This window comes from Amblyomma mixtum, chromosome 6 (assembly GCF_055824585.1).
Source record: "Amblyomma mixtum isolate Tamu chromosome 6, ASM5582458v1, whole genome shotgun sequence".
In the NCBI taxonomy this organism is placed as follows: Eukaryota; Metazoa; Arthropoda; class Arachnida; order Ixodida; family Ixodidae; genus Amblyomma; species Amblyomma mixtum.
This window is the reverse complement of record NC_143017.1, coordinates 95,883,116-95,944,063: the sequence shown is the minus strand read 5'-3', so window position 1 is coordinate 95,944,063 and position 60,948 is coordinate 95,883,116. Positions and strand designations below refer to the sequence as shown.

Here is a 60,948-nt window from a genome sequence, read left to right as displayed (position 1 = left end):
TACTGATACCGAAAAAAATGCCGAGAGGGAAGAGCAAGTGCCCTTAGCAGCACTGACGAGCACGAGGCAGGAGCTGATTCTTCTTCATCCTCTTAAGGATGGCACATACCCACATGGGGGATTGGCCAAGGTGTAGTGCCATAAACAAGGAGCTGATTTATTTCCCCGCTTCTTCTTTTCCTCATTCCGGTGATGCCTGTGATGGTGCTGCTACACTTTCTTCTGTCCTTTGGTCATCTTTTTTCAGCCATAATGCCCCATTTTCATTATAATGAACACGCCTGTCGAAACATAACTCTGTGTAAAAATTACCGAGTAATCATTTACAGAGACTTATCTGACAGAAAATACTTCAATGTTTCCAGCAGTTCTTGCCTCTTTTCTGGTGTCTACCCGAGTTCTTCTTCGGCTGTCCGCTGCAACTTAAAAGAAAGCGCTCCATCCGACGTGTCCAGCACGTCATCCACACGTATCTTCATGTACACGCCCCACATCTGGACGTTAAGCAAACTGTGCACCTGTATGAAGGCAGAAAGAGGTCCTCACGGCGCCTGCCGCACGGCGAACTGTCTATGGAACAAAGCGGCGCGACTGTTTACAGGCAAAAGCGGCTGCGTCTAGCCATAATGGGGCATATGGAAGGCTTGGAAAAACCGCGTATAGCAAGCTCGTTGCAACCAAGGTCAACGAAGCGCGAAGGACGCTGGAGAGGTGCACACTCTCGACAGGCAAACTTCGTTCAGATCGGAGTAAATAAAATCAAGCGCGCGTAACAAAGCTTTAGACGCGATGTAAGCACACCTAAACACATAGTGAAGGTGCTTCGCAGCTTGTACTTTTCCCAATATGTGAAAAAAAATTCTTGGAATTTCTCTTTTCAAGTAATTGGTAAACACAAGAAACGTGCATTGGCGCCTGTGCCTCTTCTCAGCTGCTAAAGCTACAAACTTCTTATTGCCCCATGTCCTGCATGTGAAGAAGAAGGCGGTATACCCGTACACCAAATTGCGACAGCTGGGTCGATTCTTGTCGCCGACTCACAATGGCAATTACCCGTACCATTATCCTTTGAAATGAAAATATGTCGAGAGACTAGGCGGATACTAATTTTCTCAGCAGCAGAAGATTTATTCAAACTCAGAAAGTTTGCAGTTCTCAGTCTTTTGGTCAGGACCGTCTGAAGGCACAAAAGTTGATCCTAATTACGTAATTGCCGCCCTATGAACACCACAGCTAAAGCATTTCGCCGCACTGAAAAGCTCGTCACACGCACCCCATCTCATCTGCCGGCTATATTTAGTGTGCACCGTCAATGTAGCACTAAGCAAAATCGACTACAAATTTTGCGTAGATTTCGTGGTAGTTTTATTAGAAGCCATTTAATATCCATTTACAAGAATGTCACCTCTTTCTCAATTTCGGCGTCTGTAGCAAAATCTTCTGTATACCTTCTGATGTATCCATAGGCGCTGTTGTTCTTGTACTCTTCCTGGAGCTCCTCCAGTTCGCTCCAGAAGCTCTCGAAATCCGGAGAAGGCGCTTGGCCACCGTACTCCTCGGAGAGAATGTTCGGTGAAATCTCCTTGTGAAGGTCTTCAAATTTTTCCCCGTAAAGGCGAAACTGCGCATAAAGCCCCGATAATGCGCGAACGAAAGTGAGGGAAAGTAAACACAGGCGAATCATTTTGAAACGAATCGTTGAGAAATACGTGTGTTTATCAGCAAAAAGTTATCTGCAACTGCAGACGATTACTGGATAGAGAGCGCTGACGGCTGGAACGATGGTAACCGCTGTTCCCCATTCTAGTCTGTATCGAATTGTTTTTAGTTTTTTTGCGCACTGAGAGCGTCGTCACTGAGAGTAACGGCAGATAAAAGCCTGTTTCAAGAATTCAAATTAAGTAACAGACGCCTCGTGAGCTCGGCAAAAATGTACTACCAGCTTCAGCAAGCAGACGAGACTGTGATAGCTTGCTTAGCATAACAAACATTATACTTCTTAATATGTCAATCTAGTTACCGCACCAAGTAGGAACAAAACATTAATGGTGTGCCAATTCAGACGATATTCTTAAATATTGAGCTAGAAGAAGTGTATGTTCTGGCGCTTTAAACCTGTTGAAAGGTCTGATGACATTTTCAGCAGCTGGAGATTGGCCATACGTAAAACACCTCAGGAATATTCAAAGACTTCTACTTCTGCTACGACCTATCAATGAATATATCTATTTCCTCATCTAGGATAGTTATTGATAAGATGTTGTGCCGACTGGCCATATTTCGTAGTCATAAAGATATCGAAATTGTATACAACCCTTAAGGTTTTATGGGTGTGCTGCGAAAGAGGAGAGAGGAGCTGCGCCATTTTTATTGCTTTTTACTAGGAATAACGACCAGGTACACCGCGCAATGCATTCTCCATTGTTATCCGAGCATGGTTCGGTGCGCCTAGTCGTTGACGTGGAATCTCTAGATTCTGAGGGCTACGGAGTTGCAGAAAACCTTAATTCAAATAGGTTGTAAGTTATTTACACACAATAGTAGCAAATCACATCGAAATGCTTACCCTTTGTATAAGCTTCGTCTTTAGAAAAGGCTTAATGAGTGTGAAGAACATGTCGAATGCTACGCCTTGTCTCACGGTGTGCACTGCTTCCAGACGCATGGGCATGCAGTCCTGGAAAACGTCATGAACGGCACGCTATTCTGGCTTGTTGACAGATGTGAGGCACAATCGCAACGAAAAATATTATGAACAGAAATTCAATTCAGCACACCGAAAATAGTGTGAAAAGGTGAAAGCTTTGCTTGAGCGCTCCGTTGGAACTTGTCTTACGCACTAGTTTGGCCTGGATACCTCCAAGCCGATCTTGGCATCATTTTCCACGCCGGCAGCAGGCTGTTTGCGGGCGCTAGTTGCTATAACTGGGATGCGCGCAGCACACTATTCAATAACCAGCAGTTGCCAATGAATTATCGGCTATTTACAGGCTGAACCGCGTGATAGCCACGCTTCATGGCTAACTTTTAATTATACCTAAGAAGGAGTAGCCCTTATATATTATGGCATTTTGGTTACTAGCGATATAAGTGATACTAATGGTTACTAGTGATACTAATCTTAAACAATGAAGGGCTTATATGCTCTCGCATCTATTTGTGACTGAAACAATGCATCATTATTGAAATAAAGCATTGCTGCAGTTGTCTGTTAATAGTCCTTAATTCAAAAAGTATTTTTTGAACAAAATCTGCTCATCGGCATTCAAACTTCAGGACCTCCAGATAACATTAACTGAAGCGTCACTCAATCCCAAGTGACCGCCTAGGAGCAGGGCAGCCACTAAAGCATTGAGGCTGCCTATTCCACAGAGAATACACATGTTGTTACTGGCTTTCATCAGGGGTCTGCCATGACGTGAATTCAAAATAACGTCATTATTTTGTTTTCACGACTCTTCGTGGAGGCGCCTAGTATGTTAACTTCGAACCATGATGCCACTTTGCTAAATGTTTATGAGTGCCCACATTGCATTTTACAAGCGCAGTTGTCTTTTAGAAACAAGTGATCAATGAAGTTCAGAATACATTTGTTGCACGCTTATTAAGGCTGGTTAGAATCGTTGTCTTATTCCCTGTTAAGTGTGGTCAATATTGAGCCCTGCTGTTACTTGCAGAACGTTTGTCTGCTTACAAAGCCTGTTTTTGAAATAATCTAAAACCCTTCCTCTCTCCAGACATAGTAAACAGCGCAACAGCTTACACGGTCAGTAAAGATACGGCAAGAAACACGTTAGACTCTAGCCTATAATTGCGAGGGTTTCGTAGCAAACAGCAGGGTATTAGTTAATGATGATGATGATGATGATGATGATGATGATGATGGCATCAGGCTTAATGGCACATATCCACGGCGGGGGATTGGCCAGGCTGCAGAGGGGATACAAACGTACTCATGCACAAGGAATGGAGTATTTTGATGATTATTCTGTATGCCCTGTTTTTTTTTTCATCTGCCCCTTTCTTTCAAAGCCTCTTTCGAGGCCTTCGTTATTTTTCGCGTTTCTGCTGCCTTTAGGCCCGCTACGGTAAACCTCGCGAAGTTGTTTTGGTTGTGCATACTTCCAAATGCACTTTTTACATCTTTCGCTCATGAAGACAGGTGAAACGTTACGTTTGTCTTTTAACGTGTCTTTTTTCTTGCACCACGTTTTTTAGCTGCGTGAGAAGATATGTTTCAGTGAGCCTTGTTCAGGTGCCGTATAATTTTCACCGCCTCTAGATTATATGCGTGATTGTACAATGTATGTTTGTTGCCGCTGTTGCATCAGAAATTTTTGACATTATAGCCACTAGGTTCTCTCGTGGTTTTTTTTTTGTTGTACGAGAATTTGATATCTTCACTCCAACTTCATGTCACACGTTGCCACAATTACAATGTCGGTTTTTATCAGGTCATTTACCTCAAGTTTTATTCTTGTTTTGCGTTTTCTTTCTTTATCAACCCTTGGCGCAACAGAACCTGATATGTGGCACCAGCACCACAAGAACAAGCGGCAGAACAAAACATGAATTTGTAAACATTCCAATCGCGTAGTAAGAACAGGTTGCAAGTCGGACGTGTGTCTTGTCGTATCTCCTCTATGCGGGATCTTTTGCGCTAGTCACGATATCTGGATTCAGCAACCAACGAGCAAACTCAAGATCCTTAGCTTTTTTTCTTTTCTAGCTGTAAGAGGCAACGAAATCTGCTTTCCTTTATTTTGCAGCCTCGTTTTTCGCACATTATCTGCTGATATAGATAGCGCTTCAGCAGGAAGCAGTGGCTCTTCAGTAGCGGACTGGTTGAAACGCATTCTTTATTATATGCCCTTTATCAACGAAATATAGAATTCGAGAAGTGATGAAGTATCTCAGGGCAGGTAATCTTATTTCTTCAACTTCTTAATACAAAAAGGTGCAAACCGGCAGCTGAAAGAATTTTCGTCGTTTCATCCACCAATAGGACATGTGCCGCCGCGGTGGCTCAGTGGTTATGGTGCTCGGCTGCTGACCCAAAAGACGCGGGTTCGATCCCGGCCGCGGCGGCTAGAATTTCTTTGGAGGAGAAATTCTAGAGGCCCGTGTACTGTGCGATGTCGGTGCACGTTAAAGAACCCCAGGTGGTCGAAATTTCCGGAGCCCTTCACTATGGTGTCTCTCATAGCCTGAGTCGCTTTGGGACGTTAAACCCCATACACTAAACTAAACTAAACAATAGGACATGTAATCCAAGCTGTTCGATTTGTTGTTGTAGAAAACAAATGCACAAACCTCAGCAAGAAGAAGGATTTCATCTTGCAATATTGCTTCGTAAATGAAAGAAAAAAGGTTTAAGTTCATGACACTGCATCGGCTTCTATTGCTCTTGCTAAAACAAGTTCAAACAAATGTTCTCGGGTTCAGCTCGCAATGCCTGTTTAAGCTATTTCTCGTCGAAGCTGGAATAGCTCGCTGCTTGTCCCTTTAGCTTATCATTTAATCAGCAGTCAGCACCGAGTGCGGCAGAAAACCGGCGAGTTAAATGTACCTGCAAGTATTCGACGCCTCGTCTCAGGAGCCCCATGTTGAATGCGAGTAACTTTTCTGGTGTGAAGCCAGCGTAGTCGAAGAGGATCACCATGCCCAGTGTCTGTGTCGCCGGGTTCTTGGCCAGATATTCCAAGCACAACATAAGGGCGCGGTGCATGTCGACATATGAAGTCTCACTGAGAACCCAGGACCCTGGGAAAATTTGGTTGGGTTAGGTTAGGTTGTAGGTTATGGCTCCTAAGCGAGAAGGGCTACCATGTTTTTCATTAGGCGTGCCGCTGAAGCAAGTGTATCGAACTTATTAAGCATGATCAGTTTAGCATGGAATCAAACTGCATTAATAACCATTTTTGGAGATGCAGCGGTTTGCTACTTGCCACAGCGAGAGCAAGCCTCAAAAAGTGGCACAGCTAAGATCAAGAACTCGCAAGCGGCCGCAAAGTCTTTATTAGGAGTCCAAGATTACGCCTCCATTTGAAAGGTGATCACTTTTATCAAAGCGCAGCTGTTAGGTGGCCGTTCCCGCGCTTCCCGTCGTTCTCGTAGTCGACGTAGTCAGCGCAAAATGCCACCAGACAGCCATGACAGATAGTAGTAGAGCGAAACGCCACCTGCCACGGTAAGTGCGGCAGATCGCTAAGCATATCGGACAGCTAAAAATACATAAAGCGCTGCGCTCAAATTTCGCATTACTGGCTATAGTAATCGTCTGCCGACTTTTTTATAGTGTTCAAGCTAGCATATTCGCCTGGTGGAATTGAGCGCGGAGTTTAAATGCTAACACTTGTATGCTGACATTAGGACGAGCGCTTGCATTTATTCTCCTTCACTTTATTTGGTAGGAGGATATCCCGGAACCCGCACTCCCACAACGTGCAGGGAAAGGAAGTCAGTGGTCTAGACGAAGCGGTGGGAACCTCGCATTTTCGCGCATCAAACTATTTCGGAATTTTTCCTGGCCGACACTAAAGAGAGGAAGTTGGCTTCTAATATACAGAACAGATTCTCTATATTAGAAGTTCTAAAAAGTTCCAATATAGAGAAGAGGTAACCAATGTCTCTTAACATAGTTGATTGCAACAGGACCAAAACATAGCAGGAGCGGATGGAGCCCGTAAACAACTAGGGAAGGCTAGGGAATTTGCCTGATTTCTTTGCCCGCGGCTGGTCGCAGCACAGCGATAACTGGAGATCAATGTGACATATGTCTCAGTCTTCCTGTATATTTGGCCTTGCTGCCAATATTTTGTATGATGAACATAGTGGAGAGAGAGAGAACGACTTTTTTTGTCTGTGAGAACAAAGGAATGGAATTCGGAAACACACATCTGGTCTGCTACACCAAAACGAAGAAAAACACTTCATGTGACTTTCGGTAATCGAGGAAAGGTTGTAGAAAAAGTGTAAAGATCTTGCCGCATGCGAGCAGATAAGTTAAAAGTCCAATATGTATCAATTTCTTACGTCGACAACCTAGTTTTTTCGATACGAATTGAATTGTAACTGGAACAACAGAGAAAACTCCGACCTGCCAAATAACAACCACCGAACAATCAAGCTAGCGTCCAATGTTAGCTTGACTACTGCAAACTGCTGAGAAGAAAAGCCTTTAGTTACTGATGCACCCACCCGGCTTGAAGAGAAGTATAGGGCGTCCGTGAACGTCTGCCTCGGCCATCACCATCATTAGTCTGCGCGTGGCCGGCGACACCTTGGAAGGCTGGAAGTCACAGAACACCGGCCCGCTTGTGTAACGGATCCTGTAGTAGTTCCGGATGGTGCGCAGAGCGGCTTCCAGGTTGTACTTGCGTACTCGCAAGAAGCGCAGAAGGAACTGGTCGTCAGTCCTCGCATTCAGGTCCTCCTCCTCTGCGGAAGATTGAGCGGAACTCGTTCTCTGAGTAAATGTGTTTACTGTCTACCTATAGCCTCCGATATCAAAGCCTGTCGCTGGTCCCACTACACCCTTTATTTATGCTTTCTGGGACCCATTTAATTCTAGCGCACTCCCTCGGCTTACAATGCGCGCGGTGCATATATCTAGCTACTATATTTTCTGCATTTTGGTGGTACTTTTTAAACAAAAATCTTTCATCACTTACTAACAAAACTGACATGTATACACTGTGAATATCAAGCACGTTTACCATGGACGCTATACTGATGATGTGGTTTTGTAGAGCCCGCGAGGGTAAATTTGGCGGCGGAACATGCTGCATTTACGGCTGCCATCATCATTGGTATGAAGCAGGGTACCATATGGCATTAAACAATGTAACGGGTAGAAATATGTATTTACAAATGGGGACTGCAGGTATATACAACACGAGACAGCCAAGGAGCCATACAATAAGGGTCAGTGCCCGGAAACGCTTCTCGTCCTCCTCGTCCACCACACACAAACACTGTACTTCGTCACCTTCTTTGTTCAAGCCTATGGCCGTACCATGATCCCCGTCGGCAGAAGCACCGTCCCGATGCTAAGAAGAAGACGTGTGGAGGTCGTGGTATGGTTTAAGCCGAGCAATATGTACGACGTCAGTCACGGGGCGGGTGGATGACGTCTCAGAAGAGACAGGACTAATTTCGTACGTGACGACGTTCAACTGGCAGAGGATCGATAAGGGCCGGTGCAGCGGGGTATCAGCTTTTCAGACAGTCCAAAGCGGCGAGAGGGACACCGCAGGAGGATGAGGGACCCCGAGGAAGAGTGGACGGCCCGATGTCGATGGGCGCAAATGACCTTGTGCTTAATTGAGATGCGGACCGTCACGCATGAGCAAGTTGGCAAGCCATGCGGCGCGTGCGATGGCAACCTATGCTTACTCTGCGGGCGTAGCGATGACGGGCGGTAAAACATGTCCAAAGGCAAGTGAGGATGGCGGCCGAACAAAAGATAGAAAGGAAAAAAGCATGAAGCGTCATGGCGGGACGAATTATAAGCGATTGTAATATATAAGGCAAAGCATCGTCCCAATCACGATGGTCGGGAGTGACGCACAGTCTTTGTCAAAAGTATACAGCCCAAGAGGTCTACTTCTGAGCCCTGCAGCGCGGCTCCTCTTATGTACTCAGGGGCCCTAATCTCAGGACGGCGAGAGGAACTAAAGTTCGGAACTCTTCCAAGCTTAGGACTGTTAGATGTGCTTAGGATCCCCGCTACACGGCTTAGAAGTAAAACCCCTTGGACTGTATGTTTGGCAGAGACTATACATAGCATATCTGTGAGTGTTCGATGCAGGCGTTCGGTAAGGCCATTAGTCTGAGGAATGCAATAAGAGGGTAGCAGAGACAACTGGGCGGCTGAAAGTAGGAAGCTTGCGGCCATAAGGTGTCCCACCTGGCACACGACATGGGTAATTAAAGGGATGTGTGAATGGCATTTGCTTTCCAGTGTGCTTAGTTAGGCTGATGACGATGATGCGCAAAAATAAAACACAGTCAGATGTAATGTTCCATTCCGTTTGCTTGAACAGTGCGAGGACGCTCAACGACGCAATAAATCGCATAGAATATACGATGCCAGCAAAGCAGTTTGTTATTCATGAATGCACTTAAGTTTCGCTCAAGCAGTTACCACGGATTTTCTGAGCCAACATTTGTAGTAAGAAAGTAATTGGCCGTTCCCTAAACACATTGATATAACACCGTTCCTGATTTGAGTTATTAATTCGGACTCTGGCTTCTATCTGCTAGGTGCCCTAGTCAGCTTAGTAAAGCGGGTGCCCCGGACGGATCCAGGTCTTATAGAAGCTTCAGTTCCGAAGCTTAGAATACATTTACTCCACTTTGAGGGTTCGCACTTAGCTCATTCGACTAAGCGTATTTAATCAATGAAAACAAGCGAATTTAGCGTTTGCTTTACGACATTTACAACACCTGGAGGCTCTACTGAAATATCATGCAAGAATTCAGCAATGTATTTATTCATTTGTCAACAAATGTAATAGTAAAAATTAATCGGAACAACGGCACAACAGTAGCAGGGCTGTTAGACAAGCAATTGCTTCCAGTTTTGGTATTTTCAGACAGAAAAACTGTCATTTCTCAAGCATTCTATGAAAAATTCCAGAAAAAAACAGAAAGTTCTTGATTTTGTCTAATTATAAAAGAACATTGCGAATGTTCATAGAAAGGGCATCTTTGGGAAAAATTTCTACCTTAAAGCACGAGCCGAAGTACCTTCTTCGGAAGAGGCTGAGCATATTCCACATTAGTGAGACTTGCTTTTTTTATATCTTTCCATTCCTTACATTAAAATGCGAGAAGGTGTTGAGTTTCCTGGTTGAATAAAAAAACATGGGGTTACTAAGCAAAATATGAAATACATATCAGCTTTTATATTACGATAATTGACAGCAAAGTCGGGGTTGTGGGGGTAGAATCAATATGTATATGAGGTGTTATAGGAACTTTTGTGGCTCTGTTTTATGCAAAAGTCAGAAACGAAGTTTGTAGTTTTCTTTTATAAGTGAACTTCTTTAGGACGCATAACCTCTTGATTCGCCACTGAAGTTAGATTCACAATAGAAACAAACTTTACCCTTAAGAGAGCAAGAGCGGACGCTTAAATGATAAAAAGCCCGAAGGTTCTTCCAATCCATGCATTTCCTTTCATAAATTTCGCGCCTCTACAAGGCCGTTCTTCTGAACCACTTCCGACGTTGGTTAGTGTTTCTTTTGTAATTTCCATCTCACTCCTGAAAGTAACGTTTGTGCTTTAATGAGAAACTTTCATCTAGCATGAACTTCTGATGAAAACCTTAAAAATTAGGTCCATCGAGCACGCTGCATAATAGAAAGCGAGAATAACCTAACACACTTTTGATCAAACTCATTACTTTAACACGTTTAGCCTTCTTAGAAGACCCTTGCATTATTATTTTTGGCCTCTCTTTGGGCTCTTGTCTGTCATTTGGCATGAAGCAAGCTTCAAATGTGTGTTCAGACTTTCATTTGGGTTCATTTAGAACCAATGGATACATGGACAGCATTCAAAGAATTTAGAAGATAAATTCCTTAATATGAGCATTAATAAGATAAGTTCCAGTTAGAGGCAGCCTAACAAATCTAAATATAAAAGAAACCTCCGCTGGTTTTCTTTTTTTTCATATCTCTACGAAACAACGTACCGTCCCAGCTTAAGATGTGAAGTGAAAAACTGAATATAGACGCCGTTCTGTTTCAATACGCTCTCCTTAAAGGATCACAAATTAAAATAGACGTTTCACTGACATTAGTACGGTGTACTCGCGTTAGCGATAGTGAGCGTTAAATCTAATTATTTTTAAATTTCAAGCCACTTAGCGAATCTTGCTCGTGTGCAATCGCAATAAAGACAACGACACGAACAACAAGGCGCCTACGCACTCCGCTGTCCAAGTATGTATGATGGACGACTTTAGCCCCTGTTTGCTACCACTGAAGTGAAAGTATGATTAACAGGAAAGTGAACAGCGGGGCGCGTAGGCTTTACTGTGCTCACATTTATCTTCATTGCCTCTGTGCCCTACGCTATATCACCGTACCAAGTGTCAAGCCCATTGTTGTTAAAACGGAAAACCTCAGACTAATGTTGTATGCCTTTGTTTCAGTGATATTTTAAATCTGATAACATTTACGGCAATGTTAGGAATGTTAACATCTCACTTTTGTTATGCCGCCTGCTACGCACGGGGCTGTAAGATATCTAGAAAGATTTAAAAAAGCATGTGAAAGAGGATAGCTTGGCTGCTGGACTTGTTTTGCACCTGCAATCTTAGACACGCTTGCGCTAATGCGTGCTAGCTAAACACAAAAGATTGGTAGCATTTTTACAGTTTTTTTTAAGCAATGTTGATTGCCTCAGGGCATAAAACGGTATGTAATGATAGATGAGAATGCCTAAATAAATGAGTAAAGGTTCGCTGATCTGATGAAATCGAGCAGTGAACAATGATGAGGTCCTTGTGTCCCGAGTAAACATGCGAAAGCATGTGTTTAGCCTGGTTACCTTATGGTTTTACTTTGCTATGTCGTCGGCACGTCTGTCGACGACATTAGACTCAGGTTACGCTCTCAGAGAGGTCAAGCCAGGTTAAGCTAATCTGATCTGTTCGCGCCTCAGATGGCAGACAACGATGTGCAATGCACAGCGCGAGCGTATGTTGCAGTTTAATGCGAGGCGTGACCGTCTGCGGCGACAGCCTAGTGATCTCGCCCAGCGGCCTCCGAAGGTGAAATTTCACGCCGCCGCCAGCTCGACTTTCGCACTAATATGGCAGGTTTTGGCGAAACGCTCATCTTATTTGCTCTCAGAATTGCAACACACCAGCAAAAACTTATTGATGGGCTCGACGACGTAAGCAAGATCAAACGCAGAACTCACCTGACAATAGATCCTTAAGTTTTGCCAGCAGTTCATGCCTTTTCGCCGGTGTCTCACCGAGCTCTTCTTCGGCTATCCGCTGCAACTTGAAAGGAAGCGCTCCTTCGGATGTGTCCTGCACGTCATCCACGCATTTCTTTGTGTAGACGCCCGGCACTTCGGCGGCACGGTTCATTTTACCGCTGCGAATGGGGCGGACGGCCTCCACGGCTCTCCCCCACGGAATCTATGTGATACTCGAAGCGAGGCGACTGTTTACAACAGAGCGAAGACAGGCGTTGGCACGCGCGTGATGACGAATGCAGGAGACTTCGTCGCCAGCGACAAACCGGTTGCGAGGCCAGCGTCAACGAACCGCAACACTGCAAACTCTTCCCAGCGGCCGAGGTGGTAAATTTAACGAGGTTGCGGAACTGCTTCTGAATGCGGCCGCAACCTGCGGCTGTCGTTCAGAAAAATTATGATGGCGGACGTGGTGCAGCCGTTGCTGTAAAAGGGAGGGTGTCGAAGCGGAAGCGTGGCCGATAATGGGGTGATGAAAGAGAAGGGCAGAAAAATACTCCGATGCAGGCAGCTGGCTGAACGGCGCAATAGTTTAGATGCGCCGCAATAGTTTCCGCCGTTCAGAATGACGACTATTTCTCGCTATGACTGTTTAGCATAGCACGCGGTACCTGCCTGGAAGTGGACGGCAGCCAAGAATTTGCTTCTCATCATCATCATCATCATCATTTATTTTCCCTTAGGGACCCCTAGGTGGGGCATTACATAAGGGGGGAGCAAAAATACGAAATCACAATAGGAACATTTGAAATATAACAGTAAAGAAGGCAAAACAATTGTTAAAAGAGCATTGAAAAATGAAAAAGGGAACAATAACAGGTCCACTGTGGCCGTCACGCTATATATACAGGAAGAAAACGGGAACACTGATTAGCAGACAAGGGTTCAAAAATGTAACATCTGCAGAGGTGGTACTGAAAATTGTCGGGCATTACACTGTAAGTGCGCTAACGAAAAGGATGAGATAAAAGCAGGGGTTTTTGAATTTATTTGCATCGCGCTCAGTTACAACTGCCTCAGGCAGCTCATTCCACAGTTCAATGGCAGATGGCAGGAAGGATTTTTGAAAGGCATTGGTGGAACCATGTAAACGCTGTAGGCTCAGGCTGTTAAAAAGACGACGAGATGTTCTATTGGGAGGGAGTAGAAGTGTGCAGTGCAATTGAGGAAAACTGTAGTATAACTTGTGGAAAAGGCAGAGTTGGGAAATTTTACGGCGAAAAGACAGCGGCGGTATGTCAAGCGATGATTTTATGCCAGAAACACTGGTTCTGCGATCGTAACATGAAGTAATAAATCGGGCTGCACGACTTTGTACTGGTTCTAATGCTTCAATTAGGTATGACTGGTGGGGGTTCCAAATGGGTGAGGCATATTCTAGTTTAGTACGAATGAATGTTTCATAAGAGAGTTTGCGGATGAATGGAGGGGACACGGCTAAGTATCTTCTCAGTCTGTTGAGCGATTTTGAACTTTCAGCTACTATGTTTAAGATGTGCTCGGACCATGAAAGTTTGCTAGTGATTTTTATTCCTAAGTACCGGTAGGACTCGACTTGTGTTAGGGGGATTGACCTTAAAGAATACTGGTAATTTAAGCTATTGCGTTTACGTGATACTGTCATGTACTTGCATTTTGAAACGTTTAATGTCATCAGCCACCGGGTGCACCAGTTGGTTATTTCGTTGAGGTCATTTTGGAGGAGGACTTGATCGGTGTTTGATGATATGCGTGGATACAGAATGCAGTCGTCTGCGAATAGGCGAATTGACGATGATATGTTGCAAGGAAGGTCGTTAATAAATACCAAGAAAAGAAGAGGGCCGAGCACAGAGCCCTGAGGAACACCCCAAATGACGTTTGTAGCTGAAGAATGGTGGTTGTGTATTACAGTTCGTTGCGAACGGTTAGAAAGGAAACAGTGGATCCACGATAAAACCAGCGGGTCAAGATGAAGGCTCGAAAGTTTGGCCATGAGGCGACCAGTAAGTTCTCACGCGAACAGTAATCGCATCCGTAGTTTTTATGCGAAGCGGTTTGGTTTGGTTTGGTTTATGGGGTTTAACGTCCTAAAGCGACTAAGGGTATGAGAGACGCCATAGTGGAGGGCTCCGGAAATTTCGACCACCTGGGGATCTTTAACGTGCACTGACATCGCACAGTACACGAGCCTCTAGAATTTCTCCTCCAAAGAAATTCAGCCGCCGCGGCCGGGATCGAACCCGCGTCTTTCGGGTCAGCAGCCGAGCACCATAACCACTGAGCCACCGCGGCGGCAGCATCTTACAATAGGTAACCCAAGCCCTTCGTGACGGTTACACGCCGTGCACACCACGTGACACAATGACGTCACGACAGATGAGAGACGGGGCTCCAACTCGTGCCGTCGCTGCGGTTGCACGCCGTGCAGACCACGTGGTATGGTGACGTCACACCACGTGACAAAATGACGTCACGACAGATGAGAGACGAGGCTCCAACTTGTGCCGTCGCTGCGGTTGCACGCCGTGCAGACCACGTGGTATGGTGACGTCACACCACGTGACACAATGACGTCACGACAGATGAGAGACGGGGTTCCAACTTGTGCCGTCGCTGCGGTTGCACGCCGTGCAGACCACGTGGCATGGTGACGTCACACCACGTGACACAATGACGTCACGACAGATGAGAGACGGGGCTCCAACTTGTGCCGTCGCTGCGGTTGCAAGCCGTGTGAATCACGTGGTATGGTGACGTCACACTCCCGCGCATTTCGAACACGCGTTCACACTCGGTGTAGGTGAAACGCGCGCTCCACCGGGCAGGCGGACGCGGCTTCCGTGGCAATCCAGGCGCTCACCCAACGCGCGTCTCGGGGTTAGTCGGCGTTCCGCTGTAGCCATGCCGTTGTCTTCCCCCACGACGAAGGCTTCTAGTGGTTGTATTAAAATGACCAAGTATTCAACCAAGGAAAGCCATGTATTACCAAGCCTAGCCATCAATATGCTTCGCATCTGACTAGGCTTAACCTTAGCTAAGCCTCAGCCATTTTTTGTACTAGCCTGCAAATGACGGGCCAGCTTCAACATCGGGCTTAAAGTGACAGGCTATTGACGTCCGTAATATGGCTTATTTTTTACTGCCAATCAAACTAACCTTGCGCAAGTAAATGAATAACCAGCTGTGGCGTTCAGAAACGCAGCAGAACAGTTTAAAACCAGTTTTTATTTTTCATACGTGGCAGTCTCGTTTTCTTATGGTAGTCAACATCTAGGAACCTTCACATCAGGGACACGAAGTAGTGTTAGTATAGTGACTCTACCCGTTTGAAATTCGCGCACTGTGACGTCACGACCGTTTTGACCAATTGAAAAGCGTGACATTTCTGTCGACAACTCTTGCTTACAACGATGAGGCATTAAAGGCTTCCGCCTTAAAAAATGGCTGAGGCTTAGCTAAGGTTAAGCCCAGTCAGATGCGAAGCCTATTGATGGCTAGGCTTGGTAATACATGGCTTTCCTTGGTTGAAGTTCATCCCGCTCTTCATCGGTCTCTGTGGCACGCTGAAGCTTTCGCTTCTCGTTCAAATCAGGCCTGCTTCTAGGCGGCATCCCAACACCTGGCCGCCTCGTAAGTGCTCGGAGAGTTGTTGTTGTTGTTGTTGTGACTGAGAGAAGGATGAAGAGGAAATTGCACGGGCCTGCTACTGGCTCGAGACAAGCCACCACCGCTGCCATCGTGCAGACAGAGAAGAGTTAAAAGATCAGAGGAAAGAGAAAAAGGAAAGAAAAGACGCGCGTCGCAGCAACAACTGCGCCCGCCGGAGCGGACGCTGCTCAAAAAACAGATAAGCGGCCGAAACCGCGCTCGCCGAAGCGAGGACTGCTCGGAGAGCGAGGCAAACTCAGCTTTATACCGCTGCTGTAGCGTCACGTGGTCAGCTGCAGCGCCTCTGATGTGTAGCCTCCACCGCCGCGGCCGACCACGCGAGCCGGCAGCCCTTCTCTCATCTGCTGTGACGTCATGTTGTCACGTGGTGTCACGTGGTCACGCTAAAGGTCAATGGTAGCTCCACCGCCGCGCTCGACGGGCTGTAGTGTAGCTCTAGTAATATGCTTCGCATAAAATTTTCCAGTGACTCTAGCGCCTCCCGCTCGTCTCGTTAGGGCGCAGTGGGGCCGTGCGGGGATAGCGGGGACGCAGGAATCACGCGGTGAGCGGCGAACAACGCAGCGCACATCCAAGGCGCGTTCACCACGAAGCTTGCGGCTTGCTGCCCATTTGTTCGGCGCGGAATCTATGCTGGCGTTCATGGCATCAGGTTTTGCTGAGAGGCCTCCTGGAGACTCCGAGCGATGTGTCCAACGGGCAAGGCGTTGCGGCGAATGGGCGGTGGCGTACCGCGGACTCCCTGACAGGCTGCGACACGCTGTAGCGTTCCACTCTTATACGCGGCAATTTCTAATTAAATGAATTTGTCTGTTTTGTTGCTGAATTCGAATTAAACATTTATTCGAAGCAGTACGTGTCCCAAACAGCCGAAGAAGCTTTTTCTATTGCTCACGAGTACAGAAGCTGTTTTCGTATAAAAACTGAAAGGTTCGTACTTTTTGCGCGAAATGAAAGACATGAAAAATATAAAACATATTCTACGGCCAGTTTATTGTTGGCTAATACTAATGTGAAATTCTTATACGTTGGTCAAGGCTGATTTCAAAACGTAAAAAAATTATCAGTTTTTAAGCGTAGAGTTCTGCATTGGTCTGTAAAAATTCGAAAGGCGCACATGATCGGAAAATGGGGTTCTCCAAATATTATTGAGAAAAAATACTGCCTGCCGCGAGTGCCACAAAGAGCCATAAAATTTTTTTAATAAATCAGGCAGGGTCGAACGCAATTTCCGGTGCATCTGGAGTGGGGCGACCTGGTTTATACTAAAATGAGTTTAAGCCATTTTTTCATTTTTATTTTAAAGAAAATTTCGGGAGGAACACTAATAACTTAAGTAGCGCAAGGACTCAGTCTATTGACATATAGGTACAAAAATAACTTTTTTTTTAATGCGTTTCCTTTACGAAAACAAGGAAGCCATTGTGCGAGAGAAGCGCATTGAAGTGCTTTGCTTGCAAGTGAGCATGTGCCCGTGCCAGACTTTGTTTTGTAAACGGTGGCACACTTAGATACTATGAGCTGTCTTGCGGTTTTTTCGTGTGCCCCTACTTAGGTTTTCCTCCTCTGCATGCCCACTTTAGTTTCATGGCAAGATGCAGTGAATCGCTTCTGGGCCTAGTGTGGGAAAGCCTGCTACACGTGCACGTGGTTGTTTTTTCCCGAGAAATGTGTGCTTTTGTCAAAGAGCACCATTCTTTGTGGGCGGTCTGAAGGCGCATACGGATGAATGTCGGCTTGAAAGAATTGTAATCTATAAAGTTGTAAAAAGTGGAATGGCGGAAAGTCTTTTTTTATCGGTGAACGGTGCGCGCGCCGAACAAATGTCCACCCAGTCACCAAAAGTTAGCCCTGAATTCTTTTACGTGATTCATGCTTGAGTCGACGTCGTAAAAGCGTGTGCAAAGCATGGTTAGGTTCCAACTAACAGTGCAAGTCGCCAAAATAGGTAGCTTATTAGGATCATATCATCGTTAACGTGAGTAACTAGGTTTGTCTGCATGGACGCCTCTCAAGGATGAGCGTACAGTCTTTCAGAAAAGAGTAAAAAAAAAAGAGTACATTACTTACTGCACTCCCTTCTATAAAGAGTGCGTAAGAGGACAGCTCGCACTAATTTTATACCCGCATAGGTGTATTCGTGTTAAGAGTGTCATGCTCCTCTGCGTTGCAGGCAACATTTTCCGCTATACAGCACCAACAGTGAGGTGAATACATATTTCGAATGCCTTTTACAACGCACGCTCATTTTGGGCGGAAGTGGCGACGGCACATAGGCAGGTAAAAGTTAGGCGAATGATTTTATTGCAAAGTGTACGTGTTTACCTTCCGCTCCATAGTTTTAAAACACCACACTCTTTAGCAGCGTCGGTCGGGCTAGACCGGGTTGAATAAGCTTTTGACAGTCACTAAAAACGCTGCTTTGCATTCACGTGCAGTTTCTCTCGAGGCGTTCACTATGTTACTCATTATGTTCGCCTCTATGGCCATATATAATTGCCCCTGAATCTTAGACGCCGAGAAAGTGATTTCTGGTCGCGCGCTTGTTGCCTGGTTCATAAGACTTTTGTTGTTAAAACGTTGATTATGCATATAATGATAACATTTAAGCTTAAAGGAAAGGCTGCTTTTTAATGAAGCATGCAATCTTTAAAAACTGCGGCAACCACAACCACAGCCAGTCAACTACAAGATGTGCTGGGAGAGTACAGTTATGCTGGAGCAGTGTTCTATTCAAAATTAGGAACAAAGGCCAGCCCTGAAATTCGGAGCTATGCAGAAGGAAAAAATGGCATCGCGCAAACACGGAACCTTGTCAGCAGTGTAAATGCAGCTCATACGATTTAGAAAATTTCGCTCAGTTCTTTTTGAACTAAATGAAAGGATATAGTTTTTATTCATAGTTACAGAAAAGTGAGCTCTTTTTCGATTTCGGCATCGGTGGCGAAGTCTCCATTGTTAATCCTGACATAGCCGTAGCTGTTGTTTTCTCTGTACTCGTCATCGTAGGCCTCCAGGTCACTCCAGAAGCCCTCAAAGTCGACAGGTGGTGCGTGGCCTCCGTATTCTTCTGGGAGTATTTTTACCGGAATCTCCTTGTGCAGATCTTCGTACTTTTCCCCGAAGAGGCGGAACTGCGTTCACAACGGCGAAACAGAATGGCAGGTCAAACAATTTGAAAAGCCTCATCTGTAACAGCTTCCTTGAAACAAAATTTGTTATCTTTCTTTTACCGATACTTCAGGACCAGCCTAACTTGTAAGCATGTGTAGGACATAGAACTGAGTGCCTTAAAGGGTCTACCATCATTCAGGATCGAACAGAGGACGTCCGCTTTTCCCACAACTCTGTATAAGAACTAACTGAAACGTCCTATTCAAGTACACTCCGGAGCCCTTCTTCGTTAGGCCATGAAAGAACTGATATGGCTCGTGTTCTAACTTGAACAGCTGTAGAAAATATGTGTCATGAAGCTGGTGACCTACCGACACCACGTGACGGACTCTAAAAACGGCGCATAGGGGTTGCTGCAACTTACTTTATTCCACTGGCACCTGAAAACATGCCAATGATTAATTGTTGTGCCAGCACAAAATGAGTTTGTCCAGCTTATACACAGCTGCAGGTTACACAGAAATTAGTTCAATGTTTTGCTATTTAGTAATTAAAACTAACGTGCACTAAACATTCACTATTAGTTATGCTCGATTTTTGCCGGCATCACGACTGCGAACGAAGCAAGGTAGCAACGCCACAGAGCAACGGACCGCGGAGAAGGAGGGCCTTAGTCCAGACGCTGCTTCGCGGCGGGCTCTAACTCACCTCACTTCCGTAAAAAACGGCAACGAATGTATAAACGAGAATTATTCAGACACTAGTTCATTCAGGAAACAAATGCCATCAAGCAGTAAAGTAAGAACTTCCACACACAGTTCGTCATTGGAGAATTTGACTTGCGAACTGAACATAACCACGCATTATTTTTCTTTTGTCGCTCTGCAGGTTATCCCCCTTACGCCGAGGTAAAGAGCTGGTGTACAGTCAGATAGCTTGCACCTGCAGCACCAGTATTGTCAGAACAGGCAGTCCAAAAGCGAAGGAAAAGGACTTCATTCCGCAACAAGACGCGGGCGCTTTCTGCGATGCCTTCTCTAGCACGATATGAATTGCTAGAAGTCAGACGTTGAAAAGAACAAATTGTCGAGGCGCGAGTACACCCTCGAAGCTAGATATATCAAGAGCTTCTTCCGGTATAAATTGTTTTTGCCCTAAGCTTCTAACGTTCTAGAGGCGGAGTTTCTGAAGGAAGGCTTTTTTTTTTATCACCGCTTGGCTCATTGCGTAGCAGGCTGTGTGCGCGGGAACCTTAATGCTTGTTCCAAACGCTCGCCTCAGAATAAGGTAGTGTCTCCGCGTAAGTTTATTTCAGAGTATTTCCTGGTGCAGTAAGGAGGATGGGTACGTCGACCGAAACTACCGTTACTGTTGTGATGATGGGGGTATTGTGTAAACGGACGCAACAGAGCAGCTTTGTGTGCTGACAGGACCACAACACACGCTCCCCAATTATAACGTAAGGGGGAGCAAAAACTACAGACGCATTCCGTCTGCTGCACTTAAGCCTAATGTTGCCTTATTTCCACAACACCCTAAAGTCTCTCAGCGCCGCAAACTACAAATTAAAATATCCGCTGATTGCGATGCTCCACAGGATGTTATTTGAAAGCATGTGAAATTTATATTTGAGAAAGCATTGCCAGTTTCAGGCAGTGATGCACCGCCTTGTTTCATCCTTCGAGCAATCCGTAACCGAATGTCGACTCCAGCATGCGTAATGGAGCAGAGCATGTAGACAGCCGAGTGCGCTTCAAGCCGAATAGCGGGTTTCAGATAGAGTTAGTCTAGTCGGCTCTTTTTCAGGACAAAACACGTGTACAATACCGCATGACTAATCAGAGGATAAACTGATATTTATTATTCTGTGATTCATCAAAACCTGGATTTGTTCAATGATTCTTTTTTTCATAATGAATATGAGTTTAGAAGAGGAGCTTAAGCGTGTTTCGAGTTACATGATTATGAGCAGCTCACCCTCTCCGTCAGCTTCTTCTTTAGGAAAGGCCGGACCAGTGTGAAGAACATGTCGAAGCCCACGCTCTGCCTCACGTGGTGCATGGCCTTCAGCCGCATTGGCATACAGTCCTGGAAGGAAACAAAGCACGGCTGGTTGCACGAATTTTGATGCTACATAGATATGGTTCGGGAAGGCATTGAAACAAGAGCTCAGACGGTCACATCAATACGGCAAAGTCTCTAAGCGACTTCGAGAGAATTGAGTGGAAATTTGTGGCATTCACAAAGAACTAAAATATCCCGTGTCAGCTGCTCGCGATTTACTCCGGTTATGGATACCTGCTTTGGTTTATTACAGAAAGGTTGAGCGCTGCAATTGTGTTCAAAACGGTATTCATGGTTGGATGTAAATCAAAACCTACACAATTTCAAGAGTCAGTAAAATTTCTTACAAGGCTAGAATGAATTGTTATTTAAACTTTAAGATGGTGATAATAAAAATGGCGACACAAGAATCAAGCATCAAAAAAAGGCGCGAGCAGCAGAATGCTAAAGTTTTCGGATGAAAATTAAATTACTTTTGTTAATAGCTGACGCTGTACAAAACAATAGTGTAACAAAGATAGCGCTTTCTTTTTTGACGGCCATCTTACTGCCATTGGCTATTGCCGTAGTCTAATGAAAAACAACAAAATTCGATAAAGTTGTATGGTTAAATTCTCCTACCATTTATTAAGGTATTCATCCTACCGAGGGAGCGATTCTGATCTGGAGAGAAGCACTGACATTTTTAGAAGGGTTCGGCTGCTACAATTTGTATTAGGTGTCGATAAAAAGCATGCCTGCGATTGCGCCCGCACTGCTAGCATAGAAGGTCCGGTTCTGGAAGCGTTTACAGATTCACTTCGTCCTGGAAGCATCGCTTTTTGTGAATACTTTAGAATGAGCAATGAATTACATAATCTATAGGAAGGAATGGCATTCGTTGAAATGAATGCGATACGTTTCTTGTGCTCTAGGGCTATCATGAAATTAGCACTATAATATGCAAATTATTGTTCAGAAATGGAACAAGATGTTCCTCTCTCTGCGGTGCACTCACACTTTCTTTTGCTGGTAGATAAAGTTTTGAACTACGCTGTTTGAAACAGAGTCGTTTTGATCATATAAAACACAGTCATTCAATGAGCAAATTGCAGCGCTCGCTGAAACAATCTAAGGCGGAATCTATTAGGTTTCTCGAGATTTTGACCAGTAACGCTTTTTTTTCCTCACTGTTCCAGAAATTGTTGCTTCGGGTTTTTTACTTGCCCCTGTTCGTTTCACTACCGGCGCTCAAACTTGTTGACTTCGTTTATGTCAAAATGCCAGTTAGCACACCTTTCTCAGTTGGACGCGTCTGTATTGGTTGCGAATGTAGAACAGTCTTGTCGACTTGGACCTATAGCTGGATATGGCTTATGGGAGTTTAACATCCCAAAGCGACTCAGGTTATGAGGGACGTCATAGTGAAGGGCTCCGCAAATTTCGACCACCTTGGGTTCTTTGACGTGCGCTGACATTGCACAGTACACGGGCCTCTAGAACTTCGCCTTGATCAAAATTTGACTGTCACGGCCGGGATCGAACCAGCGTCTTTTGAGTCAGCAGCCGAGCGGCATAACCACTGAGCCACCGCGGCGGGTCTATAGAGATATATACTTTCTCTGTGTGGCAGCGAGAAAACAACTACTAAAAAACAGAACTAGAAAAACAGCATTGATGAACAAATAGAATAGCAGAGTTTCGCGGCCATAGATTGCAGTCAATATCTACGCTTGGCACGCGATATCGTAGATGCTGAGTCGCCAGCGGCAGACCTTTCCATCGTATGAAGCGCTCTCACCAGATCGTGGAATGCCGGCCGGGACGCACGGAAGAATTGCTTTTCCTTTTATTATTTTGCATATAACCCCATATAACACTGAGGTAAACGATGTCAAGATAACATCTGAGGGCAATCAAAAAGGGTGCTCTCTTAGGTTGTTTCTATCTACTAAAAGTGGAATTTTTCGCGTGATCTCGACGCCTCTACTTACCTGTAGATATTCGAAGCCCCGCCTGATCAAGCCCACATTAATGGCGAGCACTTTGTCGGGTGTGAAGCCTCCGTAGTCAAACAGGATAACCATGCCCAACGTTTGGGTCGTTGGATCCTTAGCCAAGTGTTCCATGCACAGCATGATGGCCCGGTGAACATCGACGTATGAAGATTCATCGAGATTCCAAGAACCTGAGAAAAGGGAGAAAATGCGACTGTTTCGAATGGAGTCTACGCGTCAATTCGAAGGTGTCAAATATATCTTGTGTATTCAGGCATTTTCGCTCTATCACCTGCACTTCCTGACAATTATTCGTGATTTTAGGATTCATTCTGCACTTGAAGAAGAGCTGGACCCACTGCTCGAGTTCATGACTCAGCTTATGAAGTTTTATTTTAAACGAACTACGAATCTGTGGTTGCTAAAAAAAGAACTGACCGTTTTCTAGACGTGATGCCAGCATAAGCTTCTCGAGCACAGTTGCGATGATTCTATATGAAATGGTAGTATTTCCGTGTGGCACCTGAATGGGTCAACGGCCTGTTTTTTGGCCGTATGAAATAATTGCTTGTTGTACCGGCTCGAGTAATATTGCAAACCTCTCTTTAGTAGGCATTCAGCATGCGCTTTAGACTAGAACAATTTTTCTATGAATGCTACATCAAGCACTGAGCGTAATAACTAAAACCGCTTGAATCCTAAACACAGCAAAGTTTTTAACGCAAAAACCACAGATGGCATGCAAAAAAGATGCATTCTTTTAGCAGGCTTTCTCGCCATTATTTTCGAACACGCCACGAGCGTTTTTTTTTTGGAAACCTTCTGGAGGCCAGCACAACACTCCATATAATTATACCTCGGGTATTTACGCAGCAAGAATATTTTTTCTACGCACCGTAGTCTTCAGAGTGGCTGCCGCAACTGAGGTGACACGTAGAACTAAAGACCTGTGTTCTCTTTGATTAACCTTTAAATGACATATTAGATAGCACTGTTGTGGAAGACCTTCTGGGCAGGTGCGCCCACGGACCTGTATACGCATACATCCGCGTTATGCCGGAAATGTACTTCGGCTGCACACGTCACAAAATAGGCGTATCTTGTCTAAAACTTTCTGTATACTCCATAATTTATTTTACTGTTGCGTGCAAATGCTAGCGCACTTGAAGATCGCAGTATGAGACGGCAACGTCTCACTTTTTGTTTTGTTTCCGGGATTTTGGCAAGATAATAGCTGGCCACTGTGTTGCCAACGCTTGAAACTAGGTGAAAACGACGACGCCTTCTACATATATAAAAACGATCTGGATATGTGTTCGAACAATTCTCTGCAATATGATGGCAGATTTCTTCGGAAACATAACCCACCGGGTTTGAACAGGAAGATACGGCGTCCATGGACGTCCTTTTCTTGCATGACCATCATGAGTTTGCGCGTGGCCGGATTCACTTTGGAGGGGAGAAAGTCTCGAAAGACCGGACCGCTGGTGTTCCGGATCTTGTAGTAGTTTTTCACGGTGCGCAGGGCTGCTTCAACGTTGTATTTCCGCACGCGTAGAAAGCGCAGAAGAAATTGCGCATCCCTCCGGGAGTTGAGCTCTTCCTCCTCTGCAATTGACAACGGGAAAAAATTTTCCAGATGTGTTCTCAGTAAAACTTCCGCTCTTCTATCCTAACCCTACGATCTGTAAATTTTTTTCTGAAAGATTCCTCTCCTGGGAGCTCCATGCGGCTTTCTGACCGCTTTTTCAGACACGGACAGAGCTCAATGTGATGCCCGGAAAGTTATTAGCATTCACGTTTAACTGCGGCAAGAAAGTTCTGGAACAGGGCGCGGTTAGCAACTTCAAAAAAAAAAAAGTCGCCAGTTCGACATGAGTCGCTTGCGGCCACACGTCACAATAGGGTCAAACTTTTTAGCCAGTCGGTCTTAAAAGGTTAGTGCAATAAAATTTAGCGTCTTTCTAAGAAGGGTCTTTATACTAATGAAGCTGGCTGCGTTGCGCAACTTAGAAGAGGTGAATGAACGTATTGAGTTGTACTTACTGACTTCAGGCTTCGCTTGGTGAACCGAGGTTGATTATTTCTCGACTTAAAATCTCAGCCGGAACCTAAACCTCACTGAACTGTAACAATGGCAGCTTGTCTGGTGTTGGCAGCAAATAACCGGTAAAGTGGCCAAGCTTCCTGCCAGAAGTTTTTCTAGTGACAGCTTAAGTTGCTTCTGTGAGATAATGTTTAAAAAAGAAAAACGAAATATGTGCTCCCTCTGGCACTTTGTAAAGCCGCCTGTCAGACGGCGTCACTCTCGTTAACACATTTCTAGGCAGTCGAATTTCTACCTCACCTGATAAAAGCTGCAAAAGTTTTGCAAGGGATTCCTTTCTCCGCGCTGGAGTCTCTCCAAGCTGATCTTCGGCGATCTGTTGGAGCCTAACAGGGAGGGCATCCTCGGACGTATCAAACACGTCGTCGGTTGACTTCTTTATGTACACACCAGTCATCTCGGATAGCAATGCCAACGAAAGTAGCAGAGTCGACTTCGAGAGCACCGCACAGCCGAAGCGTCCCGCTACACTGTAAAGGATGCAGACACTCTCAGCGGAGAAAGTGTCCGCGCGGCTCGGGGCACTCCGGGTGGCCGAGTTTCACTCTCACAGCTGTTTGAAAACCGGTTGCTGTGGCCGTCAAAGCCGGCGCCAGCCTTGACAGCGATGCAGGTGCACCCGAGCGCACACTGAAAGATGGACACCGCTTTAACCTAATGGTCCTGCCTGTACATCGCTGGGCACACTCTCCATGGCACAACGGTTAACGACGGGTATCAAGTAACGTGTTGCCTTATGTCACGTCTGTTCATCGTCATTAGAGAATATTCTTTCAAACCAAGAACAGTCGCCATAAAATGCTGTAAAAGTTTTCACTTAAAAACCCTGCTAGCTGATGTACGACTTCAATATTTTTTTTGCAGGAAACAGGCGGAAGGGGAATCTTTTTGGCAAAGCCACCCACTGACCTGTTTTCCTTTACTTAGGCGCCTGTGCGGCCCTGCAGAAACATCAACTGCCTTTTGATGCTACTAACAATAATATCAGTGCAATAATGTTACCTAACTGATGGAGAGACAGTAGTATGTCGTAACAACAAATTGCCACGTTCTTTAGTGCGTATGAAATATCGAGTTTAAAATACAGCTGCTTGCTTGTACACGCCAAAAGCGAACCTGCGTTTCGATTACGGCGAAGAGAAAAAGCGCCGGATTTACTTAGACTTTAGCCAGACAAAACACAGAAATTCTTAGGATGAATAATTTTTCTGGATGAATATCGCACAATTCGATCACACAAGCAACGTCTGAGGCTTGGCAGCGTGTCAGCTTCGAAACGTTTAGCGCTCTGTGCAGAGGGGGACAGCGACGGGAATAAAAAGAGTGACACTCGCGCAACTCATTTAATACCGCCCCCACCCCCCCCCCCCCCCCCCACATCTTTTGTCCCATTTCACCCACAATGCTGGACAATTCACTTTTGTATTTCTGTTACATGTCAAAACTCATGTGTTTCTTTTTTTTTTCAAATCTTGTTTTTCACTCCGACTGCAGCCAGTTCTCGCGCTGGTCGACTCAATGGGAGCTGCGCAGTTGTGCCAGATGATCTTTCTGTAGTCATGAGGAAGGGCAAAATGTACGATACGTGCAATTGTAAACAACAACGTCATTTTTAACCCATACACGCTTGGCGTCATAAAGAAAGATTTTTTTTGCGCAGTGACTCCTAAATCTGTTATGTGAACGCTTACGCTGGTTAGCTTAATTAAACAGGGTCTAAACGTTGACTGCGCAAGCGTTGCTTTGTGGGCGTTCGGTTTTGTTCCTCGTGTTCGTTAAAAGGAGCCTCCAGTTTTCGCTGAAAGCATATAGCAAATCGACCTCATCGACCACATGCTGATTAAGAAAAACAAATAATGTTTGCGCATTGTCATAAGAAAATCACCTGGCGTGATGAATAACGTGAGATTAAACTCGATGTGAAACATTTGAAGCTTTACTACTCCTAACAGGTACTGCATTTGCCTAGTATCCTGCATAGTAGGATGGCTCATAACTCGGTGTTGGGAAAAACATTTATATTGATATAAGGATGACTTTAAATCTGAAGAAAACTGAAGATTTTTACCCAGAAACATTTTAATTCTTTTTTATTTCTGAACCTCAGCCTATGTGGGTAACGAGCCATTCCCTAATCATTCAGATTTTTTTCCACTTATAATTGAATATATTTTGCGGGTATGTTGAATATGCACGTTGTGCCCGCACTCATGGGCCTGCCGATACTGCCTCATAAAGTACCTCAGCTCTGCTTTCAGGATTGTTTTTTTTTTTAACCACAATTTCCAAGATTCCAGCCGCCCAAGCTGAAGAGGAAAATTCAGGAAGGAACGCTGAGCACGATATGACGACACGATAACACCGCCAGGAATGCAATTGGAGAATGCGAAAAAAAAATACTTCGTTTTAATCTGGCTGAATTACTGTAAACTTTCTCTTGAGATGCCCATGGCAAGTGATCAGGCAACGTCCAATACAGCGGCGGTGGCTCAGTGGTTACGGCACTCAGCTGCTGGCCAGAAAGGCATGGATGCGATCCCAGCCGCGGCAGTCGTATTGCTGTGGAGGCTAAATCCTAAAGGCCTTTATTCTCTGCGATGTCAGTGCACGCTGAAGAACACCCGGTGGTCGAAGTTAACTGGAACCTTCTATTACGGCGCCCCTAATAGTGTGAGCAGCTTTGGGACGTTAAGCCTCGATAACCCAAACCAAACCGCAGTCGGATGCTCTGAGGTGCTGACGACATCATTAACCGAAGGTCGAATTTGAAAGCGTCGACCAATTTCGTCCGGCTTCACCTTGATGGCTTGATGTGCACAAATGCAAGCCCTTAACATTTGTTTAACATGTAACATGACTCTTAACATGGAAACCGCAGCATACATATCTACACGAGGACAAAAGATGAGACAAGCACAACGAAAGGAGCTATGTTTGCGTTTTCTTGGTCCTTGCGGGCGTATGTGCGAAGAAGTTTACAAGCAATGCCACCGCCAAAAGGCTGGGCCGAGAATAAGAATTCGAAAATAAGCAGGCGCTTATGGAAAACTCATTAAGCATTGTCTGGCTCTATTAAACCCCTTGAAATACATTTTGCGAGCCCGACCAACCGTCGTGCGTCTTTTTTACAAAGCTGGCGAACGAGAGCATTGTGAATGAAGTTCACTCTTTAATACGAGGAGTAGATTATGCCGTCCTCGCGCCCTTAAAGAAAATGACAATTTTTATGCTATACAATGTCTATAACGCCGCTTGCCATGGACTAAATATTTTCCTTAACCCCAGGGCAAATTGCTATGTATTGTTTCATTACACAATTACACGGCTTTATTTTTCTGTTTGTGAAGCTAACCATTATTATACTGTCATCTATACGATAAACTTTGCCTTCTATCCTCTTGCAACAAATATTAAGGTGAAAGCCTTTAATGGCTCCTACTGTCGTCCGTTAGCAGAGGATGTCACACTTTAGCAGCGTGTAACTCGGGTTAACTCGGCAACTAAAAAGGATAGGAGAAAACGAATGGTTTTTTCAACTAGAGGAGGAAAAAATAAACATAGAAGCCAAGTTTTATGACTGCAGATTAATTATTTCATTAATTATAGGCAAACATCGAAATTTCGTTGATATAGCGCGGACGTCGATATATTAACAGGAACGGTGTGACGTCACATCCACCGGAAGTCGTCATGGCATTGTGAAAATTGTCACAGAATGGTCTGAAAAACGTGGAATTTGGGTCAAATTAGATGGAAAAATATGTAATTAAGCGTAATTAGGCTTTAAGATCCCCGAAAGATGTAGATTTTCGGTATCGATGTAGTCACGGGAACGGAGTGACGCCACATCAACCGGAAGTCTTCACGGCGTAGTGTCCTCGGCTTTCGCCCCTCGACACTTTAGTTGCCAAAGTGTCCTCGCAATTTTTACTCTGCGAGTTTTGGTCAATTTCAGGAAAAACCATGTGTCCAAACCGCGGATATCTTATGCTTCGATACAAGCATTTCCAAATGAAAACTTGTGGCCCGACTAAGTAGCCCTAAATACATTCCTTTTTTTTTCTCATATTCAATGGGCTCTGTACCGGTTGAATGTGGATTATTGCGCTCGTCCCTGGTATCTTCTCTAGAATTTGGTTGAAATTATTTACTTTTATGTTGTTTCCTATATATAAAACTTTTTTTTAACTGTTGAGTAACCTGCTAGTGCTTTGCTGAGGAAGAGATGTCATGCTTCGTTTTTTAATATTGCGAAATGTGAAAGCCTCCGCGCCGCAAATGCCTTTCAACACTGCACAATCAAAGTAACCTTACCCTCTATTTGTCCTTGTAATTGTGTCTTCCTCTGGAATAGTAGTTGTGCTAGAAGTTGCATCATAAAGATTAAATAACCTGCAATAGAAAAATCGACGCAGAAATAAAATACGGAGCTATGCTGACGGCACACACGCAGCACTACTACTAAACCACCTAGTCCTTTGCATTCATCATTTGTGGGCTCAATGGCCAAAGTACGAAACGAGAATTACTAAAACGGCTACCGGAAAGCCATTGACTGGGAATTATCCAAAGCCTCTTCATAAGCCGCATCACGTACCGCACAGCACACAAAAATCTGACGAACGGCGGCAAGGCATTTCGCACTCTCCTCCACAGCGCAGTCAAGAAGTCCACGGGCTTCCGCGGTCCTCAACACCGGCCTAAGTACGTTTACTGCGTGGCAAAGTATCAGTTTACATATTCCTCCATTTAACCCTCTCCTGTGCCAGCTGCAACCACATCATCCACGTCAACTTCCTAACCTCATCCTCCCGTCCCAAAGACATCAGCTACAGGACTTTATGGACAACAACAATCAGGAAGTGGGGATAGTATGGACTCCAAAGCACACCTCTTTCACTAGGAATGAGAGCGAAATGCGTTAGCTCGAGATGTCTTTAACCGGGTGCCAGAGAAAGAGCAGCGAAATTTGAACAAAGCCCCACCAGGATTGCTGGCCTAAACAGCAATTCTCAACTACTACGGTACTAAAGACTTTTGCGACCTGCATAATCGATGCACTTGAACAGAGAGAAAGCTTGCGGTGGCGGCAACTGCTAGTAAAACTCCCCTTCCTAAGCCGCACCTTCAATCCGAACCCAACCCTTAATACTGCCCCACTTCCGGAGTCAATCCCACCCTGTACCCCTCCACTTGGGAGTGCCCCAAAACTGCGTAGGAACAGCGACGGCTGACCAAGCGGGCCTGCAGGATCGAAGCGGCAAATAGAGTATTGTACTGAAAACTCCACTCAGGAATAAAGGCACCAACTGTTCCTGTTCAAAAAGTTTTTTTTTTTTCTCGCCCTCCTGTAAACATAGCAGCCAAACGCTCTCGGTCTTTGGGCTAAAATAGTTCGGGCTCCTCTTGCCTTTCATTAATTCTGCGATGGACGGAAAAATAAAAGTGCGAAGGCGCAGCTATATCGGATGCTATGTGCAATTTACAAAGTTTAGTTGCGCACCCCTCGTCAATACGCCGGCCTTCACATAAAGCTTGGCATCCTTACTTTGTTACTCGCAAGCCATATCAATTTCAGAGAAACGAATGAATGATACCTTTATTTTTACTGAGAAAACAAAGATGAATGCGATGCCCTTTTGCAAGCAAATGCCTCTTCAGTACCAATGCAATGAATGTCTTCGCCGCAGCTTAAGGCCAACTTCTGTCTGCAGGCGTCAGTATTAGAAGAAAAGCTTGTAAAAAGTATTGTCTGTAGGGACCAAGATATCAAAAAGTTGACTCTTTCTCGCGCCGTCTTCGGCAAGTGGCAAGAACAAAATCATTGTTGAAAAAAGAGTTCATTACGGGCATTACGCTTACGTATATTTTCAAATGGATTGATGTTTAATAAGTCGAATAAGCGAGACGCAACATTCGCATAACCGACTAAATGCCAAAAGTGGCGGTTGGTGAAAAAAAAGAACAGCAGAAGATTTCTATTCCCGTTAATTTTTTATAAAGAAGAATTTTGTGTTGCAATCGTTTCCGTTGTGCGCTCTTTGTCAATAGCAAAGAACCACGGGTGTTTTCTTCAGGACCATGGTGTGTTGCGCGTTATATACTGCATGCTTTCCAAAACTCTTAGACTTGAGAACTCTTCTCCTAACTTTTGGACTGCCACGGATGCCACAAGAGTCTTCATCCACGGCTTAGAAGAAAACACCCTTGGGCTCTAAGCTTTTAAGAAATTTGTAACAATTTTGTAACAATTTTTAACGATTTCAAAACAAAAACAGGTTGCGCATGAGCCGGTTGGAACATAGTTGTAAGCTAGAGCTGAGGGCAACAAAGGTATCTTCTGTACTCTCTCTCTCTCCGTCTCTTGCTTTCAGTTGAATGTTCCGGTCTCTGAACCACCGGATGAGTAGGTGTTTATATTCTCACACGATTTTAGACAAGTCGTCCAATCATCGCACCATGGCTTAGGCATAGTATGGCGCTTAAGTACAAAAATTAAAGTCGGTTATACAAAGAAGGGGATGCCTGGCATGTCGGCCGTAGTAGCTAATGGCTGCCTTCCTTTTGTTCTTATAATATATCGGAGACTAACGAAAGCAGAGGGTTTATGCGGTGTTCCAAGCTGGTTGGTTAGCACAAGATTCGTACTACGGAGACCACCCCGCAGGTCGGGGCACGGCTGAAGAGGGCCGTAAAGGTCGATTCGCGCTGATGGCACCGTATGTTATTGTTCATCTCTCGCACAGGCGAGAACCAGCACGTGACGTTTGCGTTCTCGTGGAAATTGCGGGGTGCCGCGCACGCTGACGTATCCTATGGCCTTCTTACCCGGCGGTGAAACCAAGCGTGGATACACACGCGAGCCTCTATGTTTTTCTCCAGGGCAAGATTGCCATGTAGCGTTTCGATCGACGTTAAAACTTCCGTGCGTACAGCATAACCGTGACCGTCAAGATGAGACAACGGCTTTTGTCGCCGGCACGTGCTGGTGGCTCTTTTTTATCTTCTCTCCAGTCGGTGTTGTTGTCCTCAAAACAATTGCGCATACCCACTGAGGCGGATTGGCCAATACACAGGCGGTGATTGACAGGTGTTCAAAATGTGAAGTAATGAAATAAATAAAGAAAAATACATAATGGTAATAATAATAACAATAATAATAATAAGGAAATAAATGAAAGTAATTCGGATTTATAAATTGAATTAGTCTAAACAAATACCTAGTCTTCCCTCTTTTTATTTGGTTCTTTTTTCTTTACATCTGTTTTCCTTTTTTCCTTTTTTCATTTTTTCACTTTCTTTCCTTCTTTTTTGTTTTCGTCAGCGCTTTAGTTCTTTTTCCTACTTCTCTCTTGATTTTTTCTACATGTTTTCTTTCATTCTTTTTCGTTTCTTTAGTTTTCCATCTTTTCTCTGTTTTTATTTTGTTCTTCGCTCTCTGATTTCATTCTTCGCTTCTCTCTTTCTGTTTTCTTTTCTTAGAATTTTTTCTATTATTCTTTCAATTCATTTCGACAAATGTAGATTACGAGGAATAATATGGCAGTTATTTTTTCCCCCGAGGAGATCACAAAAAGAATGTCATTTAGCGGGAAGAGAGTTTTCCGCTGCCATTTTGTTGTTTTGCCAGAAAACTGTTTCGTCATAAAATTCAGTGGCATTCCCAGTGCACGATGTTTCCTGGGAACGATCAGACACGTGTCGCGTACACAGGAAAGTGTGCACATGGAACACAGAAAAATTTCGATGGAAGCTGACGTTTATAACACTCAAGGAAAAGTTTGCCTAGACAAAGTTCGACAGGCGGTTGTGTGGCACGCAGCCGCGCAAGGCCACCAGGTGTCGTCACAATCAGACGTCCTTGCTGCTGGCCTAACTTGCAAATCTCAGGCACCGCACCCTTGCGGCATTAGTGAAACGCGGTCGCTGTTGAATATCTGCACGCAAAGAAGCCAGAGTGACTTATACGCTTATATTCCTTTAAGTAAATATTTAGAAACAGAAAAAACAGCGCAGCAGCGCAAAGGAAAGTAATTTTTCTCTATCGCAGTGACATTTTTTTAGCAACGGGGCGAATAGGCAGATTGCAAGGACGACACCTGCTCAACTGCCAGTGCGGCGCCTTTAAAAGAAATGGCTGCAGGGATTCTGTTACGTGTATTTTTTTCCTGTGCTTATTACAGTGCCAAACCTGTCTTACTAATCGCATGCGCTTCATAAGCAGTACAGGTGTGAGCAAAAAGCATGTCACTCCGGCTGCACGCCTCTTGTGCTAACCTGTTTTGCTCACGCCTGTCTCACAATATGTTTTACAGGTAAATTTGGAAACGCGTGTTTCAGCTAGCTCTACCTTGCTAACTGTTCAACAAGAATGTCATAAATGTTCATGTGAACTTTAACACGACTCGAATATGCGATGTATTGCATTCTCTATGTTTTGCATGAACCTAATCTATGTAACATGCAACGAATACAGCGGCGTCCTGAAAAAATTTTGTTTAACGTGAATATTCCTTACGCAAAAACATCCACTGGTCACTCAGTCGAAGTTTATGAAGGGATCCGAGAAAATGACCAGGGTATGCAGATTTGCGGTGCAAGGTTAGGGGCAGTAAGGGGGTACTTACCTGATCTTATGGTTGCCTTTGGGAACGAGTTATCTCAAAATATAACAGTCAGTAAACACGGCTTCGTACTACGGAACGAATGCGAATACGTTACCTTCAATCAGATGGCAGGAGATGTTTCTTGGAGCAATGCCAGGATCATTTCTGGGCATTCGCAACGCGAGACAAGCTTCCTCTGGCTGCACGTACCAAGCAATGGGAGACACGCGCTAAGTCTCCGAGGCCGCAGTAAAAAGAATAGTAAAACGGAAAGGTGGGGCAGCTCTTTCCGGCTTTTATGAACTGGACAATGTGTGCTCGACGGTGTCCGCATTTTTTTTTTATTTTCGACGACTCGGCAAGTAATTTAAGCTTTCGTCGATGCTCGAAGTTCGCTGTACCACTTATGACAATGATCGCTGCCAGAAAGCGAGTAAAAGTTGGCGAGTTTAAGATTTATTAGCAGCGCAATTGCGCACCGCGAAGAAGTTACTGGAGCTTAAATGGTGCACCACAGTTGCAGGCTTGTCATCATAAAATTCGTCGAAAAATATTCTTATGGTTGTCATATGCATTCTACACAATAAAGCTATTCCTTTATAATCCGAGACCCTTACAGGAACTGTTCCAGGTCAATGGAAGCGGATGGCATTTACACCTCGGTTTAGCTGCAGCGAAACGATTTGCCCGCTTTGCACAGCGGGCCGTCAGTTTTAGAGGCAGCAGGTATATATTTTCACAAGTTTAATTAACTGATGCGAGGATTCCGCCTTTTTCTATTTGTTTTTCTCTTCGCAAACATCAAAGGGCAAGTGAAAGCTACATACTCACCAGTAAATAACTAAACCTTGAATGCAAACTTTTTATTCATGTTTGGCCGTAGTGGGTTGATGGGATTTAGTGCAAGGCGTTCAGAACTCCATGAAATAAGCTGATGCATTTTATTGCATCAGTCTTTTGAGCCTAAGCTGGCGGGCTTAAGGTTTCATGCAATAAACTTTGAAGTTACTGCTCGAGAAAGCTGTGTTCTAGATGTAGGACGCTACGCGTATATGGGTTGACACGCTCAAAAACAGCTGCGGTGCATCCGATCAATGCTTGCAGTCGGGATGTTGACACATGTCGTCCCTTTCCGGAAGATTTGCTGCGCCTGATACTTTGCCCGGTGCGGCGATCGTTATAAGAAACCATCGTTCGCATCGTACTCAAAGTGCGCGGGTGGTCTATATGCTGTGCCCAAGGCCTTCTGTATGTTCACTTGTGTGTTCATCCTCATTACAATAAGAGCGGTGCGCAGTTCTTGCGTAACGCCATTCAAACTGCGGCACCGAGCGGTGCTTCCAATAGTTTCTGTCAACCGGGACATTCCGTCGGAAATGAAGTATGGCGGATAGAAAGAAGCGCCGTAGTGTGGGCTGGTATCATAAGAAGAGGGGCGGGGCTTCAGAGTAATACGATAACCTGGGACTCTTTACGTGCACTGACATCGCGCCACGCACAGGGGCCTTCAGCATTTCACCTCCATCGAAAAACAGCGGTGTTTCGCATGGGCCGTACTTGTGAAGGTAGTGAAGGAAAAGAAGGAATGAAATGTCAGATTTAAAACAGAAAGCAGGAAACGTTTACGCTTGCTCTCACTGTGTTTTGCATTTTACTATCGTAGCGTAACCGTACAGAATTGATCTTTAACTTAGTTTCCCGACGATCTTGCGCAAGGTGTGTCCGCCCTGTATTTCTCCATCAGTAGGTTCAGTGCAGCGCGACCCACTGTCTTTTTTTTTTCCGCCACCCATTACAAACTACCGGAGACGTTGCTCTTTCAGTGCAGGAAAGCTCTCTGGGTCACTGAATTATTCAGGGCGCATAGCGAGATAGCGAAAGATTCCGCGTTGATGAGCGCCATTTTTCTAAGCAAAATATCAAGGATTCCGGTTCTTTTTGTGCTTTAAGTTTAGAAAATGGAGTAAGTAAATCAACTGCAGAAAATCCCAAGAACAGTACGATCTTTTAGAATTCAGTTAGTTGCATTAGCTTGCTAAGACAACCCTCTCTACAAATCCCCTTGACTCTCTTGTCCAAGGCTATTGTTAATCTGTTAACAAAATCAAACTAAGATGGTTACTCTCCCCACTAAACCAGCAAGGCTGAAGAGACATGTATCGAAGCTGAAAGGTAAAGAAAAAGATAAACAGATTTTTCTCAGAAGAGCCTCACCAGATGTCCTCAATTTCACACCCGCCTCTTTTAAGTAGAAAAATACGGTCTTCCTGATAAGTTTCATTCCTCAGCTAGCTGGCCTACAAACATCGCAAGCTGTTCTTCATAAAGTAAAGCTGTGTGCTTATAATTTTGTGCACGCTGAAGAAGCTATGTTAGTTTCAACTGCTTTGGAGCCTCCAACTAATCCATACCCACAGCTCCCCATGGTCCTTGGCCGGATAGCTTCATTTTTTCTTCCTTATTGTTATTCATCTAGCCATTAAAAGCTAAACCTATTCGGCATGACAGCGCAGCTTTTATCCAGGCGCCCCAATCGATGGCTCGCCATTGTTCTTGTTCCATATAAGCGTCGTCGTCATATTCACGCCAGTGCTCGTGCAGCCGGACGCGCCTTTCAAGAAGAAGAGGAAGTGTGTGTGTGAAAGTGAAAGCGATCTGGAAGCGCCCGTCTGGGCTACGCCGCTGTTGACCCTCAGCCGCTGATTACCAACGTGACAATATTGTTGCAGTGTTCACTATCTTGGTCGTCATTAAATCGTGGACGCGAATAGACATGAGTTTGACTAAGAGCTCCCACTGGAAAAAAGATTGCTGACATGAATATGAAGCAGAACACCAAGATTAAGTTGAATCTCAAGGCCTTGAACACAGAGAGAACGCTAAAAGGACGAAAAATTATTATTTTTCCTTTTTATATTTATTCTCATCAGACATTAATATTCATCGTGTCTCGGGTATCGTGCTGATCAAAGATATCTCTGTACAAAATCCGGGCGTTTTGTTTTTAATCTTTGCATATTCTTTTCTTTGAAAAGTTGTGAAATATTTGCCAATACGGTGTTTGAAAGTTTATTGAGCGGCATCGCAATCGTTATGTCCGTGGTAGTCTTAACTGAAAACACGATTAATCAACTATTATTGACTAATTAACTTTCTTATTTTGGTTTTAGGGCATAAAGTTATAGAGCAGAATCAGAAAAACCTACCGTAGGCGAACCCACTACCGTAGGCGAACCCAGTTCTTTAATTTCTAAATCGGCATTGTCATTCGAGTAAACAAGCGTGAAATCTTGCGCGTGAAACGAGCGTATGGAGAAACCAACGCGTGAGTTGCGCCGGAAACAGTACAGCCTCATTTCGCACCGGCGAAACGCGTTTAATGGTAAAAAAAACATAATAATTCGGGGGTGGCTTAAGCTCTGCCTAAAGGGTATGACGACGCGAAAGCGTTTATAGACAGTTTTAGCGTGGCCGGACAGCCGTACGGCAAATATGGTCACACGTTGCCCTTGCTACCGATCCCAGGCTTGCCTAGCCACATTTGCCGCACGGTAGAAGTTACCGTGTTTGCCGTACGGCGGTGCAAAAACTCGCTACTGGTTCCTTTACATGGTCTCGAGTCCTCTTTACATATCACTTCGCAGACACGGACGCTCGGCACAAAACACCCAAGACCTCTCTTTAAGCAAGCCGAACGAACGTGTCGTGGTGGTCTCGTGGTATCGTGTCTCACTCAGGATCCAAGGGGCACGGACTTGGTTCACATCTCACCCCAATTTTATTTTCATTGCAAATAACAAACTTACATGTCATAGTTACGCTGGGTTCATGTTGAAATCGTGTTCAGAATTTATGGGACGTTTTCATCATTATCACATCTTCTGATCCAAGGGTGGCGTCAACACCTTTTCGACGAATCAGCATTTTCCGAACGCCGACGGGGTTTACTGATAAAATATTGCCGACGATTGCGTTACTTCCTAATGCGAAATTTGAACGCAGCTCATCAGCTGTTTCAGATTTTCGATAGCTGTTTCAGATTTATTTAATTTGAGAGCCATTTATTTCTACGTTTACTTTTTGTATTTTGCATCTGAGCCTTGTATTTATTGCTGTATTTTGTGTTACAACTTCTATTTAACATTTTTCAATTTTGCTAAACCTGTTCTTTTTTGCATATATTATGTATTCGCCCCTCCTGCTTGGGCCTATTGTAGGCCTGCAGTATGTTCTAAATAAATAAATAAATAAATAAAAAAATTCGAGCAACACATATATGTTGTTACTTGTTACTTTGTTACTTTTCTGTTACTGTTTCTGTTACTGTTAAAAGTGACAACTTGTTACTTTTCACACATATTCCTTCTTCGAGAAACACTCCACTAAGAGTTCTTGTTTGTCATGATGGATATATGCTCGACTTGCTGCACCAATGTCTGGTTCTCAAAGACGAGGTCCCAGCAAGTATTTGCGAGGTTGTCACAGCCGTGGGAGGCATTACGAGCGAGAGGAACAGGATGTTCTGCATAAGTGGTACGAAATTTCTGTTTGTCTTTGTATATATATTAAAGTCCCTACCCACCCTGCCACACTGGTAGGTGGCAGTTAATGGTTGATCACACGAGAGTTCGCTCACCGTGGTCAGCGCTAACGCATGCCATCCACATCACTTTCTCATCACCCTACGTACCTATAAGCGCGATTCAGGTGTCCACTCACCCAGGGAGCCATTCCTTTCCTTTCCTTAAAATGATCGGAGTGTAAAACGTTGTCAACGCAAACGGCAATGAACACAATCAACGTCAACGGCCTATGGCTTCAGCGCCGCATTTCTGGTACAACGTTCTCAATGTCTGTAGCCCATATCTCTCTCCCATCACCCCACGTACCTATAAGCGCGATTCAGGCGTCCACTGGCCCAGAGACCAGGTTATGCGCTCTTCCTTGCCTTAAAATGGCACAACGTTGTCAATGTCAACGCATGCAGCGCACATCTGTCACTACCGCCTCGTAGCTTAAAGCACGATTGAGGCGTCTACTCTTTCAAGAGGGCAGTAATGCGCCTTTCCTTTGCTTGCCAAGCTCCCGCTCCATCGGTTTCGCAGCTTAAAGCGCGGCTAAGGTGTCCCCAGCTGGTTAGAACGGTCAAAGGCGACGGCAACGGCGACGCCGCGAAACGCAAAAACGAGCGCCAAAGAGCTGCGCTCTAAAAAGAACCAAGTTGCCTTGGCGTTGAGTAGACCACCGCCTTTCCTCTTTGCGCTGCCGAAGCCAAATCGTCCACATAATGGCGTGTACCAATCGGCGATTCGGAGCAGCTATCCGAATCCTCGAAGGAGGCTGGTATCCGTCGCAATCTAATGAGAACTCAGAATCCGAATCCAAGTCTCCCATTGAAATGCTTTCTTAGGTTTCTCGGAGTAAGAACACTTGCTCCGGTTCACCGATTCGAACACGCAAAATGAAGGGAGGCACGCTCAAAGTAAAGAGCCGCAACGACAAACTCTGCTGCGTTTCGTGAATAAATTGCTTGACTGACGCAGTATTCAGCTTGTCAGCTCTGCGAGGAAGAAAAATGCATCCGAGCGGTCTACTAGGCGATGAGACCGGTGAAACTGGCAGCAGTTACTGCTCTCTCTTGTTTAATACTATACCCCTCTCAAGCGCACAAGTTAAGTGCACTTTTGGGGAGTGCGCTTAGGCATCCCGAGTGACACTTTAGGCTACGCGGCGCTAAACGGGAAGGCAAAGTGCATTCGTAGTAAAAAAAAAAAAAAAAGATGCCGACACGAAATGAACAAAATTTTTTCAGAGGTAAAGGAAAAAAAAATAAACTTATGAATTGACTTTTTACGATATAGAGCAAACAAGCTTAAGCAGTCTCTATCAATAAAAAAAAATAGAAAGAGAAGGAAAGCAAAGACCAGCCAAGGCTACCCATAATATTGACAACAAAGTAGATGGCAGCGTGTAGCGGAGTTGCACTTGATCGCTTTCCTTAGTTGTGTTGCTTCGCTTGAAGGTATAATAAAGAAACATGTTTTCAGAAATAGTGTTATAGCAAGTAAAACAAACTTGTGAGTGGTTTTCATGCAAGCCCAACATTCCGGGACATGTACTACTTGCGCCATCTGTCGGCAGTGGCGGCAACAAGGCACGTAAATGAATGGGAAGGGGTACAAAAAAATCCTAAAACGGGAACAAAAGCACCTAGAAAAAATGACTGAAATTTTTATAGTATACACTTAGGTGAAGAACGTGCCAAAGTTTCGGTTCTGTGCTGTTAATACACGAGCTTCCCAGGGCGTTTGAATATTATACGATGCTGCCTATCGGAGGGGGCCAAATTTTGACTATTTTTCAGACTTTAAAACTGTATAGCGCCTTAACGCGGATTGATATCGAAAATGACCTCCGGTTTTAGGTACCCCAAAATATTCTGTTTAAAATGGTGTGTGTCGATCTGTCATAGCTTTGATTCAGAAGTTTCCCGAGGCCTTTTTATCTGAAACTTGGTATTGCCTAACATATAGAAGATGGCGCCTGGTAGGTAGTTTTTCATTTCATTTCATTTATTTTTGACAAAAACCGGTGCAGCTAGTGTATATGCTTATACATATTTAATTTTGCTGTCTGGATAGCCGAGGCAAAAGGCGTATTCAAACGCCTCACGGGGCCTCGGAACTTGTGTTGCACAGATGCCTCAGACAACGGCGCGACGAGCAAAAGTAAGACTGCACTGATGGGGAGAAAAAGCAAGAAAGTACAAGTACGAAAGGAAAGAAAAGCAAAAATGTTGTGTTGCACTAACTGCACTGTTGCACTGACTGCACTGTTGCACTGTTGTGTTGCACTGTTGCACCGAGATGTGTGGAGAGCAGAGGCATCTGTTGGCAAGCCAAAAAACCCAAATTACACGTGACTGCACGCTCATTGGTGGACGCCAGCCGTGACGTTAGTGGACGCGCCGCGCGAGGCGTTTTTTTGTTTCCCTTAGAACCACGCGGCGGCGCGATTTCGTGATGGGTTATGCTGGGCACGCGTCAGAATGACGCGCGCGTCCCACCATCCGCGCGGCAGTCGCGCCCGAAATCGCGCCATGGGTTCCAGCTTAAGACGGAGAAGCGAACTTTAAGGCGCCTGCAGACAGGTACAGGCGCGGCCATAAGTAAACGGAGCAGGCTATTGCGTTCGAAGTGCAATCACGCTTTCTTCATTGGTAATGGAGAAGCGTTGTTTGTCTACAAGAAAGCCCACCAACCTCCGCTACCAGCATGCGCGTACCACTCCTGGAAATTTCAATTAGGTGACGCGTGAAAATTATTCGAAGACAGTTGCGTGCTCCGTTTACTTTTGTCCGCGCCTGTACTCTACTTTGCCCTGCAACCATTAAACATCACGATCCTAACACGGATCGGCGATGCCCGCAGTGTGGGGAGACCTGTGATATCTTCCACATGGTGTGGGTATGTCAAAGTCACCACCTCCCCCCTCCCCTACCCCTTCTCGAGAGGCATGGGAGACTGCCCTGCTCAACTGCTCCTCCCCTGAGTCCCAAAATGCTCTGGTGAAACGAGCGAGAGACGGGGCCTAGTCATGCGGTCTCCCACACTAGGGACGCCGACCATGTAGTAGGGCCACTCTGTGGCTCCCAACCTCTATTCCACCAAATAAAAGTTTTCACCACCACCCCTTGGTAACAAGTACAGAAGAAAGAGTAACCGAGTTTTCAAAATCCTACACCTCGCTTTCTGCTGCCACTTCAAGCACTGCTGACGATGTGCATGCAGGTAGCGAGCTCGGTGTCTGCGGTCTCCCTGCTTATGAGGATGAGTGCGCGATTAGGAAGTTGTGTAGCACTAACATTTACACTTTGATCATTATATTGTTTATGTATGTGCATGTATGTGCCCCTTGCTGTTGTGTTCGAGTGGTGCTTAGGGCCCAGTCAGGCAGATTGATTTTCGCCTTTTGCCCTCTGCACCAAGGCACTGTGTTGTCTAAATTTTCCTGAACAAAAAAAAAGTGGTTTTATACCCTTGGGTGAATTGGAAGATGCCACTGATTGATTAACTCTTTCGAAAACTCCAGGGACTGATAGCCTCTCAGGGGAATTTTAAAATACCTTTAAATCTGTGTTATTCCCTAGGCTATTCCAAATTTTTGAGCAGAGTATTCATGTTGTATATTTGTCACAGTCATTTACCAAAAGTCATATTGTCCTAATACCGAAAACTGACGATAGGGTAAAACTACAATTTGTAGATGGCTACACACCTATCATGCTTTTTAGTGTTGGTTACAAGATCTTCGCCAAAGTCCTCTCAAATCGGCTTCAGCTTGCAATGGCTACTCTTATTGGACCTTATCAAACATGTGGCTTAAGTGGTCGGTCCATACAATCTAATCTCCATATAGCGCGCACAGTGTTGCAGTATCGCAGTGACGCTCAAGAACAATTAGCACCACTGCAAATTGACCTGGCAAAGGCGTTCGATCGGGTGTCCCATTCGTTTCCTTTTCCTCTTCTAAATCACGTCAATCTTCGTTCAGTTCTTTCTACTGGGATACGCCTTTGTCGCGAAAACTGTTCAACACGCTTGATTGTTAATGGCTGTCTCTTCCAACCAGTTCAAATGCAGTCCTCTGTGGAACACGGCTGCCCGCTGTCTCCGCTTCTGTGCGCATTATACTTGGAGCCACTTTGCCTAACTGTTACAAACAGTGCAGCTGTCCATGGTTTTCGTATTATGGGTCACGAACTGAAGGTGTTAGCCTACGCAGATGACCTCGCGTTTTTATGCTCTGATGAGCCAAGCATCGATGAGGTTTTCGTTTAACGGAAGACTTCGGCTCAGTGTCAGGAGCTTTAATTAATCGTTCTAAGAGTTGCGGTCTCTGGTTTGGTATGTGGGGAACGACACCTGTCGAATATGCTGGTATAGAATGGGCACGTACTCCAGCAAAGTACCTTGGCGTTCCTTTGAGCACTATGCACATTACTGGGAAGACCACGCGTCAGCTCTTCAGCGCTATGCTGAGTCTTTTCTGCGCCATCGTCTTTCGTTTTTTGTTAGGGCGACCGCATGCAATCTGTTTCTTCCCACTAAACTTTATTATGTACTGCAAATTATTCATTGCACAAGACTTTATGTCCAACGTTTCCACAGAGTTTTCGCAACTTTTGCGTGGGCTTCGTCTTTTGAACCAACGAGGCGCGATAACCTTTTCCGGCCTGTAAGCTGATGGCCTCGGTTTAGTCCACCTGCATGTTCGACAGGTAGTTTCATGTTTCATATTTTTCCGGGACAATGCACACGCAGTAATGCGGTCATTCCTGCAAGTAAAATTAATTCATCCTTCATCGAACATCATTCTGTCTTCTATTGCACCCGATCGTCTGTGTTTGTGGGGATTCATGCATGAGGTGTACTTGTCTGTTCGTTTCCTACTTGTTCGCTTTTCCCCTGAGTTCCTTTTTTCGGTGTCGAGAAAACTGTTTTACAAGGACTTAATTTCTATGCTCTTTCCTCCGCCACTGCATCACTCTGTGCATTTTGGTCTACCGAGACATCACGTACTCAAGTTCAAGAGAGTACGTAAAATGCTCCTCTCGCCATGAACAAAAACATTTTTCTTTAAGCTACACACTGAGACATTACCAGTGAAAACATGGTGAGAGAACAACGGTATTTTAGTGTGCACAGTGAACTGTTGCCTTTAAGATGCTTCTAAAACGATGGAACATTGTTTCATTCATTTTAAAGATGTAACGCACTTCTGGCACATCATGCAACGGACATTGAAAAAACTACTCAATTTGATTTCACTTTCTGTATGATTTTTCACTGCACTACTATTTGTTGATGAACCCTTAGAAATGTTTTTAATTGTATTACACAGCCTGGAAAACACGCATGATAGACCCCCATTGTGAGTAAGTTGTTTCTGCCAAAGTCCTATTCTGTACAATGATCGTACACCTAAAAGAACTGCATGCCCAGACCGAGTATGAATCGGAGTGGTACTCACTCGTAGTGCTTTGTTGTTCATTGCCTCTTTTCTAGTTCTTTGTTGCTTAGATGTGTCCTGTTATGATGTATTCGCTATGGGCTCCGAATTGACTCTCTTTATCATGCTGGAGTGTTGATATGCCACTGTTTGTAGATGGTTCATGTACATTAAACATTGCATCATTGTAATAAATACCATTCTGAAAAAAAGACGTTGTGTAGTGGTTAGCGTGGTAACATGATGAGCTCATGGTCGGCGGTTCGAATCTCCATGTATTTGGGCAGTTTTTTTCCTTTTTTCTTTTTCCTTCACTTATTTTTATTTTGCCTCTTATTTTGCAAGTCTAATCCCCATTTTTGCCACGGCCGGTGGACATGAGGGAGTCAAGAACGAATCATCAGAAAAGTATACATTAAGAACACACTAGAACCACGATGGCCAAATTGTTTTTGAAAGCCATTATGAATTCACTATGAATATCACTAGAAATCCATGAGAAAGGTATAAAATCCCAATGTCAAAAGTCACTAGACTTTGTATAGAAAGTCATTAGATGTTTTTTTTAAGGGCAATCTACACAATGTCCCCGCAAACCGGACATCCACTGCTTCAAAAACTGCACTTATCTTGAAGCATGGCGAAAGGGGCCACGTTAATGACAACGCACGATGGGTGACACTGGCAGCGATGAGCGGCACCCGAAAGCACGGCTGAACTCGGGCAGGCCCGAAAGAAACGAAGGAGTGCCAGGACGGTCTGGTCCTGTAAACCCAGAGGAAGAAGTACACACTTCGCTCAGATAGAAGAGCATAAAAAAGAGCTGGCTATGTGTCACTTTCCACACGCCATGCTGAACCGCCTGCCTGTTCCAATCGTCGAACGGAAATGCGCGTGCAACAATGCGCAGTGCCAGGTGCGGATAGTTGAGGTTCTCCAGGAAATAACCCTGTCTGTAAAAGCAGCCGAAGGTCTTCTCGGTCACGGATACATTCAGGCCATCGGACACGTGTTCGATGTGCATCTTCCATACCAGCTCGTCAGCGAGGCGAACGGCGATTATGGGCGCGTTTAGAAACCAGGCCATGGGTCCGCAGTCGAGGTTTAACACTGAGTAGACCATTGGTGAGAACAATATGTGTTCACCGGCAACAGCTAGCACGGTGCTGAGCCCCCCAGTATTGGTAAAAAAGCTGCGTTCTATCCTCAAAGCAGAATCAAGTGATTCCGTTTTCGCTTGGAACTCTCGAACGGCAAAAACATTTTTCACAAAGTCGTCATCGGCAAACTTTGGCAGGTAGGCGATGTAAAGTGATGTTAGCTTCGTCGAGTCGAAGAACCTGAGCGTTGTTAAGAAGGCACGCAGCTTGGATGCTTCCTTGCTCTTCCCGAAGATGTTTGTTATTTCGTCGTTTGTTGCCTCTAAGGTGGTTTTAACCAGTGAAGCCAACATTCCGTCTTTTACCTGGCTGCCCAGACGTGCAACGGCCACAGCGTCCCAAATGTGGAATAAATTCTCCACCCATTTCGTGCAAGCAGCGAGGCGAAGCTTCAGGTCCCGTCGCGAGGTGACAAGTAACATTTGCGCAAAAAGTTTTGTGCTGGTAACTAGGAGGATATACGCGAGCACTTCTTCCTGCTGGTCACGGTCCGCAAAAGTTTGAAGTTGGCCAGCGAACAGTTCGGAGGAGCTGATGGTGGTGAGAATGTGGGCAGTCTCCTGGGTGGCGCACGCTGCTCGAAGGGACGCCTTCCATACTTCGAAAGAACGAATGGGTAAGAAATGCTTCAGGAGTGATACCGGCCCTGTTAATGTCCGCCCATTCCTTCTGGAAAAGTTAGCTGACATTTTCCGTACCAGGCTCTGGATGCCTGTAGCTCGGACTGTCAGATTAAGTGAGAGCGCAATGAAGTCTAGAAATCGGCGGTATAGATCTTTATGGATCTGCGCAGAGTGGCTGAATACGGACGACCTTGGCTCTACAGGCTTGAGGTGCACACTCCGGTTTCCATCCGCAAGAGTGCTCACAGAGACTTAGAGAAGTATGCCTAGGGCGTACCTAATGTCAAGGACGCCAACCAGCTCTAGAGCGTCGAGCTGGCCTGACGCAGTGAAGGAAACCAGTGTGTCCACCAGCTGGCCCCATATCGTCTCCGGCGTGGTTGAAGGGTCCAGGAGGTTACGCAGGCACGACCTGTGCAGCGAGTGAGCGGCTCTGCTTGCTTTGTCGTCGTAGATGCGTTGGAGTGTCGGGTGCACCACGGTGTCCTGGTATTTCAGCCACACGATCTCGTCGTCGTCGCGGAACTTAGTTTTTGAGCACATGAAGTGGTCGAAGTCGGTGCATGGATCGCGGGTCATGTTGGCGTAGATGAGCAGTTCCAAAACCATCTCAGCAGCGCATGAAGGGCTGGGTGGGCTTGGCTTAGGAACTCTCAGGGGCGGTGTCACAATGATGAGCAAAATGAGAATCACAGTTACCGAAGCAGCGACAGAAATAAACAAAATATTTGCAAGAGCAGTGTGGCACACCTTGACAGGGCGTAGCATGCCTTCTTCTTCCTCTACGTCCTGACCAAAGGTGCGTGGCGCTATAATGAGTGTTGTCAGAAGCGCACAAGTGGGCACAAAATGCTTTATATTTCAATATAACTAATCGCAGTATTTACAAAAATAATATACATTCAAAGCCCGACAAAACCGGCGAATGGTTAGCAAATACAAGGATATGAACGATGCTATGAAGTCTCGCAACATGGTCCTGACTGTCTTCAGGAGCATGTTGATGATGGAAGATGAATGGAATATCTGTAGCGCATCAGTTTATATCCAGGGATACTATGGAAACAGCAATATCAATAAATAGATGGGAAACCTAAATACCCGTTTTGTGTTTCTTTTTAGAGTGCAGCTCTTTGGCGCCTGTTTCTGTGTTTCGCACCGTCGCCGTCGCCGTTCTCCGCTGTAACCACGGCAGTGGACTCCTTAGTCACGCTTTAAGCTGCGAAAGGAGCGGGAGCTTGGAAAGCAGAGGGAAGGCTCATAACTGCCCTCTTGGAACAGTGGACACCACAATCGTGCTTTAAACTACGTGGCGGTAAAATTAGTAAATTGGTTTTTGGGGAAAGGAAATGGCGCAGTATCTGTCTCGCATATCTCGGTGGGCACCTGAACCGCGCCGTAGGGACGGGATAAACGGCTTTTCATTTAGATGTAAAGCACACAGCTTCTGCACCTTGCTACTGGGGCGGAAACTTCTTTGATAATTTTTCACTTCTGCTTGCGCGTGCTGCAGTACCTTATCTAGGCCGCAAAAGCCGTATCCAATCCCGACTACAAATCGAATTGGGATGTTTTACGCTATTTTCGCTACGGCGCCACAGTGGCGAACCGTATTCTTACTGCATGGATCGACGATCCAATTACACGCCGATCTGCCCCATTACGAGCTGTACCCTGAGGCAAAACTCTCGATTCAGACGCCCCGACGGATTTTCGAGTGTGCCAGCGAAACTATAGTCGAAGACCGATTCGCTGGAGCTTTAAAGTTTCCAGTTTATCTACCATTAGTTTGGGCTGTTTTGGAGCTGCCTCTCGTGCTTTTGAGCCACGTTAATGCTAGCGGTGACGCCTTGTACCTTGCTGTGTCAGTACAGTAGTAGAAATGCCGGCAGGAAGCAGCGTATGGCGATCAAAAGCGGAAAAAGGACGCAGTATTGTCCCAAACTGGGAGTGCCTGCCTAAAGTTCTCGGGCGAGCTTTCGCAGGCTGGAATTTGCGACGAACACAGCAGAGGTGTGCCGTTAGTATCGTATAAAATTCATAATCTCGTTCTGAACATTAAAGAGCTCAGACATTAATGTTGTTTCCAATCAGTTGAGCTAGCAAAAATACTAGTAACTCTACTTCCAGGATGTTCACAGCAAATACGCAAGCACCTGTTAACTTACTGCACAGCTGGGAAGAAAAGGAGCGGAACGCACCCTTTAGTAATAGCATGAAAGGCCTGCCTAGTCAAGTGCCCGGCAGGCTGTCACAAACATCCGCTATGAACGGGTCAAGGTGCGCATCCCTTCGATGTTTACCTACGTTATCTTTACGGAAGCTTGAGACACATTGATTTCCTTATTCCAGACAACCTGAGCGTCGTGTGGATTGAAGTAAGGAGTTCCGGGAAGTGCGGTTTTGAGGTCATAAGATGATCAATACTTATAGAAGGACAAACAACTGTACAAAATTAAGAATACTAAGGAAAAACGAGGCATAAACAACTAGCATGAAGCACAGAGGATTAACTGGGTGAATACGAAGGCAAGACTCGCACAAGGTACAAGTAGTAATGAAAGAAATATGCAAAGGTACACTTGAATAACAATAAAAGCAAATGAGCGAGAATGAAAAGTGCGGGAGTATAATCAAGTCAAGAAAGCTAACTCACGTCCAGGCGGCACAGAGCAACCTGAGTTCGCGGCGTGCCGGTCGCGTACGAAGGACCGCGGACGATCGGCTCCGCGGGAGGCACTCGAGGGACTGAATCTCCCCAGATCACACCGCCTCGTCGGCACGGAACCTGCCCTTTTGTACCCTTCGTGGTTGTTGTACGGCGCAGCTGTCAATGAGCCGCCGGGTCAGCGCTCCGAGGTGCGCATATTCGAATCTTCAGGTGACCCTCAAGTCTCCTCCGGGATTTAGGAGGTGACATACGCTTACCAATTGTACTGCGCCCATAAACCAGGCGCAACCAATCGCGGCTCTTCAGCAGAATTGACAGTCCCGAGCTTAGTCGGGTTGAACACTTAAATTCCTCCTGCTTTCGAGTATGCAAGAGGAGCTGCACTGCAGCAGGACCCCTTGGGCTTCATACTTTTGACGAAGACTGTAAGTTAGAGAGCTGCACGTTATTATATAACTGAGAATAATCAATTACTTTGTTTTTGGCTTCAAGGAGAAAAATTATATAGTGAAATTGAGGATCATCAATATCGAATGTCCGCCAAGTTTTCAAATTTTCTTCGTTGGAAGTGTGGTTCCGAATATGGAACGCATAAATTCTGTATGTCAAAGCTCGTTGGGTTAGCTTTACCTCGTTGCATGTCTATAAAATGGCGTGTCTGCGCCTTATATAGTCTACGAAGTCATGTTGACTACTACTACCTCATAAAATACACTAACGGCGTCTGTATTTGGTGCATTGGAAAGCGCTGCATATAATTTTGTAAGTTTCCGACAAGGGAAAGGCAAGCCAACGAGCTTTCAAATGAGTATTTCTTGCGGTCACTATTTGGAACCACATTCTGGGGAACAAAATTTAATGTCTAGACTCATCTTTGATGTTAACGGCCTTCAATGTCGCATTATAGGCTCCAATCTAGAAAACAAAAGTACAAAATTAATTTCCTACTTTCGGTTAATTATACCGTTAATTATCGAACTCTTGCACGTTGATTGTTCACCTTGTTCTACAATCTATGTCCACAGACAGTGCTCACATACCTCACAGTTTTTAAGATAATAATCTGTAAACGTTAAAGAACCGCCCGGCATATTTTAACCGCTCAAATAGTTGAACTGATATGGTCGTACATCGCACAACGAGTAGAGGATTTGGTCACCAACCTCTTAGCGATCATAACATGACTCTGGCGGTACCAGTCAGAGGCGGCACCGATCAAGGGAAGGAAACGCCGGCTAGTTTCGGTTTCAACTACTTCAGCGCGCCTGGCGACAGGGGGTGAATTGATACTTAAAAGAGAATGATTCCTTACCACGCTCGCAGTGGCATAGCTCTGCGGCCGTAGCGTGGTGGTCTGAGCGACCGAGATACAAAGCGGCTCTTTTTTTTTTTCGCAGCGGTGTTTCGAATCTAACTCGGGGGTGATATTTTTTTTTTTTTTTGCGCTGGATGCCGTTGTCATGACAATGGTACGAAGCTCTGTTGGCTTGCCCCCAGCCGCTCTGGAAGGAATTCGTGCTGACGTCTGCATTTTCTTCACAATCGTGTTTGTGAAAGGTTCCTACCCCTGACTCCGGTCCCCAAAATTAGATACGAAGTCTAGCCGCAACACAAGCCGACTGTGGCCTCCCCAAAATGGCGCCGGTGACGCCAAACGCCAGAGTGCCAACTCATCGCCGGTATGCGTGTTAGTCGTGCCGCGCCGCCACGCGTCCGCTTTGTCCGGAAGAATTCGCGCATTTTGAGTGAGCGCTTCTGCAAGCGCCGATAGCTGGGGCGTACTGGCGAGCACCGTTGCTGTAGCCATTTCTTTGCCGCTCGGCTTCTGGCCGCGTTCCGCCAGCTGTGAGCGAGGTCCTGTCCCGCGACTGGTTCGGCGTGAGCCCTTCACCCGGCAGTCTACGCCACTTCGCAGTGATTGCTACTAACGAAGAAAAGCGCTCCCCGTGGGTGCGTAAGACGCAAGGCGACGTTTTTTAGGTGGTATTTTATGGTGACGTCATGTGGTGCATGCACTCTTAGCAACCGGAATAGTACTGCACTCACTACCTCTAGTGAATATATGCCTTTGTCCAGAAAAGCGATGTTGAATGCAAGGTTTCTAATGCCTGGGGCGATGCAAAACTTAATTTAGGCTTAACCTTCTCTGATTGAACCGGTCTAACGCTTTTTAATTCAGCTAGGAGACTGAGTGAAATACATCCACCTTCACTGGACGCACCGTACCTGCATCCATGGCCATCTTATTTGTTCGTGCATGACTATCGCGGCAGTAAAAGTGTATATGTCCGCCTTAACAACACGGATAACCTTCAAATCGCTTTGCTCCCTAAGTTGTGTTACCCCAACACGGCGTTCAGGCAGATGTGCTTACCAACTTAACAAGGTATGAAAACTGTAGCTTTTAGCAATTTGCGCGAAAAGCTGCGCACGCGTAGCCGCAGTACCCTGCCAAGTATTGTGAGTCCTGGTTAGGAGACCGACATGTAACCACAATGAATGCTTGCTGCAGTACTGAAGGGAAGAGTTGTGCTTGTGCAGTCATTTTAAAATCTTTTTTTACGGAGTATCTGTATTTGAATGCTGAGATCACGTGACGCAGTAGTTTAGGGGCTATGGGGTTCGGTTGCTGGACCGAAGATCGCGGGTTTGCTACCAGGTGCGGTAACTGGATTTTCTTGAACTCGGAGTAGGAAACAGTAATAGTCTGGAAATTTGATGTACGTTAAAGAGTCCCTGGTTATTAAACTTATTCCGAAGTCCCCCACTGTGGTGCGATTCCTAGCCCATAGGGCCAAGTGTAAAACATCAATATAATATCCTACAGCGGTCGTGAACGAGTCTGCGTAACTCCCAGCACCATATGTACGGCTACATATGCCCACAGCACGTCAAAGACCGCTCACAAATCCCGGCAATTAACACTGTCCTGTCCCAGCTAAGCGCCCTTATCCCTGCGAACTTCCTGTACGCTCACCGCCAACCTGAATTTGCGCGTCCCCTGCTGTGCTTACATATTATTAGAATCTATTCCGTTACCCAGCAGGTACTACATGCCATGCCCATTTATTATTATTTATTTCAACTAGAACACGATAACCTAGCGCTTGTTCCCGGACCCATTGTGCTCTCTTTCTGCCTGATAACGCTGCACTTTCATTTACCTTTACACAGCTTGCTGGGCTGTCCTGGAGCAAATTTCAAGGCTCTTCGCTTGCCTCCTAGTTCCCACCCCAAAGGTGAGTACTGGCCGAATACAAATATCTTGAGAGGTACTGCTAAGCGACTGTCCGTGAAGTGAGAGTGCCTGCCCTTAATGGTTTGTTCCCTGACAGCTTACAATTCTTCGCTGCCTGTCTTGAACAGTTATAGTCTTCCAAGACCATTAAACATGACTCTATCTTTTCTCATGTTAATTTTAGGCCTAGTGTTCTGCTTTGTCTATCTCCGCGATCATGCTGTGCAGTTCGTCCCCTGAGTCACATAGAAAGGCAATATCGGGAGCAAATCGGAGATAAACTATGCTGTTCTTTATTAACCCTTATTCACAACTTTTCCCGACCCAGTTCTCTGAAAACCTCTTTAGCGTCTCCGTGCCTAAGAACCTTACTGATACTGAATTTGACATGTTCCTCATGAACGAATCTGGTGGCACTGCATCAACTATAAATATTTTCCCGTGCATTTACCGATATGCCTCTTCTAAATCCTGGTTTTTACAGTAACTGCATAAGTACTGATGTTATCACATATTCAACTGTTTTCTCCTAATCACTGAAGGCTGTATAGGTGTTGGTTTTATTCTGCGCATTTCTTTACCATCTAAATGATGGAAGGTCCACTGTCGAGCAGCAGGCACGAAACCTACTCTAGTCCTTTGGTTGGCAGATATTGAAGGTTCCTCTAATTCAATATCGACTATTTAAGTAGATACCTCGTATCCAACGGACAGTGAGTTTATCTGTATAGATTTTTCCTGTCCTTGGCCCCTCCTTTCTTGCACTGTAAGAAAGCGGTACTCGCACAAGCGCGCAGCTTTCTTGCGTTGTAAGTGCCTCATAAAAGGCAAGAATTTGAGCGACGAGCAGGTTTTTTCGTCGGTCGCCTTCCTCATTTTCCCGTGGTTCACATGACGCTTTCTGCACGTCCTATTTCCAAATTTTCTTTATAGAACGTCGCTGCCGTTTGAAGCCGCTGTCCAACGTCATGGTATCAGCAACTCAATCTGTGGTTTTTGCTTGTTGCTTGTATTCCGTTGCCTCAAAAGCGCCGTTATGTCCAGTTTTGAAAAATTAGAAGAACAAGGAGAAGAAAAATATTTATACAATAAAAACAGGTATTACATATACCATACAGAAGGAGGGCCCCGAGCTCAAGGCTGTATCAGGACCTGCTATAAATTAGCAAACTTTTCCACAATAATATCGGAACAGCAAACGCAGTCAGAAGAAAACTACTGAGCTCAATATTGCAAGTTAACAAAAAAAAGATACTTGAAAATTTCATACATGGCTGTTGCTGTTGTAATAAGATACATGAAAGTTTTGTGCAATTTGATAATGCTTCCCCCCAGATATGCGAAATACTTGGTTGTGAAATATGAGCAAACCGCTATACGAAGTCCAAAATTTGGCGATAGTGTTACGCTATTGTGATATTATGGATAATAGTTCGTGTTTGAAACGGCAGAGTGATGGAACTTGTGTGACATGAGAAGGCACGTTATTCCAAATTTTTAAAGGTGCAAAAAGAGCCGTGCGCTTTATTTAGTTGTTTCGAACGGTTGGTAGCAGAAAATTATCACCCCTGGCAAAGCCTGTATGGTTAGTATTGGTGAGGGCCTCCCGGTTGATTACATTTTAGGGTGTGGTAGACTATGATGTGGTAGGTTTTTAAAGAGTATGATTGCGATACTGAATGTAATCAGTGGCAGGATGGTTAAAAAGTTGTGATCATGAAGAAGGATCTTCAGGACAAGCTCCACCTTAAGGCTATAGCGCGATAGTGTTAATGGGATAATTTTCATACCGACTGTTGCGTAAATCAGAGGAAATCAAAACAAAATTCTCTCGGCCTAACCGCACGTTTGTTCGGGCTCAAATTTCGCACAGAGGTTGCATTTGGTGGTCAGTTTTGTTTCATACCACATTTAGGTTGGGTACTTGCCTGATTCGGTCAGAATGATTTGGAAATCGCCATCGTTTGCGGTGACGGCGAACCAAAACCGAAAGACTTCGCAGCAGTGGGTAACCGTGGCGCCATCTCGCACTCAGCGGAGAAACGAGCCCTCTACCGGTGAGAGCGGGGGAGATGAATTGGACTCGCATAGCCAAGTCACGACCATGGCCTTCTCTTGGTCGCTGTACGAACGCATTTTCGGTGACGTCTTGCGCTGCTTCAAAGCAGAGAGCACCAAGCAAAGATAATTTGCTCACCATTTTAGCACAACTGCGTTTGTTCGGTGTGTGCGAGATGGCGCCACGGGTACCATTGCTGCGATGTCTTTCGGTTTTGGTTCACCGCCGCCGCAAACGATGGGGATTTCCAAATAATTCTGACCGAATCAGGCAAGTACCCCACCTAAATGTAGTATAAAACAAAGCTGACCACCAAAGGCAACCTCTGCGCGAAATTTGAGCCCGAACAAACTTGCGGTTAGGCCGAGAGAATTTTGTCGATTTTCTCTGATTTACGCAACACGTAATATATGCGGATTTCGCCAGTCTCGAGTTTCAGATCCCTGGCAGCACCTGCGCCACCCGTGGCGCTTGTGCGATCCAGGTTGCTCTTGGAGAGCAATCTCTCGCAACCAATCATTAATTAATTTTAAATACGACCTGTCACGACCTGTCAATTTACGACCTGTCAATTTTAAATACGACCTGCCGCGGTAAAGTCAGATGCAAGTCTAGCGTGTGTCTCGTAGAGTCGCTTCTGCCCGTGTCTTTTTCCGTTAGCAGCCTTGTCTGGATCCTGTAATGAACCTGCCCAATTATGCGCCTTAGCTTATTCTAAGTAACCCCGAGAAATTTCGAAGCAAGTGAATTCAGTTTTTTTACCCAGCGAAGTATGGCCATAAGTAAGTGAACGCAGGAGTGCCCTTTGCTTGGCTGCACCTCGTTCTCTTTCTGAAAGTTGTTTTCTCGTTCTTCATGCGTTTTCCTTCTCCAGTTCTAAGATGAATGAAATATCGAATCAATGCGCGGAAAACGAGCTGGAGCCAGAATGTGGCGTGCAGGTTCTTGAAAGAGCACAAGTCGAGCACTAGCTTCTTTCCTGGTATTACTGACGAAAACCATCTCCTGGTATACCAAATCGACCACCCAACCAAGCCAACAATGATGCCTCAGATGGGGTTTCTACCCTGCCAATATATGTTCGTATTGGTTGAGTTCACAGGCTACACAGTCGCTACAATATCTCCTCTGCAATATCTCCCCGCCACGTCCCCTGCATTGCACTTCAACGCGCTGGACTCGGTGACTCGACCGTGTGCCCACGCTGGAGTTGGAACCCCAGGTCATCTATGTGCTCGTAGCTATCGTACAACCTTAGATACCATCTTCAGCCAGATTACTCCTCCTGCGGCTCATTCCAGGAAAGCCAATTAACGCTTTCACTCTCGTTCTCTCAGGAGCCATTTTAAATTATATCTTCCTGTACCTCACCTCATTTTCTCTCCTCTTTTCGCTGTTCCCTCATCCCCATTTCAGTGCGACCGGGAAAGTCGATCTTTCTCAAAATACCCGTTGCTCTGTTGTAGCGCCTGATTCCCGTACTGCCGATCAGCTTGCGCACCGATGCGGTTTCCGGACCGCAGTACGTGACCAGCACTTCAGAGTAGGTCGCCTGAAGCCCCAGCGCCGGCAGCCAAAGTACGCTACTTGGTGCCGCCCTAAACGCCCCGTCTTCTATCCCTTTGAGAATACTTCGCCTTTCGCACCTATCCGTTCGTTTTCCTACGACCGGTCTGTTTTTATAATTCCAGCCCAGCAAATTTGTTCATGAAAAAATTGTACACTGCATTCTCCCCGTCAAAAAAGAAATAAAGAAGAAAGCCTGAAAAGACAAAGAAACAATCAAGAAACGCGTTCCGGGCACGAAACGTCACTTTGTCATGGTTAACTGGCGTCTATCTCGCCGTCTGCCGGCCATGGCGCATCACTAGCATTGCCGTTTTCTTCGTTCGTTATAAGCAAGATGTGCGTTCCAGCCTAATGGAAATAAAGGTGCAGCAATTGCAGACCGCATACGAAAATTGTTATAGTGCCGTGCACCGTCGTTTGATTTTTTTTCCTTCAAGCTGTGATACGCGCGCCCGCCGATAGAACATTTCGCCAAGTCTTATGACGGTCATTTCCGATTCGAATTTAAAGACAACTTTTTTTCGTCCTCTTTTCCTTGCTGGTCCGTCACTATTATTTCGAGTTGTTTTGTAGCTTTTTTTGGTTTACAGATTTATAAAATCGTTCGCTGTGCTGCATTGGCGTCAGAATGAAAGGCGTGCAACATCTGAGGGTTGCTCGGTGCTCGTGAAGTCGGCTTCTCCTGGAGCAATATTTCTGCCGGGGTGTTAGATTACGGTGCCGAATGCCGCTCAAGAAAATGAGTGAATAAGCGCCCTTCAGTACAAATGCCGTAAAGAAGACAAAGAGAATGGAACGGGGAGCTCAGGAATACGACTTAAAATATTGCCATCTTGATGGCAGTAAAAGCTGTTTTTTTTTTTGTACTTCAATACTGCTGCGTCGGTACCTTCTTCCCAGAGAGCTTAGTTGCCGGATATAGTTGTATGCTTCGCAAACTATGGTACGGAACAATAAAGGCAAGCTGGAAAGAAAATGGGGTAGGTACATGTACCGAAATCCTGCGTTCTCGTTCTATGGGTATAGGCTAGTGCCGATCTGTGACGTAACCGATCTAGAGGCAGTAATGCTGCTGTTGCTGGCTGAGTCGATTGGCGTGCAAAATAAGGTTAGAGCCCACAGGAACACATGTAAACAAAAATTTTTCAATGCAATCTTTTTATTTCACAGTGAACCCTACGATCCTGTCTTTCCTTAAGAATGACCGAGTACATCCAAGAACAAATTGTGAAAGTATGAATCGTCATTTCAATAACAGAGTACTTTTAATACACTGGGATACGTCCACTTGGGAGTCGTCCCCATCTGCGGGAACGTAACGGGAGCATGATCTGTAGGAACACATGTAAGTAAGACTTCCCGAACAGTTTTTCTCGTTTCAAAGTGTAGAGTGTGACAAAGTACGCTATGTCATTTCGAAGCTATCGCTTCAGATTGACATGATGAATGTCTGTTGTGAAGCCGCACATAGCCTCAAAAGGCACTGCTATCTTTCTGGTGTTTGCCTGAATCGCAAAAGCTTACTCGTGCAGTACCACATGCTAGCCGCGTGTGCTACATTTCATCGCATATACTGCCGTTCAAATTGAACAGCCTGGACAGACTTACCTCTGAAGGCAGTCATGAAATACCATCGCAAACGAAACAAAGAGTACCACGCACTGTAGCAAACGGCCATGAAAGTTGAAATGACACAGGCTCCTTGAATAGAATCCTTGGAATCCTGGAATACTGGAATCCTGGAATAGAATCCTGGAATCCTTGAATAGAAGCGCTTCAATCTGACAGCTCCACTGTTCAGAATTGCTCATTACGCAATAATGTAAAGCGGATAATAATGGACCGAGGTACCCTGATAAAGCATGTACCCGCACTCGTTGCATGAAAAGGTAAAAACAATTTTGTCTTCTCGATAGACACGATGACGGAGATTCGATTTCCAAAGCAATCACGACAAGAGCTCGTCTGCAGTTTGTCGACATTGGCGTGCCCTCCTGAGCTGGAAATTTGTCGTCACGCGGAATTACGCAATCCGTAAGCCGCAAAGGACGGAATCATTCGCGCCATTGAGCCATTCGCGCCATACAAATGTGCAGTACAATTCAGAGACACGTTTACTCGACTTAATGTACGCTGCTTTCGAAAAATAGCGAAATAGCAGTTTTTCCCGGCGGCAAAACGCTGCCTTGCAGAGAGATGAAGCGATCGGTTGGTACCGGTATCCTACGTTGACGCTTCGAAGGACATGCTTCTTTCTCTGCTCACACCAAAGCGAGTCTTTATTTTCTTGTTCCTTTTCACAGAGGCTAAAGCTTCTACACTCTTTTTTAGTGACTTTATGTCGTCATATGCTTAGAGGTTGTTTTTGATGCCTAGCGACTGGTTATTACAACGAAATGTGATGAAGTGTCAATCGAGGGTAGTGGTCTCTAGCTGTCTTTTGAACTTTGCTTGAAACAAAACAAAAAAGAAAAGTGGGAAACTCTCGAACATACTATGAACTTTTTCTCGCCATTTGCTGCCGAACTCTGAAAGAAGTCAATCAGTGCCTAGGAAAAAATTTTAACGTGGCTGGTATACTTAAACTATAGTTTTCCGACTGGGTGGGATTAGTACATAATTATTCCTGACGGAATAAGCACCATATTCATGCACTGATTACCACAACAGGTTATCATTACTTGCGTTCTTAACACTATCGATTCAGATATCTATACAAGAATTGTTAGACATCATCCGCCCCGCATGCGTGATGGGAGGGGTTCGATCCCCAGTGCTGCCGGGCACCCACCTGTGAAGCAATGGTTACACGCATTCCCCAGGTCTGGTGCTCGGCTTACATAGGGTGAAATGCTTGGAAAATGGGTCGTTGAGCCCACCTCGACTAGAAGAAAATACCTTGTGCCATGGCGCTCTTTCGCCTCAGATGCCTTTGCGCCAAAAAAATAAATCGTCATCATCAAAATTGTTAGACATTCTTAATAATTTCTTCTGTGGACCTGAGCAGTACGTAGCTGGTAAGTGATAAGTTTAGAGGAACTTTAAGCTTGCTGACTCCGGTACATTGGGTGAAGCAGTGTTCGGACATAAATATTCGAGACGCAAAACTTCACTTGATAGAAGTGTTTACTGAAAGAACGAAACAGCGCAACTAAAACGAAGGACTAAGTAAAGGAAAGAGACAAGGGCTGAACTAACAACTGGCTTTTTAATCGAAAAAAAAAGAAAATCTAAATATGTAACGCCAAGGGACAAGCTCATGGGACCTTCATAAAATAAAAACATTCAAAGGATAACTCATTTGCTGATTCCTGAACGCCTACAGGCGTCCACCTCGTTCCAAAAGCCCTATTCGTATCTCCCGTTTTGTCAAGACCACGGAAGTGCTGCTCACACATTATTATGCTTCTTGGAAGATATGAAGCCTCTCTACTATTTCTCGCACAAGTTGGTCTTTGTGGCAATACAACACAAGCGCGTTGTCGTAATACGCAGTGCGCTGTCAGGTTTTGCAATGTGTGACCAGTTTCAAGGAACCAGATTCTTCAAACGATTTTTCGTGTTCTGACAGGCGTTCGCTGAGGCACCTGTCTGTTTGGTCTACCCAGAAATAGCCACACGAGAACGCGATCGCATATACCACGCCGGTCTTGCACTGCACGTATTGAGTGTCGTGGCACTATCGTTATCTTTCCTGCGTTCCAAAGAACACAGAATCTTGTTCACTTTGTTCAGAGCGGAAAACAAAATCTTGCCATCGGAATTCTCCGCTATCTTTATCTATCGGTGTGATAGCTTATGAACATATGCAGCTACTGCCACTTTGTTCTTCTTTTCTGCAGCTGCCATCTTCAACTACTTTCCTCTTTTTGCTTTCATCCTGTGAAGTAGCATGTTGGAAGTAGTTCGAAACGAGGATATTTCACGGCAGTCGCAGCCTATGAAGACGGCACAGTGGGGGCCGCCGTCACTATCCGGACTAATTCGCCTGCAGAAGCGGAAGGAGCCGCCATCGCACTTGCTCTGGCCCACTCCACCATTGACAAAAACGTAACTGAAATTTGCACAGATTCCCAGACCGCGTACCGCCACTACCTAAAGGGCGTGGCGACGCCGCCAACACACCGTATTCTTGCCACAGTCACCTCTCTCGACCGAACGGTTACTCTTTCGTGGGTCCCTGGGCATGCCTCGATCCCCGGTAATGAGCGCGTTCATGCGCTGGCCCGAGAACTCTCCTCCCGGGCCCCGGATGATCAGGCACCCAACCCTGCGAAAGAGGCCCCGTCGGTCCTCTCTACATATCATCAAATCACAACATTCTACAAACTCAGCCGCATGACACTGCCACCACCCCACAGTACCTTGTCGCCCTCATCCAGCGCCACATGGCGACAATTACAGACAGGCTGTTTTATTTCCCCCCACCGTCTCTCATGCTTTCACCCCACCTTTAATTCCTCCTGATTGTACTACCTGCGGCGTGCCCAGATCCACACTTTTCCACTACCTTTGGGAATATCCTTCCCCAAAGGCAGTACCCCCCATCCCCAATCCCCTTCATTCTTCCTGGGAGGCTGCTTTACGGACCGCTGAGCCCGCCGGCCAGAAATGGCAGGTGGATCGGGCTTTACGTGAAGCACAAGCCCGTGAACTCCTGGACCAGTAGGGGACTACCCTGGAAGATTTTTTTTTTTTGTGTAATAAAGTTGTTTCCATTCATACATCCAACTAGACTACTGCGCTTCGAAGTTGAGCAGACATAGTGCCACGGTGTCCTCGTGCGGACAAAACATCTTAATTGCCACTCCAAGGCAATCCATAGCGATCCCGTTCTTGACACACATAGAAGAGTTGAAGTCAAAATCAAAAAGTGGTTTTTGAGTTACTTGTGCGTAGCGCCATTTAACACACGAAGTCACGCTGGAACGTAAGTTCAGAGACAACTCCCGGGCAGGGTTCAGCCGGTAGTGCCACCAGATAGTCGTACACGTACCTGAAGATGCTTAAGGGACAGTCCTTTAGTTGCTTTTTTTTTCAGTGCCATGTCCATGGCGTCTAAATATATACTGCTCAGAACAGGCGCGAGACTTGCGCCGATTCATATGCCATACATTTTGCCAATACAGCTCATAAAGTTTTACTGTGAGGTCGTGTGGACAGCATGCATGCATCTTGACCTCTTTATTAATTTTATAAGAGACATTTGCTGACTGCGATGACTAGTCTTGCTTTTAATTTCATAGCGAGGTAAAATAGGAATAATGTGTAATAATACAAGGTTATCGTTGCGAACGGGATATGTCTGAAGTAGTAGCAAGTAGAAAGTACGTGAAAGAGTTTATTTAATGTTAGAAAAACCTGACCTCTTTTTTATGTTAAGGCAGCTTTTAGCCAACTTTAGAGAAAAGACAAATAAAATAAAACGTCAAATGAAATCAGACTGCCGAACTGCGATCGCTTACAAACACACGAGGAAACATCTCGGCAAGTTTTGAACAAATCCCCAAAGCTGACTCATGAATGGAAGAAGCTTAATTATTAAAACTAGCCACATGGCTGACAGTGTGTGCAGTAATGACTTTCTTCGGAGAACGCAGGGAGTGCTCGAAGAGAGGCAGGGACTCGCAGTTAAAGTGCACCTTAAGGAAAAATGTGATATGTAGTGACTGAAATAGCTCAGCTACCGTTGGGTCTAAAACACGTGAAGTCCTGACATCGTCGGAACTTTATCGGAGCAGCTTTTCTAGCCTTAGCTGGCAGAATTATGTTTAGTTCTCTATTACCAAAATAGAAGAGTTGTCCTAGCCTACAATGTGCGCGCCTTGTGAATACATGAAGATTATTAAGAATGCTGTATCTATTACTGAAACCAACCCTACAAAGTAACTTTTTTTTTGGCCTTGTAAGATAGAACTTTCTCTGTCGATCGGCTAGTAATTGCTGTGGCAAGAGGCGAGGTAGGGCGGGCATAAACTGCTTCAAAGCAACTTTGTCTGCATATTATGGCCTCTAGGGTACTGAGAGACACATCAAAGAATTAGAGCCAGAAGGTGTTCCAGAAGACAGCACAGAATGACAGGGCCTGTGCAAGAGGG

At 45.3% G+C, this 60,948-nt stretch overlaps 2 protein-coding genes across 3 annotated transcripts; both read right to left on the bottom strand.

Moving 5' to 3' along the window:
- Positions 1-1,373: 1,373 nt before the first annotated feature.
- LOC149339765 (alpha-tocopherol transfer protein-like) lies at positions 1,374-12,415 on the bottom strand. Of its 2 annotated transcripts, XM_089548429.1 has the most exons (5): positions 11,939-12,415; positions 7,201-7,440; positions 5,570-5,763; positions 2,567-2,677; positions 1,374-1,621 (listed from the first exon to the last, which is right to left on the bottom strand). In XM_089548429.1, the coding sequence occupies exons 1-5, from the start codon at positions 12,111-12,113 to the stop codon at positions 1,391-1,393; spliced, it is 951 nt and encodes a 316-aa protein (XP_089404555.1). In that variant the 5' UTR covers positions 12,114-12,415; the 3' UTR covers positions 1,374-1,390. The 2 variants fall into 2 exon arrangements, with proteins under 2 accessions (XP_089404555.1, XP_089404557.1); XM_089548431.1 differs by lacking the exon at positions 2,567-2,677.
- Positions 12,416-18,516: 6,101 nt separating this feature from the next.
- Positions 18,517-25,425, bottom strand: LOC149339764 (retinaldehyde-binding protein 1-like). The gene is made up of 5 exons (XM_089550565.1): positions 25,154-25,425; positions 24,175-24,414; positions 22,804-22,997; positions 20,744-20,854; positions 18,517-18,786 (listed from the first exon to the last, which is right to left on the bottom strand). Exons 1-5 carry the CDS (start codon positions 25,308-25,310, stop codon positions 18,556-18,558), a joined length of 933 nt encoding a protein of 310 aa, XP_089406691.1. The 5' UTR covers positions 25,311-25,425; the 3' UTR covers positions 18,517-18,555.
- Positions 25,426-60,948: the final 35,523 nt, after the last annotated feature.

Coding starts and splice junctions, on each gene's coding strand:
- LOC149339765 (XM_089548429.1), bottom strand. CDS start 12,113: ATGAACCGTGCCGCCGAAGTGCCGGGCGTCTACACAAAGAAATGCGTG. Junction 5,764..7,200: donor TATACTTCTCTTCAAGCCGG/GTGGGTGCATCA, acceptor AAATTTTCCCAG/GGTCCTGGGTTCTCAGTGAG. Junction 2,678..5,569: donor GAGGCGTCGAATACTTGCAG/GTACATTTAACT, acceptor GACGTTTTCCAG/GACTGCATGCCCATGCGTCT.
- LOC149339764 (XM_089550565.1), bottom strand. CDS start 25,310: ATGACTGGTGTGTACATAAAGAAGTCAACCGACGACGTGTTTGATACG. Junction 22,998..24,174: donor TATCTTCCTGTTCAAACCCG/GTGGGTTATGTT, acceptor CCCTTTTCTCAG/GTTCTTGGAATCTCGATGAA. Junction 20,855..22,803: donor GGGGCTTCGAATATCTACAG/GTAAGTAGAGGC, acceptor GTTTCCTTCCAG/GACTGTATGCCAATGCGGCT.